Source organism: Phodopus roborovskii, unplaced genomic scaffold, assembly GCF_943737965.1.
Source record: "Phodopus roborovskii unplaced genomic scaffold, PHOROB, whole genome shotgun sequence".
NCBI classification, from domain to species: domain Eukaryota; kingdom Metazoa; phylum Chordata; class Mammalia; order Rodentia; family Cricetidae; genus Phodopus; species Phodopus roborovskii.
In genome coordinates, this window is record NW_026125665.1 from 1704497 (window position 1) to 1762477 (window position 57981).

General features: G+C 49.7%; 1 protein-coding gene across 1 annotated transcript; it reads right to left on the minus strand.

Moving 5' to 3' along the window:
* Window positions 1-283: 283 nt before the first annotated feature.
* Sin3b (SIN3 transcription regulator family member B) lies at window positions 284-35369 on the minus strand. The gene is made up of 19 exons (XM_051178180.1): window positions 35211-35369; window positions 34521-34627; window positions 32816-32969; window positions 27633-27830; window positions 25428-25571; window positions 19203-19322; window positions 17211-17300; window positions 16865-16983; window positions 14275-14482; window positions 12665-12781; window positions 10329-10567; window positions 8902-9085; window positions 6486-7026; window positions 6141-6310; window positions 3859-4032; window positions 3555-3647; window positions 1798-1892; window positions 1329-1533; window positions 284-1222 (listed from the first exon to the last, which is right to left on the minus strand). Exons 1-19 carry the CDS (start codon window positions 35307-35309, stop codon window positions 992-994), a joined length of 3288 nt encoding a protein of 1095 aa, XP_051034137.1. The 5' UTR covers window positions 35310-35369; the 3' UTR covers window positions 284-991.
* Window positions 35370-57981: the final 22612 nt, after the last annotated feature.

A 57981-nucleotide genomic window follows, 5' to 3' on the forward strand; every position in this document is an offset into this window, starting at 1 on the left:
GGCCTGGGGATCAAACTCAGGTTGTCAGAGACTTTAGTCCCTGTCCCATCCACACTCCCAAAGCGGTTTGTATAGGCACAACCCATGTGTGGGAAGGGGATGCCTCTATTGCAAGTGAAAAGATAATTGGGGAAGAATATTCTAGAAAGCAGCCCCGGGTTGGGGGGGGGGCTACTGTCACTTTCTGCTCTTCTGGGTGTGGACAGCTGTCACCACTTGAGACTCAGCCATACGCAAAACCTGGCCAAGACTCTTGTAGGAAATGACGGGCAGACCCTGAGGCTTGGCGACAATATTTAACTTTAATGTGCAAATAAATAGAAAAAGAAAACTACATTCAAAACAGCTGCAAAGGGAGGTCAAAGCTGGAACAGAAATCCCTCAAAAACGTTAAGAGGCTCCCCAGAAGCATGCGAAGGTGCCTGACCTCCTTGCTGGGAAATGGAGGCTCAGGGTCCCCACGAGCAACACCTTTCTTAGGAAACTAGGATGTGCTCAAGGTGCCATGGGTCCCTTGTGAGGCACGCAGTCGGGCCTGGGTAGGCACATTTGCTCCCCAGTGCCCAGGCCCCGGCTCAAACAAAACAAAACAAAACAAAAAAACGGCTCAGGAAACTTGAGAGAGCAAGAACCTTGGGTTTGGCACAGCGACACGGGCCTGTGGATGACAACTGTGGGAACAGCAGGTGGTTCGCGGGTCCACAGGGAGGTCTCGCCCGTGGGAAGCGAGGTGAGCTGCTGCTGCAAAAGTCACAACACTGGGAGCGCAGGAAGGAATAAATACTGTGCATAAGCATCTAGAACTTTGCGGAGGGGGCTGCCCTCGTGGGGACGGCCCCTGCCGTTGCCCGAGGTCTGGTCTGCACTGCTAGAGCTAAAGCTCTTGCTTGAGGTCAAGGCATGACCTCGGGCTCAAAGTGACAAAGGCCCAGTTGGGGCATGACACGTGGGGTCAGGGTGGGGTTCACGTGCTGAGACCTCTTCCTGATGCTCAAGGCGAGGCAGGGCGACGGCTGTATTGCACGCGGTAGCGTGTTACCGGCAGCCCGTGCACGTGTGCAGTCTCGCAGAGCGTCTTGCAGGGTACCATGTCCTCCTCCTCCTCACCCATCAGCCAGTCCTGCACCAGCCCCGCAGCAGCCACAGTCACATTGTCCTCCAGCCAGCGGCTGTGCCACTCCTCAAAGTGACGGTGGTGGCGCAAGAACACCAGAGGCTGCAACTGAGGGAGATGTGTGTGAACTCCTGGGGCTGGGGTGGGGGCTTAGGGGCTCAAGGTATGAGGTTCATGGGCTCAGGGCTCAGGTAGGTGGGTGTGGATGCAGCACCTGCTTGGCTCGGCACAGTGTCCCCCGGCGATACATGTAGTCCTCGGAGTTGACAATGAACACCATCTTGTGTGTGCCCAGCCTGAAGCGGCAGTCCACATCGCAAGCACTCTCCACGCCCATAAGCCGTTTCCACGAGCTCTTGGCCTCACCGCGCAGGGCACGCACTTGCTCACACTGCCAGCGGCGGAATTTCTTCAGGTTCCTGCAGGGACAGGGCCTCGGAGAGGGGACTTGCGGGCTCCGGAGGTCCAGGTGATGGTGACCACCCCGCATGCATGATACCTCATTCCCCTACTCTCCACTTCCAGAAGCTTCTCCCAGCAAGATTGACGGCTGCTCCTTCTGCTCTCTGGGGTTGGGGTGGGACTACCCCCGACACCTCCCGCATTCCCTCCCCATGCCATATCTCACTGCACACCAGACACTGACAGGTCTGTGTGTGGCACATGTGTGGCCCTGGACTCACCTCTGCAGGAACACAGGCTTTAGCAGGAAACCCTCAGTAGGTGAGTTAGATGCACCCTCAGTCCCCACGTACTGCTCCACATAACGAGCCAGGTGCTGGGCATGGGACAAACATACCCTATGACCCCCTGGGATAAGGCAGCTCACCTCTTATTCTGGATTCCAAATCAGAAGTTCATGTGAGTTTGTACCCTAACCCCAAAATATAAGGAGACCAGCCATGGCTGAGGGGCTGATGTGCAGGACTCACAAAACCCATACTGATGCCTCCAGCAAGGGTTCTGCTGTGAAAGGACACTGCAGCCTGATGATACTTAGGTCTGAGACCAGCATAGCATGCCTCCACCGGCAAGTCTAGGCAGTCACATGGTGTCTCTCAGTACAGGGTTTGAACCAAGGTGAAGAGTGCAGAGCACCAGGATATAAAAAGGCTGGGTGTGTGATTCAGGGGTGAAGCCCCTACCTAGAATCCCCCAGTGAGGGACTGGGGACATGAATCAGAGATAGAGTCCCTTGCCTAGAGTCTCTAAGGAAGAGGAACCAACCCTCAGTTGAAGAATTGCCTCCATCAGTTTAACGTATGGACATGTCTGTGAGAGCATTTTCATTCCCAACTGAAAGAGGATTCAGCCCACTGTGGTCAGAGCCACGACTCTGCAGGTGGGCCTATGCTGCAAGCCAGCAAGCTCCTGTCTGCTTGCCTAGATGGACTAACTGTGGTGTTATCACCTCTTCCCCAAGATGCTTTTGGGGAAGCAACAGAAGGCAAACCAGGACAGTCTCCAAACAAACTCCATAAAACATGTTTTCCCAATTTGGAAAGGGATAAATGACTCAGAGTGCTGCTTATATGGGGAACCTGCGTGTGCGCGCGCGCGTGTGCACGCATGCACACACACACACACACACACACACACGTCTTCCAACCTACCCTGTACTCTCTCACTCTTGCCTCCACCAGGGCCCTCGAATTTCCTGTACATCTTGTCTACAGGCTGTCTGGCTCAGAGAAAGGTTGGAAAGAGGGTTTGTTTGTGTGTGTGTCTGGTTCTGGTCCTTGAGAGCCTTGGGACCTGTGTGTGACCTCATTTCCAAAAAAGGTCCTTTGTACATACAATCAAGGTGAGGCTGTGGACAGTGGCAGTCCTCATTTTTATATTCTATTTTGCAGCACTGGGGATAGGGAACTTACGGCCTGGCCCATGCCAAGCAAGCATCTGCCACCAAGCTACAGCCCCAAGTGTTTTGTTTGTTTTCTGAGACAGGGTTTCTCTGTGTAGCCCTGGCTGTCCTGAAGCTCACTCTGTAGACCAGGCTGGCCTTGAACTCACAGAGATCCACCAGCCTCTGCCTCCCCAGTGCTGGGATTAAAGGTGTACACAACTACCTGGTTAGGGCAGGTAGAACACTCTGAAGTGGCAGAGGCCACGAGGGGCTTTCTGAGGATTGGGACCTCAGCACCCCTTGAGTTTGGACCCCAGGCATCCAGGACAAGAGGGTATGGCTCTGGTCTTGCAATGTCCTAGTCTGCAGTACTTGTGGGGGCCACAGGAAGTGAGTATGCACACTAAGTGACAGACACACAGGGACCTTGGAAGGTACCAGGAAGACAAAGGAAGGGTCCTCAGTGATTGCCTTGGGGCTTACATGGGTGTATTTTTAACTGTCAGCAGAGTGGAGGACCAAGACTGAGGCTGCGCTGCATAGGCAGGATGTAGGCTGCACACAGCTGAGGACAGGCAACAGGAGCAGACTCACCTGTACCTCCACAGGGTCCTCTGCCTGTGCCTCCTCAGTGTCTAGGAGTTCTATGGTCATGATCACCTGTCCTCTGCGCTGCAGGAACATTACCTGGTGGGAGATGGTCATAGTCTGAGCAGCCATCACCCATCCCTACCACCCTCCAAGGTCCTGGCACTACCCTGTTAAGACTGACCCAGCAGGTGCTACAGTTCCTCCTGGTGCACAGGAGTGGAGACAGTGGCCCTGGCACCCTGCTCAGTGTCCAGTCCTCTCCTGGTTGCCGTGGCCTTTAGTCCCAGGTCACCCCACAACCTCTGACCTTGAAGCAGTTCTCGTCGGCCATGCAACGCTCCGCCTTCCACTGGTAGCTGGTCTCCCGTGCAGCGCGAACACAGCGGGAGGACAGGTTCCCACCAGCTGCCCCTCGCTGCTGTTCGTTCAGATACAACTCCACCACCTTCAGACACACGTCGTCGCTCACCAGGTGGTGGAGCTGGCAGGGAGAGAAGGCCATAGCTGCCACTTCCTGCAGCCCACCAGCCCTGGAGACAATAGCCACAGCCCCACACCCCTGGGAACAAGTCAGTGACTGGGGGCAGGGAATAAAAACTAGATCACATCATACAAGTAACAATCTTCCCCTCCCCCCTTTGGGCAGACCAGAGCAGTCTAAACCAGACTAGACCACACCAGCAAACTGTCCCGAAGAGACAAATGTGCCCTTGGGAAGCACTGCCCTCATCTAAAACTTCCTGCCAGGTATGGAGACACAGTCCTTTCACCCATTTTTACAAGGAGGGACATAATGCAAAGATGGGCTGGGCCAGTCTGAGTACAGCAGGGGTGATGGCCTGGATCCTGCCCACCCTTCATTTCAATGAAGACAGTGAGACAGGAGACAGGGAACAGGAATGCTGCAGACAAGGTAGGCACAGTGCCAGCATGATAGCCCTTGGTGAGCACCTGGTCAGCAGCTACAAGGGTCTGACCAGCCACAGATAGGTCCTGTCCTGCTACTCAATTTCATTATTCCCTTTTGTTGTTGTTGTTTTTTGTTTTTGAAGAGGGTTTCTCTGTGTAACAGTCCTGGGTGTCCTGGAACTCACTCTGTAGACCAAGCTGACCTCGAACTGGCTGAGATCTGCTTGCCTCTGCCTCCTAAGTGCTAGGATTAAACGTGTGTGCCACCACCACTTGGCTCATTATCTCCTTCTTTTGAGAACAGTTTCTACTGTGAGAGGGTAAGTGTGTGTACTTGTGTGTGCTCGTGCTCTTGTTCACTCAAGTAGGACACAGGAGAGCAGTGGGGGTCTCCCACTGGATATGGAGCCATTCATATGTCTAGCAAGACCCAGCCGTCCTCCTGTTTCTATCCTCTACAGTGTGGGGCATGAGTGTGCTGGATAGTTTTATGTCAACTTGACACAAGCTAGAGCTACATTTCCAACTCAGCTGCAGTAGCCACTACTGTGGGCAGGGACAGCAGAGCCTCATTCCTGGAACGTATAGGGAAAGTGGAGTGCTCAAAGAGAAGGGATGAAGGGACCATGAGAGCTGTTGGCTGTGATGTGGTGGGGAACGGTGCGCTGGAGAGTGGCAGGGCTGCAAGACAGGCTCTCTGGCTCCCCAAGAGGACAAGACATCAGACATCTAAATGGTCCCACAGTGGTCACAGGAGGTCAGTGAGTCTACCAACCAGAGGTGGGAACAAGGTGTGGCTTCTCTCACCACTAGGAGGCACCGCTGCCCCACACTAGGTCAGAGTTGCTCACACATGCCCAGACAGGTCCTTGCAGCAGGTCACTCTGAAGGACAGTTTACTGCTAGGATGAGCTACTTCCACATGGTTTGAAACTTCAGTGCAGAATCAGGTGGGGAAGTTTTGCTCCTGAAAATGCATTGAGTGGCCCCTGGAGATCTGGGTACTTCTGTGTATGCGTTATCTCAGAAGTCCTTGGGGGCAGGACTCTGCAGGGAGAACACTTGCCTAGCACACAGAAGGCCCTGATTTTCATGCCCAGCACCAAAAAGGAAAGATAAAGAAGACCTTGGATCAGTGAGATAGCTTAGTGGGTAAAGGCACTTGCAGCCAAGCCTGACAATCTTAGTTCAATTCCCAGACCCACACAGTGGGAGAGAACCAAGTCCAGCAAGTTGTCCTATGGCACACACACCATGGCACATGTCCAGACACACACAACCAACTGGATATGTGTGTGTGTGTGTGTGTGTGTGTGTGTGTGTGTGTGTGTGTATGTATATATGAGGTGGCTAAGCCCTGAAGGAAATGGCTTTCCAAAGCTCTTCCTGAGACTGAGTCAATTCACAGGAACACCGCTCTGTCTGTCCCAGAGGGCACAGTTGGGGCTCTCATTCTGGATGTTGGACCAGCTGAGGTGTAGGGGTTTTGCCTTAGAGATGCTCACTGTTATGAACTATGCACTTTGAGATGGTTAATTCTGTTATGTGATCTTCATCTCACTGAAACAAAAGGGGAAGACTTGCAATGTGGAAAGGACCAATACCCAAGGTGACAAGTTCAACGAGGGTGGGAAGGGACAGATAAGGAGTGTTCCCTGAGCCTACCCTGGCCAGCCTCACCTGGCGAGCGATGTTTTGCACCAGCTTGTCCATGGTGAAACCGATGTAGGCATGGATGGTGAACATCTCGCGAAGGGTGTCCTCATACTGAGTGGGGTCGATGCTCCCCTCCAACAGGCTCCGCACCATGTCCAGGAAGGCGGGGTAGTACTCCTCCAGCTCCACTTCACCTGGGGGAGGAGGTCGGCTGCTTCACTTACCTGCAGGGGCACCACAAGTGCACAAGCAGCAGCCCAGAGTCTCTAAGGACTCTCAGGGGAGATGGGGCTGGGGTCCTCCACCACCCTCCACCAAGGAGGCCTAATAGGGCAGAGGCTGGACCGGGACAGAGGGCCTGGTGCTCACTGGGCTGCTTGAGGCGCAGCTCCATGGCAGGGTCGGCGGCCTTCTCACGGCGGCCCTCGCAGAGCAGCTGCTCCCGCTCCTGCTCGCGCCTATGCTCCAGCAGCTGCTTCTGTGCCTGCCTGTAGATCCTGAGCAGGCGTGCACACAGCGTCTGGTGCAGCCGCAGGAAGAAGTACCAGTTGTTGTTGGCGAAGAACAGGCTGTACACGTCGTCCAGGGCCTTGGTCTGCTCAGGCGGTGTGTCTGCAGGGGGCTTCTCATCCGTGGGCCGCCTGCGCTCTGGCTCCCCGTCGCGGTCACGCTCATCAGCTGAGTCATCGGAGGTGCCAGGGCGCTGCTGCGAGAAGAACAGGCTGGGCAGAAAGCGGTGGAGCAGCTGGCGGATGGTGCCCTGGTCCTCTTTCTGGATAGCCGGTTGCCGCTTCACGTAGTAGCTGATGAGAGCGGCTGCGTCCTCCAGGATCTGCCGGTCCTCATACACGAAGATGAGGTGCGGCTCGCTCGACGGTGCGCTGCGGCCCTCGGAGTGCTGCTCCTGGTGCTGGAAAGGTAGCAGTCAGTAGGCGTGACCTGCCTATCACCCGAGCCCCGCCTCCAGCCCCACAGCTTCCTCAGAAAGGATGAGCAACCTTGGCAAGTGGGGCACACACCTGGGGAGTGGGGGTCATTCACCTACCCTTCCTCTCCTCTCACCTCTTCACAGCTCCCCTCTAGGGTCCAGCCCAAGCCTACCTATCTCTGCACTGGGCAAACCAACGCCCTGTCACTGCCACCGTTAGCACCAGAGGACTGCAATGAAATGACAGAACCACTGTTGTGGACTCCCACAGCCCACCCAGGCCATGAGGTATGGTCTCCCTAGGGTGAGGTGAGTGTAGCAGGGGCTTTCACCATCTGTCACTGAAAACTCAGCTCCACTCCACAGGGCTGGGACGGTCTCAGCAGCCCTTTCCCCACATCCCTGTCTATCCCCTAACCCCATGAAAACAGCTTGCCTGCCACCTGTCCTGTTCCTCAGTCAACAAGAGCATGGGCACCTACCCCAGGCTTTTTTTTTTTTTAGAGACCCTCATGCTTGGCCTGCTACTGTCAGTTCACTGGCGTTGGCCAGGCTCCCTTCTGCTGAGCCCAATCCAGGGCTTTTGGGCATGCTGGTTGCATACTATCCAGGTGAACCTCTTTCCCATACATCACCGCTTAGTGTTGATCTAGATAATGACTCAGTTCCTCAGAGCCCAGAATGGAGCCAGTGCCCCACTCCCCACAGTCCAGCCTCACACACGCTCTGGCCTCTCAAGTTCCCTGGTTGTGTTTATACCACAGAGCTTGTGCTCCATTTTTGTCACCTTGATCTGGGAAAGGAGTCTGATAAGAGGACAGCCTGGGGCATTTTCTCCATTGATGATTGGTCAGATAGCTGGTGCTAAGTGACAGAAAGCAGGCTGAGCAAGCCAGTAAACAGAGTTCTGCCATGGCCTATGCATCAGCTCCTACCTAGAGTTCCTGTTTCAATTGCCCCAATGACAGACCTGAAGGCTAAATAGGTCCTTTCTACCCAAGTTGCTTGTGGTCCTGGTGTTTATCACAGCAACAGAAAGCAGATTAGGCCAGTGCTAGAGTTTGGATACCTTGGTCCTACTTGGTAGAGCCAATCACTCGAGTGAATGGACCATGAGGTCTTATGAACAGCTGACCTAATGGTAGATTCCTAACTGGTGTTACTGGGAAATGCCACCAGTAGGAAGGTGGGGTCTGACTGGGGGTGGAGGGAACCAGGGGCTGTACCTCTGAGAGTGTCTTGCTTTACCATGATACTCCATCCACCTTGACAGAGGTCTAAAGTATGGAGGAGCTAGGCAGACAGGCAGAGGTCTCCCAAACGATGAACCAATATCAACATTCCTTGTGCTGAATGGTTTCTCTCACATGGTTGTCATAGGAATGGAGGCTGATTCACTAGTATACGGACAACTCAACAGTCTTTTCTCCTCTACTTCAATTTGGAACCCATACCTCAGATTAGGCAAATGCTTTACCCCAAGCCACCATATCTGCCCTAAGGGTCACATTACAGAAGCTGGAGAGATGACTCAATAGTGTTTGCTGTTCCTGCAGAGGACTTGAGTTGGGTTTCCAGTAGCTCATGGCCACGGCCATCTATAACTCAAGCTCTATGAGGATAATAAACCTCTGACCTCTGAGGACACCTATACTCACATTCACTCTCACACAAACAAACAAACAAACAAACAAACAAACAAACAAAATCTATCTGTGCAGCAAAAGAAAAGCCCAGGGCAAAGTCCAGCAAGCAGCAGCCTATTATACCTCAGTTTCCCCATTGTAAGGCAAGGGCTATGTGGCTCTGCAGCCTGGGGTGTGAGGAAGCCAGCCATCCCTGCCATGAATGTCTTACCTCATCATAGACACTTTCAATCTCGTTGAGCAAGCTCTTGGAGCGCAAAGCCTTGGTGTCATTCTGCTTGAAGTTCACAGCCTGGTGGTCCAGGGACTTGAGGTACGCCTTCTCATATTGCTCACGCCATATCTTGTTGAAGCCCTGCTGGGCCTCCCGCCACTCTTCCTCCTTGGCCTTTAGTCTATGGGGAGCAGAGCTTAGTGACTGACACCCAGAACCTCCTGGGATCCCAGGGGAAGGGGCTATCTTTCCCCCAGCAAGTATACATCTGGTCTGCACCACAAAGAACAATCAAGTATGTGGGATGCTGAGGCAGGAGGATGTCCAATTTTAGGCTGGCCTGGGCTACAGTGAGAAACCCCCATCTCAAAAAACAATAAAAAAAGGCTAGGCGGTGGTGGCACATGCCTTTAATCCCAACACTCAGGAGACAGAGGTAGGTGGATCTCTGACTTTTGAGGTCAGCCTATTCTACAGAGTGAGTTCCAGGACATGCTCCAAAGCTACACAGACAAACCCTGTCTCAAAAAGAAAACAAATAAAAAACACAAAAACAAACAAACAAACAAACAAACAAACCCAAGAAAGAGCCCATCGTGGTAGTGCAGGGTGTCATCCCAGAACTCAGGATCTGGAGTTAGAAGGCTAGGTGGGGGCACATGGTAAGTCTAAGGGCTGCCTACATAAGACTGTATCACCCAAACAAACAAACAAACAAACAAAACACACAGAGGGAGAGGAAGGGGGCAGTGGTCCCACATAGCCAACATGGCTACTTAAATTATTTTATGTGCATGCATGTTTTGTCTCCATGTATGTGCACCACATGCATGCCTGATGCCCCTGGGTTACAGATAGCTATCAGCTGCCATGTGGGTCCCCAGGAAGAACAGGCAGTACTTGTAATTGCTGAGCGTCTGTCTAGCAGTGGCTAGTTTTAGGCTCTCACCTCCTCCCAGGTACCCAGCTGCCTGTTCTGCTGTCACTAGTAGACAGAAAGCTGGGGAAGTTTGTGTTTTATAATTATAGTTTACCCTTTACATCCCAGGACTCAACCAAGCCTAAGTGGGAATAGTGCATTTACAGGATACACAGTACATTCTAAGTCACCTAGAGATGATGGACAGGCATGGACAAGGTGTAGGTTTTATGTAAGCACTGTCCTGATTTCTAGAAGGGTCTGGAGAGTCCCAGAACCACCCCCCAAAATTGAGACTGCATGTCCACACCTGAAGACATAACAGGTGTCCATGGGCCTGGCTGTCAAGACTTTGTTCAGTACTAGATTGGGAGTGGGCAAGGTGAGCTGGGCCAGCACCTGTCTTCAGCCCTGAGGACAGGGTCAGGTGACACCACTGGTCAGGAACCCTGGTAGCTCCCCTGTAATGCCCTGAGTCAGGGAGGGAAGTGGAAGGTGTGGACACCTTTTCAGAACGACAGGCACAGCAGTGACAGGGTTCCTCTTGAGGCTCTCGATGACCTCGGGGGCCTTGTCACCATAGATGCGATGGATGGCGCGGCGCTGGATCACCTCCGATGTGCCGCCCAGGCAGTCATCCAGGCGGAGCTTCTCCTGGTCCTCAGGTGCCATCCTTGATAACTTCTTCTGCACGCTCTCCAGCACTCGGATAGTGGCCAGGTTGGTCTCCAGGACAACATCTAACTACAGGGAGGGGCAGGCACCAGTGAGGAGTGTGAAGGTGATCATGGCAGTATGGTGGGTGGTCAGGAGCTGTCTATGGAGCCGGTACGGTGCGTGCCCACCACAGCACACTTGTGTGGGTGTGGGAGGGGTGGAGCTGCAATGGTAGAGAAGTAGTGCCATGGTGTTTGGGCACCAGGGTAGCCCACTCAGTGATATCACTTGTACTTCATACATTCATTTTCTGGCTTTCTTAATGATTTACATTTTTTTAATGTTGCATCTATTTATTAAGTGTGTGGGTGCCCCTGGAGGTCAGAAGGTGGCGCCAGACCCTTGGAGCTGGCATTACAGGAGGCTGTAAGCTACCCAGAGTGGGTCCTGGAACCTGAACCAAGGTCTCTGCAAGAGCAGTCAGCACTCTTAACTGCTGAGTCCTCTCTCCAGTCCCTTGTTTTCATCTTTTTGAGATAGAACTTAGGCAATCCTGTTGCATGTGCCCCCACACAAAGTGCATCTCTCTCTAGCTTGAAATGACAGAGCAGTAGAGAGTGGGGCAGAAGGGTGTTCACAGAGTGAGGGAAGAGGCAAGTTGGGCATGGCTATAATTAGAACAGCAGAGAGATCAGGGGCGTAGGCACTGAATCCATTGGTGACAGAATCACACAACACACACACACACACACACACACACACACACACACACACACACACGAACTTTCTGCTACAGTCTGTCTGACCTGCCCTTCCCAAACTCACACTTAAGTTTAGAGGTTGGTGTGGCAGTATTAACAGGAGGCTACACTTAGCACACGTCCATGACCCCAGCACATGGGAGGCAGAAACAGGAGGCTGTGCATTCCAAGACAACCTTGACTCAAACAGACACAGGACTCTGAAGAGGTGCTCTAGGCTCAGGCTGTCCTCATGGGGGGGAGGGAGGGTACTGCCCAGGAAGGAGGAGACAAGCCAAAATTGGCCTTCTTTGTGTCCCTCCACCATGGAGGCTGCCCTGTCCACTGGACTCTTGTCATAGCATAAAATAGAAATACATGGGGGCTGAAGAGATGGCTCAGAGGTTAAGAGCACTGGCTGCTCTACCAGAGGTCCTGAATTCAATTCCCAGTAACCACATACATGGTGGCTCACAACCATCTATATTGAGATCTGGTGCAGTCATACATGCAGAAACACTGTATACATAATAAATAATCTTTAAGGGAGGAGGGAGGCAGGCAGGTGTGAGGAATGTGCCCCTGTCATCCTAACACTTGGAAGGCTGAGGCAGGAGAATCACAAGTTGTACACCAGCTGATCCTACAAAGAGAGATAATTTCAAAAAGAAAACCAGGGTCTGGAGAGCTGGCTCAGTAGCTAAGACAACAGGCTGCCCTTCCAGAGGACTGAGGTTTAATTCGTAGCACCCACATGGTAGGTAGCTCATGACTGTCCTTAACTCCAGTTCCAGGAGATCCAACCCCCTCTTCTGGCCACCACGGGCATCAGACACACATGGTGCACAGACATACATGCAGGCAAAACACCCACACACATAAAATAAAAATAGCAAATCTTAAAACAGAATCAAAAAGAAGACATGGACTCTGGGATAAGAACGGTAGTTGTCTGTCTGTCCTCCAGAGGGGCACTCAGTGGGATCTGAGAGCTCAGTTACAATGTCAATAAAAATAAAGCTAACTTAGTTTTAAGTTAACTAACCTATTGTATTTATTTAATTGTATTTTATGTATGAGTGCTCTGTATGTATACCTGCACTCCTGAAGAGGGCATTAGACCCTATTATAGATGGTTGTGAGCCACCATGTGGTTGCAGGGAATTGAACTTAGGACCTCTGGAAGAGCAGCCAGTGCTCTTAACTGTTGAGTCACTTCTCCAGCTCTGCATTATCTTTAGCTAAAAGAAAGGGGGTGGTGCTGTGCTGTGAGCTCAAGAGCTGGCAGAGCTGACAAGCAGGGAGCTCTGGGAACTGCTCTGAGTGGCAGGAGAAAGACACTATGGAACTGGGCCACACTATGAAGGCACTAGACTGGGTGGACAGATGGCAGGCAGGACAGGCAGTCAGGGTGTAGGTGGGTTAGGCTCACAGCTTCACCTACCTCAAATCTCTCATCCTCACAGCGATGCAACTGCTCCTCATATGGAGTCTTCTTGGAGCTGACAAAGGTGGAGTCTTCAGACCAGGATGGGAAGGACACCCATGTGTCATTCAGGACCTGGACCACAAAACAGGACTGTCACTAAGCATGCTGGTAGAGACAAGAGCAGCCATGCTCACAGGCAGCTATTTCCCACCACTTAGTGAAATTAACTCTCTAGATGTTCCTAAGAAGGCTAGGGCTGTGGTACTAAATACATGGTGGTGTCTCAGGGCCCAGCACCCATCGAATGGTAGGCTTGAACCCCGAAGATTTTGAGCTTTGTGGTTGAGGTATTCTGTCTTGAACATCCAACTTTGCCTTTCTCCTAAGAAGGTAGCCTGAGGTAGTGTCCACAAAGGGAATTCTCTGGACTTGAGTCGACTCTTGAGTTTCCACTTAAGAGAACTGTCCACAAACCTGACTGCTGAAAGATCACACTGAACACACATGGTGTTCTGGCTAGTTTTATGTCAACTTGGCAGAAGCTCGAGTTATCTGGGAAGAGGGAACTTCAATTAAGAAAATGACCCGCTGATGAGGGATGTCCTTCTGTATGCTGAGAATATCTATTTCTCTTATTGGTTGATGGATAAAGCTATTTTGGCCAATGGACAGGCAGGACATCGAAACAGGAACAGAGAAAGGAAAATATATAGAATCAAGGAGAGGCCATGTAACAACCGGGGAGTGAAGAGGCCCAGGCATCACCAGTAAGTCAAAGGTCATATGGAGATACACAGATTAACAGAAATGGGTTAATAATTAAGATAGAGATAGCCAGAAAGAAGCCAATGGCCAAACAATTATAAATAGATATTAAGTCTCAGAGTAGCTATTTCATAGCGGGGACCTGATTGGGTGGGGAGAAACCAGTCTACTGGAATGGAGACTAGACAGAGAAAACCTCCCAACAACTCTGAAGACAGCCTGTAGGCAGTGCCACCCCAGAGCATGTGGTGCTGGCTGTGTTAAGAAAGCAGGCTGATCAACTTGATGTGCCAGATTTTATTGACTCCCCAAAGAAGGCCTTACACCCTTTGAGGAGTGGAGTAGGGATAGGAGGTAAGAAGGGAGAGGCAGGGCATGTGGGAGAAGGAGAGGGAGAGGGAACTGGGGTTGGTAAGCAACACACACACACACACACACACACACACACACACACACACACACACACACACTTAGATAAAAGAAAAGAAAAGAAGAAAGCAGGCTGAGCAAGCCACGCGGAGCAGCAAGTCCAGTAAGCAACACCCTTCATGGCCTCTGCATCAGCTCCTGACTCCAAGATCCTGCCCCTGACTTCCTTGGATGATGGACTATGAAATAAATCCTTTTTTCCCAAGCTGTTTTTGGTCCTGATGATTCTCAACAGTAATGGAAACCCTAAGACACCTACCTGGGGACAAGGCAGAACTCAGAAGTGACAAAGTTGTCCAAGTCTCCACACTAGTGTGAACTCTAAGCTCAGCCATCCAACAGGACATGAAGCTACGCTGAGCTCTGGTGAAACCCCCAGGCCCATAGCTGTCTGCTGTGGAGGGCTGACCTGTTGCAACCCAGGGTGCTACCTCCTTGCAAATGGCCGTCCTCCCGCTGCACTTGGGTTGCTGGTAGGTCTTGGGAAGTGCCCGATAGCTGGATCCAATTCGCTTACAAGATGCATAGTCAATTTCTCTGCTTATGCCATCTCCAGACCGGTCACTCATAGGTGGTGCGAAGGACAACTCTTTCACTCCCAGAAAGGATTTGAACTGTGCAAAGAGTTCTGGAAATTTCCTTCAAAGACATATAGAAACTGTAAGTGGGCACTGAACATCTTGAGAATGATCTAGAATCATCATGAAAATGGCCTTGTGAATGTGGAACTTCAAAATGGTCTGAGTCAGAATTCAATGTTAGGGAAGGGAGGCAAGTCCTCCCTACCTATCATTAACTACACCCCCTCTTACCAGATGCACTAGGTCACAAAGCATAATGGGAATAACCTCTGTGGGACCCACTGCCTTCATTTTCTGTCCTGTAACTTAAAAACAAAGAAAGAGGGGGCTGGAGAGACAGCTCAGCAGTTAACAGCACTGGCTGCTCTTCCAGAGAACCCAGGTTCAATTCCAAGCACCCACATGGCAGCTCACAACTGTCTGTAATTCCAGTTCCAGGGGATATGACACCCTCACACAAAGAAACAAAGCCAGGTGTAGTGGCACATCATTATCCCAGCACTTGGAAGGCGGAGGCAGATAGACCTTGGTAACTTTTAGGCAAGCCTGGTCTACATAGTGAGTTCCTCAGCTAGTGATATGAGACAGACCTTGTCTCAAACAAACAAATAACAAGAACCCCCAAAACAAAAGGAGAAATAACAAAACCACTCAAGTATCCCAACAACCCTGTGACTGGTCAGTCAGCTGCAGAGGTTCACAGCCAATTTATGTCCAAGCTATAGTCTGGAATGTCCTAGGCCAGAAATGAACTCATTTAGGCTATTCAAACAGATAGACACCAGCCTTGGCCCCAAGGCCTGACATCAGTCCTTGCAGTCTCTGGCTGTACCCAGGCCCAGGCAGAGCACTCCTGCCCTCACAAGGCCACAGGCATCACAAAATTCCCTGTCCTATGCTGAAGTCCTTGGGCAGGCTGGGTTTGTCTCCCTTGCATGGCTTTCTAGGTAACTCTGTGGTTGGTTCACTCTAAGAAGGCTGAAACTAGACTCCAAGGCATGGACCTTGATCCAGGCCAGGTACCACATACTGCAGCCCATCAGCCCATGGACTGTTTCTGTACATAAAGCTTTATCAGCACACAGTTCTGTCCCATTTACTTATTTCTGTCCATGGCAGTTCTACAGGGCAGAACAGAGAGGAGCTATGTTCACTGTGTTAGTCTCCCTCCCTCATGAGGGGGACCCCTCCCCAAGAGGCCCCTGTAGATTCATGTTCAGGAGTCAGGACATAAGTGAGATACATGTTAATAGGACAATTTTATAGGAACTGACATCCAATGCTACCTCAATTTCTGTTAATTTTGTTTTAATTTAAAGCCTTTACATTTGTATTCCATGTGTTTATGTTGCTGATGTAGGGAGGGCACATGCGATGTGGAGGTCAGTGGACTAATCAATTGAAAGGGGGCAACTTGGGGAGTATCGTGCTACACAATACACATACACGTAAAATCTTGAAAATACAAAAAAAAGAGAAAATGTCACTAAATACAAACTCACTGCTCAACATACTACAGATATGGGCTATGCCAGGAAGGCACACCTGAGAAAGGCCACCAAGGAGGGCCACAAGGAACTGCCTTTGATGCCACTGTCCAGCATCCTCTAAGAGGAGGGACTGTATATCACCAGTCCCCAAATATTGGCATTTACAGCCTGTATATCACAGGTAAAATGTTCACCCAATGTCTATAGCTCTCAAATCATAAGCCAAGAGTCATGATCTGAGACAAGCACACTGTCCATATCCAAGGTCACTGGGATCCAGGGACTGTCAGCTGTTGTGACCACCCGGCACTAGGAACTTTCTGCAAGTCATTTTTTTTTTACAAATGTGAGCCTATCCATAACTGGGGAACAACTTTAATCAAGGAATAAAACCACAAGTGGGTAAGAAGGCTCGGTGGGTCAAGGTGCTTGCTGCCAAGTCTAACAACCCGAGTTAGCTTCCTGAGACCCACATGGTAGGAGAGAAACCACACAAGAACTTGTCCTCTGACTTCCACCTGTGCACACATGGGAAATAAGCCAATGTTAAAAGAAACACACAAACCCTGGCAGTGGGCATGCCTTTAATCGCAGCGCTCAGGAGGCAGAGGCAGGTGGATCTTTGTGAGTTCAAGGCCAGCCCAATTTACAGACTGAATTCCAGGACAGGCTCTGAAGCTACACAGAGAAACCCTGTCTCAAGAAAAAAATAAAAGAAAAAAATTACTGCCCAGTGTTGGTGGCACACACCTTTAATCCCAGCACTTGGGAGGCAGAGGTAGGCAGATCTAAAGGCCAGCCTGGTCTACAGATCGAGATCCAGGACAGACTCCAACACAATGCAGAAAAACCCTGTCTCAAAATACAAAAAAACAAACAAACAAAAACACACTTCACAGCTCACTTCCCCAGGTCTGCATATGGGATGGGGGGAGTCGAGAGCCACTCACCCCAGGAATGGGCTGACAAGCTGCAACAACTCAGAGCCAGACACCAGCTCCTGATTGAAGAGCGCGATACAGCGCAGAAAGTTCTCGTACACCTCCTGGCTCTTCAACACCCTGCGCACCTGTGGGAATATGAAGTCGCATGTAGGGACACGACTGTAAAAGCTGTACACACTGGGCACTGCAAAAGCCACACGTGTGAGCATGTGGAGTAGGCATATACATATGGCCCTGAATCATTTAGGGGCGCCCTGCAGCCTATGCTGTCCTCTCCCATGCACCATGGTGGCCCTGCTTCCGACCCATTGTCAGGAGGCAGCTGTGCCTGGAGGGACAGGGCCTCGCTCACCTTGTCAAAGAAGGAGAACTCCTGCAGTGTGCCATACTTCCCCACAGCAGCGATGGACAGGTCTTTGGTACCTCGGAGCTTCATCTTCTTCTGCAGAGAGAAACCCTTGGCTTAACTATGTGTTCCCACCATAGGCACTGCGGGGTACACGGACCCCACGGATGTTCCAAATGCAGGGGGTCCTGTCCTGGGGACCCAGATGACATCTGCCGCCCAGCATCAGGGTGCTGTTCCCTTCTGGCCCTGTGATGTGTGGGGCCCAACTCAGGACCCGAGGAAAACCAAGCTCACAGTGGCACCCAGTCAGTCAGAATTGGGGTCTCAAATTCCTGCTATGGCTTTTTTTTCTGCCGTCCTGGGGATCGAACCTGGCACCAAGCACACTTGGAAGGCTGTGGAGAACAAGATCTGGGCCACATGCATGTGCGGTAATATTAAGTCCCACAATAGCCAGGGAAGGTACGGGACCCACACAATTGACAGCCGCAGGGTAAATGAACCCAACCCAGGGTCTCACGCATGTGCAATTGAGTGCTAAGGAACTAGAACTCAGGCCTCACAAACTTTGGGCAGTGCTTACAGGGGAAATGGAATCATGGTGTGGTGCATGCTCTGAAGAAACTGGGAAATGGAACCTAAAGCACTCACACAAGCTTGGAAAACACGGACTGGGAAAGTGGAACTCGGGGTTTTGCGTATGCTCATGCCACGGGAGAGCTGAGCGTGTCATGTATTCCAAGAGGACTCTGGGAAATAGAACCTAGAGCCTCGAGCATGTTTGTAGACACGGAATGGGAAAATGGAAGCCAGGACCTCACGCATGCTTAGCAGATACGGACTGAGAAAAATGGAAGCGACTCACGCATGCTCAGAAGACACTAACTGGGAAACGGGAAGCCAGGCCATTGGTCAGGACCAACTGTCACTAACTGGGGTGAGGGAGGGCAAACATCGAGGAAATGGACCCGCGCATGCGCACTGGGAAAATCGGGCCAGGGGCATACTTGGTAATGTTAGTGCTGTATTCTCCGGCTTCCACTCAGCGACCTGAGAAAGCACCGTGCCAGTAAGCTGCTCCCCAGCCCTTAACCTGGACTCCAGGACACACACACTGGAGTTATTGTCTGTACTAGGGCGAGAGGGTGCCTAGAAGGCAGGAAGGGGCAACACCAGGGGGTCCCGAGCAAGCTGCTTGTATACTATTTGTCTCTCTAAGCTTCAGGACAAGGAAAGTAATTCTGCGAGTGAAGAGACCTGCCTGTCACATGCTTGACAACCCAAAGATCTCAAATAAACTGCGAAGTTGTCTTCTGATCTGAGACATGCTTGTCTCTTTCCTCTCCTCTACGTCGCCCCCCCCCCCAGACTTAGGCCTGGATTTGACCCAGGTGCATCATGGAGCACCCGGCTGTACACCCACTCCCCAGAGTAGGGCAAGGATGAAAAAGATGGCCGTGCTAGGAGACCCAGGGGCTGCCGGAAGGGATGGTCCCACTGGCCAGTCCAGGACAGTTTTCGGTGTCAAGATAGCAGTAATAGTAATGAACTGTGACTTGAGGTTGACACTGCTGCACATAACTAAATAAACAGAAATGCCAAAAAAACTTTATTACTATAGAAAGTCAACTAGTAAACACACAGAATGATAGAACTAGAGATCCACCATCACGGGGTGATGAGCGGGACAGGAACTGTTGTCAGCCACCTTCACTCCTCAGTTGTGCAGTAACCAAACCATACAACTGCACATTTCAATTGCAGCCCCACCTACGAAAGAGTCACGACATGAAAAGGAGTATCAACAGCACACCGCGCCTTTCCTTCCAGCTCCCCCTTCCAGCTTACAGCCACCTCAGGTGAGGACAGCAGGTAAGCTCCAGGTCAATACATGGCCTTTGCTAGCAGACTAGTCTCTGGCCTTGGGGTCCCCTGCTGCTTGGGCTCCATACCACTCCCATCATGTGCAGCAAGAACCCACACATGGTCAGTTACCTTGGCTGGAGCAGACACAGGGCGCAGGAGTGAGGGCCGAGAGCGCTTCTTGCTGTGTTCCAGACTCTTCTCCTCGTTCTTCTGAACGCTGTTCATTTCACACGGCCCATTGCCTGTGAACTAAGAACACAAAGACAGGTGTTATATGGAGAAAGGAGATGGCCTATCTGTGCAGGTGCAGTTGGTTCTGGTTTGGCTTGTAGCCCTGGTACATAGGCTGGGCCTCTGTAGTGGTCCTATTTTCTGGGGCAGAGACCAAGTACACAGCTGCAAGAAGGCTCCCAGCAGCCTCAATTGCAAGGAACTAGAGGCTCAGGAGAAGACAACTGAGTGTCCAGGTAGAGAAGAGGGCTTCTGTTACACACATGACCAGGCTGTGTACAGAAAACACAAGCATCCTAGGTGGGGGATAGGCAGCAGCACACAGCCCCAGTAGCAAGAGAGAGTAGCTAATGTTATCCAGGTCACTCGTAGGAGCCTGGAGCCAGGTTTTGAATCATTTGTAATGAATGACAGAACACATCTGGGGAGTGCGCCCTTGCTCTGTGGTGTATTGCAGGGAGGGGTAGTTGGAGCAAGTTCTAACCAACAGACAGGGCAGGGATGCTACTCCTCCTGTAAGTTAGGACAGTCAGAGACCCTCTAACAGCCTGAATGACTGACACCACCACTGCTCCCCATTCCACACCACCAAGGATGTGCTACTGGCCCAGACTGTGGGCAATGTACAGTCATGGTGTGCTCAGACAGAACTATGCCAATTCTGTTCTGTGCTGCTTGCTGTGGCAGGTATGCACACACATTAAACAAAAAAGGAAAATGAAGGCAGGAAGAAAGACAGACAGATGGACAAAGGGCAGAATCAGGAGGAAGTCATTCATACTGTTTCATTCAGGAAAAGCCCTGAAGTACAAACACAGCAACACTCTAAAGAGACATCTCTAAAGTATCATCTCTGGGGTGAGAAAAATTTTACAACACTAAAGACCTATCCTTCAGCCACAGATTAAAACGCCCCCCCCCTAAATCTAACAGCCAGTCATGGTGGCAAATGGTTGCTTTCTTACCCCTCAGGAGGCTGAGGCAGGAGAAGCACCAGTTTGAACCAGTCTGAACCAGAATGAAATGGACAGACCCTGTCTCAAAATAAATAGCTCAATTAGTCAAAGATTCAAAACTGTTCCATGACCCCAAGTAAAGCAATATTCACTGGGAATTCCTCACTGGAATCTGTACAGATTCCAGTTCTGGGAGGCAGGTGGGGGCAGTGCAGAACACACAGAGGGGCATGGGCCCTCAAGGAGTGACCTGATGCTTGCCAACCTAGCTTCAGAGCACTCAGCACAGCTGGTCCTATGCAGCTACATGCTCCTCACTTTATGTTCTTCCCTTAGACAGACACCAAATCAGGGCTGGTGGCCAACACACCACTGGGGCTATGGCCAATGGCCACAGCCATTCATTCTGTAAATGAGGCTCTATTGGTTTGCAGCCAGCCTAGTCATTCTGTGAAGTTTTCATGATATCCAAATAATAGTACATAGCCCACTTTGTAAATAAAATTTTATTGACATACAGCCACACCCATTCACTTTGCTGTGGTCAGATGAGGCTATTTACAAGCTACTAGAGCAGGGCTGATTCTCTACACTGCACCAATGTGCAGGGAGTATTTGGACCAGACTGGTGCTGAACAGCCATGTTAAGTAAAGATGACACCAGTTTATCCCTGGCTGAAAATGAAGACTGAAAAGGTCTGTAGCCTCACAATGTGAATCCAACAGTCAAAAGATGGACAGGGTCCCTCTGCCTAGATGCACAGGACAGTTCTCCTCACACTGCGCTGACAGCTGCTCACACTGCTAATGTTAGAGGCAGGGATACTGTGGACCCCCAATCATGGCAATGACTGAGCAAGAAGCAGAGAACAAAGACAGCCTCTCTTCTACAAGTTCTATGAATGGTGTGACTGCTGGTTCCAGAGTGGTTTATTTTTCCAGACAGGGTTTCTCTCCTGTAGACCAGGCTGGCCTCCAACTCAGAGATCCACCTGCCTCTGCCCCCCAAACAGGAGCTATTTATCACTAACTGCCATTCTTGTTAACATCTCAAAGGAACCCTGAATAAATGCTGAAAAACCCATCTGTCCCAACAATGCCAATACCTGTTTGAGTCCTGGCTCCTCTCAGTGCTTCTCACCCTAAGTGGCTCCCTGTACTCTCTGTCCTCTCCTCACCACTGCCACAGCCAGGTTCAGTTTGAACTGTTTCAGATGGCTCTGGCTATGGTCTCCCTCAGGTCTACAATAAACCTTCTCCTCAACCATACCTGGGAGTGGTTATGTTCCCCCCATCCCACTTTTTTTTAATTTCCATTTCATCTAGTGAGAAGTCACATGTGCACACACATGTGCATGCACATGCACGCATGCACACGCACACAACACAAACCAAGAGAGAACCAGGAATGGAGCCAGCCAGGAGTCAAGAGACTGCATGTCCAAAATGTCTTGAGTTATTAAGGGATCGGAGCCTCTAAGAAGCAGAGATTTAGGGTAGGAGGCGGGGCAAGAAGTAGCCAAGACTCTTAACAGGTGATACTTGCCACACTTAGAGACTGGTGGCCAGTGCATGCTTCAATATGTTAAATAGTCACCTTAGCCATTTGAGACCTAACAAGTATTATTTTGCATCTTAATATATAGCCCTTGGCCTAGAACTCACAGATCCACCTACCTGCATCTTCAGAATGCAGGAATTAAAGGTTCGTACCATCAACCTGGCCCAGCAGACAAGCCATTTGGTGTTTCTGGCTTTCCTGTGGGTTAGGATGGAGCCAGGGTCTCAGGCCAGCTGCTAGTTGAAATGGCTACTAAGCCCCTGGCTCACCACCAGCCCAGGAGGCTACACATATGACTGGCAAGACCCAGGCGCAGGACTGCAGAAAGCAAGGGAGCCAGGAAGCAAGACTTAGAGGGACTATGACTCCCTCAACTCAAGACTCCCCTGACTCCACTGACTCCCCTGACTCCACTATTCCCTGACACCATCCATTCCATGCCATCAGGGGCAGCTCAGGGAAGGGCAGTGGAAGATGACATAGGCTCCCAATTCCAAGGGGAGTTGAGACACAGCCATGCTGCTCAGATGTAGCACCCAGATCTAAGGACAGACCCAAATACCAGTCACAGCTTGAGTAGCAGCTAACAGGAAACTCATCCTAATGTACAATCTGTGGCTATGCCATCAGGACCCAGGAGGTAACACCCCTTCCTATATACTATTATGGCCCCCACAGGCAGTTGGGATTCTCCTGATAGGAATGGGATACCATGGCATCCAGCTCTTGTACTGACAGCTCTGTGTGCTATTCTGGGAGGTTCTAGAAGATAGGAGGTGCAACCTGGCTAGAGGGAGGGTAAGGTACCATCAGTCCCATTGTCTGGTTTGCCTGTGGAGCAGCCTCTGCCACAGTTCCCACCCATTTCCACTGGTCCCCACTACCCTGAAGTTCTCCTCACAGCAGGTTCAGAGTTCAGGGAGGGAGGACAGCAGCAGAGACCTAGGGAACCATGAGCCAAGATGAAACCTTCTTCCCGCAGGTTCTGCCCAGTGTCTGTCTCAGTGATATTAGAGTAAGACAACAACCATGATTTCAAATGGGACCCTCACTAGAACATCTCAGCTTGAGAGAGAAACAGGCAGACTGGGACTCAAGACAGCAGAAGTAGGGAAGGGTCCTAGTCTCCCCTCCAGGCACACTCAAGAACCTCTGTAGGTTTGTATAGCTCTGGGGACATGGAGTGCAGTAGTGCTGCTCACCCTGTGTGGACATTCAGGGAGGCGATGACAGGAACATGTCTCTAGCTTGTTCTAGGAGCTGGCAATGCACTTATCACCTGAAGTGAGCTAGCAGCTCATGGTCTCACCTGAGTGGACAGATGTCATAGCTCTGAGGAGATAGGAAGGCCCAAGGGCAATGTACATCATGGCTCTACCTAAGGCTGGAAGGCACAGCAGGCCACAGGGTTCCCACACACCAGGTAGCAGCGATCATCAAGCCACAGCTCTAGGCCGATACTGTGTTCAAGACATGGTGACAAACCAGGATGCAACTGGCCACAGGCCTGGGTAAGGCTAAGGGAAATGAGGACAACTCAGGTCTAAGGGAAGCCCGAGAAAACAATGGTAACATGCCAGGATGCAAACACCTGACTAGAACAAAAGCTAGACCAACGTCAACAGCATGGCTCAGTGGGTAAAGTGCTTGGACCCAAGTATGATCCCATGACATATAGGATGAAAGTGGAAAACATACCCCCGCCCAAGTTGTCCTCTGACTTCCACACCAGCTGTGGCACGCATACACGCCAATATGTAATGGTAAAAAACAAAACAAAGCAAAAAACAACCCGGGAGTAATGAGTGGCCCATGAATGATTACCATACTCAGGTAGCCTAGGCAGGAGGATCACAACCCTGGGCTATCTTAAGATCCAGTCTCAAAGAGAAAACAAAACAAAACAAATCATACTCAACAATCAGGGGTCTCAAACACTGTTCCAACCAGGAAGGAGGTGGAGGGTCCTGGCTTCCTGCTCTTCAATTCACTGTAAAGGCTTGCTTTCTGCTCTTCAATTCACTGACAATGCTAGCCTGAGAACACACACAGACCAATAGATGGCAACCCAGTCATCACACGCATCCACACGTATGCTGACATTGTCAACATGGTGCCAAGCATGGTAGCCCTTCTACAGCAGTGCTGGACAAATGAATCTGAAAGTGGACCCAACTCACACCCCATGTACAAATGCAGCTGGTTTAAAACTGTAAGAAAATAAGGGAAACCTCATGACCTCAACTGTGCAACAGCTTCTAAAGTTTAATACTAAGAGTGATGTGGGAAAAAAAAATTAATCAAGACTCTGTGCATCAAATGCAACCAAGCAGAGAAAAGACGACTGGAGATGGAGATAAGATCTGCAGCTCAAACCCGGAAGCGTCTGTGGGTGCATAGCAATGACGAAGTCAGCTGCAGCTGCAGACAGATGGTTCAGCGATTAAGAGCAGCAAGCACTGGATGCTCTTACACATGACCCAGGTCCAGGTCTCACCACCCATGTGGAAGCTCACAACCACCTGTTACTCCAATTCCAGGGTTATCTGGTGCCCTCTTCTGGCCTCCATAGGCACCTACAGCCATATGATGCACACAAACTCACAGACAACACACACATAAACAGTAATAAATAACACATCTTAAAAGCCAGTACACAGACATGATATACTGGGGAATGCAGTCAAAGCCAAGACACATCCCACTTGACAGTTGTCGAAGAGTTAAAGCCGAAGTGGACATGGGGAAATGGAGCCACTGACAAGGCAAATACTTCTAATTCTTCAGAAAGTTAAATGAAACTGCTGTGTTTCCAGGATGCCCATGGAGCAACAGTACCAAGCTGCCATCAGGTATCCAAACAATTACTTGTACAAGTCTGGACAACTTCAAGGGCAAAGCAGCCTCCCATATCCACAACATGAATGGATGAAATGGACAAACCCACACTCAAGAACACTATTTGGCCATTGTTTGACAGGAGGAAACACAGACAAATTTCAAAGACATGGCCACATACCAGTGACAAATGTCCAGAGCAAGCTGGAAGATCAGTGGGGTGTATGCTGATGGGGTCAGGGTCTCCTTTTGGAGGCATGTAACCTATAACTAGCTAAAGGGACAGTTGTGCTACATGGTAAATAGGCTGCACAGCACGGAATTGTGTCCTTTTCTAGAAGACAGTGTCTTTGTAGTCTTGACTAGTCTGAACTTGCTAGGCCAACCAGGCTGGCCTTGAATTCAGAGACAGCCTACTTCTGCCTCCAAGTGCTGGGATTAAAGGCTGGTCCAGAATTTATACTTTAAAGTGAGGAAGTAAAATTTCATGTCTACTTTTCAAAAAGACTAAAATACATAATGAAAAAAGAAGAGGAGAAGGATGAGGTGGCGGCTGCACCTCTGGCAGGCCTCAGGCCACAGCTGGGGAAGATAACCAAGTGCAGCCTGGCCCTGGGTCACACCCCTATTTACTTGCGCAAGCCTGGGACCACAGTCCTCACATTGGCTCCTCCTTCAACAGTACTGCAATCAGTGTTTATGACACACCTGTCAGACTCTAGCTCTTCATGCATCTTGTGGGTAAGATCTTGGGTACTTGGCACTCACCAGGGACCGCTTTGCCTCAGGTAGGAACTGTCCAAATTCTGACAGCAGGTCCTCCTGACCACGGAAGAGATTGGCCACCTCTGTGAAGACCTCCTCCTCAGACATGCCACGGAATGGACGACCCTTAGTGTGCAGCTGTTCCTTCTGCAAGTGGGAAGAAGGAGAGTGAGGCAAGGCACGACTGTAGCTGTGTAGACTTCAGCCGTGTGTCTGCACTGTCAGGGTTTTCTGTTCTCGGTGAGCCCTGCCATACTCAAAGGGGAGGGTATGAAGGATCACAGAGCAATGAAGGGCAGGCACCAAGTAAGAGAGAAATGTGGTGCCCTTAGAAAGAGGGAGGCAAACCTGCTGGATCAAGGGATGGGTGATCAGCAAAGGGGCTCTCAGTGAGCTGCTGGACTGAGGGAGAGCTGAGGTGTGGAAGGCAGGCAGATCTGGAGCTAAAATCAACAGCACTGAAGTAGAATGAGGATAGGCCTTTCATTACAGGAAACTGAGGCATGAGGACTGCCAGTTCCAGGCCTGGCTGAGATAATTGTTTTTGTTTGTATTTGAGACAGGATTTCTTTGTACAGTTCTGGCTGTGCTGGAACTCACTGTAGACCTGGCTGGCCTCAAACTCAAGAGATTCACCTGCCTCTGTCTCCCAAGTGCTGGGATAAAGGTGTGCCCCACCACACCTAGCAGAGATACTGTTCTTAAAAAAAAAAAAAAAAATAGAAATGCCACCTTATATTCAATGTCACAGTTGAGAGTTAGTGGTGGGCACAACATGGACAGCAGTCACTGTAGCTTAATACCCCCATCAGAAATAGAAGTTGCTTTGTTTGGATTTTTGGTTTTCTGCATAGTGCTAGGAATGAACCCAAGCAGACCTGTGAACCCCAGGGAAGCAGTTGAAGTCTTCACATTTACAAAGCCTACCAAGGGGAAGGGAAAATAGCCCTGAACCCAATATTCTGGACTCAGCTCAGACTCCATGCCTGTCAGAGCAGAACAGTACCCGGACTGCTGCTGTTAGTTTTAAGGCTTTCAACGGTGGCTCAAGAGGTAGCCTGGACTTAGCATGCAGTCCAGAATGCCCTTGGGACTTATAGCTATCCTCCTGACTCAGCACTCCGAATTCTTGGATGAAGGTATGTGCCACCGTATCTGACTTCAAACTACTGTTTCAGAAACAACTTAGGGCAGGCAAGATGGCTCCACAGGCAGCTGTGGTATCCCTGTCAGAAAACAAACTGCAAAGAGTTACAGTGAGCATGGCACTCTGGTCACCTCTCTACCCAGAGGTACGCAGACAAAGCTGAGGCTCTAAACACAGAGGCTGGAGGAGCCTTGAGCTGATCTCGCAGTGAGTGGGAACTGACGCAGTGCACATGCCATGGCCAGCACTCTGAGTATGTCCTCTGCAGGGACACTGTTACCACCAAGCTTCCTTAAACAAGAACATAGGCCTCTGCAGGGTCACCACATAGGATGGCTAAGGGGCGACTGGTGTTTGCTTGTGGTAAGTGACACAATTTTGTCTGGTGGCTAACTGCACCCAGCTGGCTGGTGTGCCCCCAAGAATGCAAACTATTTCCGCACCCCACATCTGTGCCCTCCCTGGAGTTGCTGCTATGCTGGGAGCCACACTGTCACTGAAGGTTTCTATATCCACATAACTCAAGCTGCTTCCCCATCACATACTGAAGAAGCCTATGCTTTCAAATGTGAACCATCATTGGGGTTCTCTGGGTTCATGAAGAAAGAGCCTAGGTTAGCTCTATGATAGTGAACTTGTATGCCAGAAAACCTTATTTATCTGTGCAACTCTGTGTGTTGTATAGGGCTAGGAACACAATCTATCATTTTAAACGTTAGCTGCTGAGCCAGATCAAGGCTGTACCCTTCAATCCCTCGACCTACAGGCTGTCCCCAGCCTTCTTTCTCCCTGCTACTGTACAAGGGATTGGCAGTGGCAGCCCTACACATCTCTCAACACACACCCTTTTTCCACCCCCACCTACTTCTGACTCCTTCAGAACTAGAGTGTGTGTGTGTGTGTGTGTGTGTGTGTGTGTGTGTCCTGACTGAGGAAGTTACCTGAATCTCTGACTGGGGTGTGGCTTGGAGCACATGTCTGGCCAGCTTGTGAGGCCCTGGCCTCTAAATAACTCAGGTGGAGGAAGTGAGCCACCAGGTACTGCAGTGGGCTAGCCTTACCTGGTAGGTGTGAAGAATCTCTAGGAAGGACCTGTAGATCTCAGGGTGGTCCAGAAAACGGGTCTTGATCTTGTTGACATAGCTGATAGCATTGTTGAACTCCACAGAGTCCGATTCCAAGGGCATCTGTCCTCTGTCCTCTTTGTAGGACATCTGCTTAAAGTCCTCTCCACAGTCACCATGGCCGTGGGAGTTCTCCTGAAAAATATAGGCAGTGAGTTGTCACTGCATGCTGACAAGCATTGCTCCTGTAACACCTGAGGGCCCTCCCTCTGGAGTCTCTCCTAGTCTCCTGCACCTGGAACTGCAATTTCAATAAGATCCATCCCTTTAATCCTGCGACCGATTGCCCTAAGCAGCCTGGCTTTGACTCTGGCCAATCTCCTACCTAGCCTCCCCAGTGCTGAGATAGAGGTTTGCTTTCTACTCTTTAAGAGATCAGCATGCAGGGAGGAAAAATCACGAGTCTTGGAAGCTAAACCTTGTTGGAGCTATGTGCAGGGCTACAGGTGATGTCCTCATCTTAGCAAGACTATTCTTGAGTGGGAACAGTGGCTGCTGGCTTCAAGGGCTTCAAGGGACCATCACAGTGTGCCTTTACATCTAGCCACAGCTGGCTTGGGATTCTCACAACAGGGCCTCTGGGTGCTAAGTGCCAAGACAACTTAAGTAATAAGCATCAGCCACCAGATCTAAACACTGAAAAGCATCTTACTTGTGCCTAATTTTCTCCAGCTATAAACACAAACATGTCTCTCTCATCCCTATGGAATCCTGCTTTGTAGGGACAACTAACATCCTGGTGGAACTTGGGGCCTCAAGTGCTTGAATGGAGCTATATAGCCTGACCGAATCCTGGAGGAACAGCAGCTAGGTTACCTGGAACTATCCTATACTTCTGCATTGGTCACTGTCACTACAGCTCAGCTTGAGGTTCTAGTCAGATGACATGCTCACCACATGACCTTCCAGAACCATCTTGTAGTGACTCTAAACACATTTCCTGTTTTCCCCAGCAGTTCTACCTGCTTCTGGGCAGCAGACACACATGGTATCTCAATAGTTTCTTGGACAACAGATCATTCTCAAGAGGCTGTAGGAGGTGACAGCAGCAAAGGGTTTGGGTTCCCAAGGGAAGGCTTGTGCTGTGCCCTCAACACTTCTTAGAAGAATGCCAACAACCAGGTAGTGATGAAGTACCCCTTTAATCCCAGAACTTAGGAGGCAGAGGCAGGAGGATCTCTGTGAGTTCGAGGTCAGCCCGGTCTACAGAGAGCTCTAGGACAGCCAGGACTACACAGAGAAACCCTGTCTGGAAAAAACAAAGAATGCTAGACAGATTTAATTAGTGCCCACTCAAATGGCCTCATCTGGTCCATGTTTACTCAGTCAAGGCCCCATCTCTAAACATTAGTCCCTTGGTACCCAAGGGGAACAGGTTTCAGGACCCTTCTCCAGAGCTTTCAAATGCAGCCCAGCATCACACAGATGCACACAGCCCCCACAAGCATCTATCATCTCTAGGCATTTTACAACACCAGGCACACTGTCAATAGTCCACCTTGTAGACTAGGGAATGATGATCACATTCAGCACAAGCATAGGCTGGGATGTGGCTCACATACAGAGCACCCCCCCCCAAGGATGGGCAAGGACCAGGTTCAATTACCAGTCTGTATGCTCAATACACATGTATATTCCCTGAAATATCCAATCTATGGACACCTCCTGTGGCAGCTGCAGAACTCAAGGGTCAGAGGACAACAAGTGGTATTCTCAGACATTAGGGGCTGAACTGCAAAAGACAACCAGAGACCCAACTGGGCTGATGACAGTGGAAAGACAGAAAGTGCTAAAAGCCAAAGCTAAGGGGACAGACATTGATTGCAAATGCTGGTCAAGACTCAGGAACCCGCCTGCCCATGTTCAAGGTCACAGGGCAAGAGTAGGGCCTCCCCAGCCACTAGGGACATACTCCAGCACTGTATGGTCCCCTAAATAAGCCAGTATGTCATGACCAAGAGCCAGCTCTCTAGCCAGGGACTCTGTAGAAGGCACCAGACAGTGGTAAGAACAGTTACTATGGCAACAGCCTTCAGTTCAATAATCCAACAGAGAATTTCCTTACAGTCAAGCCAATTGCAATCCTACAAAGCAGACCAAAAAACCACAAAGACTCACACCAACATTCAAGGAAGCACAATCCCCAGCAGCCAACAAAAGGTGGAAACAACTCAAAACCCACCAGATGAATGAACAAAACACAGTCCATCCAGTGGAACATACTCAGCTAAGAAACACCAACACATACTGAGATGAGAGTGACCATCGTATATAATCAATCACATTTATGTGAAATGCCCAAAACAGGTAATACACAGAAATAAGAAGCAGAAGAATGGTTGGCATGATCTGTTTCTGGGGTGATGCAATGTTCTGGAATTAGTAGTTAACGACTGTACAGCTGTAATACAATTTTCTACTGTTATCTTTAGCCCTGCTGCAGACTTCCTACAACCGTTCCATCCTCTTCTCCTGGAGGATGACTGTTTATATAGCTGATACTCATAATGCACCCCACATCTGCCAAAGAACCATGTGGCCCTCCTGGATGTTCAGGAGCCTAAATGAGCAAACTATTGAGCCCCAACTGCCAGAGTGTTGTGGTCTCTGCCTAGGAACCAACCCCCACCTCACCAGAAGGGCCAGCCTGGCAGACATTACCTTACTGAACCACTCCTGGGTCCTGTCCTCCAAGGCATGGATCCTCCCCAACCTCTTGGGCCTCTGTACTCCATTGGCTGATTCCTGGCAACAGCAGTCTTCCTAGACAATCCATGTCCTGCAAGACTACCTCTCGGGTCCCCTCTATCTCTGCCCTACCTCAAAGACAACTCTCCTAATGGCTCATTCCTTCAAGGCCCTTCCTCCTCCTTACTTGGGCCCACACCCCCCAAAGTCCCTACTAACAATTGGTCTCTCACTGAGAGTCCCACAACCCCAATTAAACTGAGGGTCCAGCTCCAAATAATGGTTCAAAATTAATCAGACATAGTGAGCCTCCCCAAAGATGGCGGCAAAGGGCCTCCTGTCAGTCCCCCCAAAGATGTCCTATTGAGCTATGTGTCCCATCTTCACCTGCCCACTGACATCTGGTTGCCTATTCCTTCCTTGACACAGCTCAGCCACAGAGAGGCAACTGGGAAGGGCACATGTAAAGGTTCTGCCTCCTCTGAAGAGCTTGGTCAGGACTGTATAAACACAGGAACACACTTGTCACAGCTGTAAAGGTCAGAGGGGGCTTGAGGCGACATCTCCCAAGATGCTTATTCAGGGAATAGCAATAGCGGATTAATGTTTTCCAAGCCTTTTGCTAGTGGTATGGCTATCAGTCCCCTCCTTTCACAGAGGCAGATAAGATAGGGTCTTACTCTGCAGCCCAGAATGGCTTTGAACTCAAGGCAAACCTCCTGATTCCTGAGTGCTGGCTCCTGAATCTAAGTTCCTAGCTCTGCTTGCCCCTCAAGCCCTGTGTTGTCACCTAGGGCCCTGGTGCTTACCAGCCTGGCACTTTCAGCTACGACAGCAGTACTGGTGACCCTGGCAGTGGGAGGGCTGAAGCCCTGGCTGCTATACCACGTGCCAGAGTGCAAAACTCCTTTCAAGAAAGGGTGAGGCTCAGAGACCCACCACAGGGCTCCAGTAAGTGGGCACTCCCTCAGCACCCTTCTCACCTGTGGCTGTCAGGCCATGCTAATGAAATGGAAATGAGAGAAAGAAGAACAAAGCTGTTTTCACAGCAGTGAAGCTAGTGTCAGGGGCAGTAGGTGCCTATCATTACAGCAGTCAGAAGCTGAGTCAAGGGACTGACTTGTGGTGGGACCTGTAAGGTTTCCTGCCGCAATAGGATCTCAAAGGCTCCAGGAACCCTGAAAGAAATCTGTGAACTGTTACAAAGCAGCAAAATTCCTGAGTCACAATCGGGCCTGAGCACTAACAGGCCATCACTGTCACTGAGACCAAGAAGCTCCAGAGAGCCCTGAAGCAATGTGACTGAAGACCAGCAGAGGTGCCCTGTTTATGAGTCTAAAACCATCTTTGTCATCTTTTCTGTAAGTCACTGGGGCCCCTTAGTCACCTATGCTACCTACAAGGGAAACCCTGCTGCTGGCAAGAACCCTGTAAGACATAGAGGGAACACTTTACCCCGTGATCCAGACCCTGCTCCCTGCAGCTTTCTAGGGAGTGGCAATGTTGTTCACACACACACACAAACACACACAATCTCTCTCTCTCTCTCTCTAGGAGCTACTCTTCACTGTGACACTTCAGTGTGACAATGCTCACACTGCTTACAGTTCAGCCACACAAGTTCCAAGAGTTACTCTGCTAAGGCTTTGGTGGCCATAGTACCTAGTTTCTAGGTACAGTTGAGAGCTCAGTGGCAGGTGCTTCTGGAGGCTGATGGGCAGGACCAGCAGAACTTACACAGGAGCCACTCAGGAACCTGCCAGGACCACAGTACCTTTCCAGAGTCCCTCTCCAACTTCACTGAAAGCCTGTTGTTGTGGCTCAGATCTGTCATCCTAGCACTTGCAAAGCTGAAGCATGATGAGTTTCACACCTGCCCGTGCTATGATGAGACAGTGCTGGCCGGAGTGGGAGTACAGATAGAGGCTGCAAAGCCCAAGCCTGAGCTGAGGAAGGTACTATGGTGATTCCATGAAACAGTGACAGAAAACAAAGTTATCTCCATGCTCCACCACTTGGTTTTATTGGTGGCCTGAATGAAAGTCATCAAATGCCACTGTATACTTTGGCCTGGTAGACTTTGTTGAGAAAGCCCTGAGGCCAAACCTCAGCAACTAGTGATGCGATGACTCTGAACATAAAGTCCTCCTTGACTCCATTACCTCCCCCACACCCACCCCACAGTGCTGGGGACTGAACCCAGGGCTGTGGCCATGCCAAGAGTTCCCTCCCACACCCCCAGCCAGTACACTCAATTTGAGACCTCCAAACTATTCACTTCAGGATGCAGAGGCTGCCTCTGTGTTTCTACCTTGACTTGGACCAGAAGCAATTAGAGAACCTAGAACAAATTGTACAAAGGCTTCTGGCAACATCACAAATGCCTAGCTAGCTGTGCTCCCTGTGGGCCACATTACTCAAATGAAGCCTACCTGGCTGGTCAAAGGCGACTGGATGTTCAACTTGCCATTCTTGGGAATATCTATGCGGTATCCGAGCGGGAGGAAAGCATTAAACCCCACAATGAGGTCAGGGTGCTCATGGAAGAGCTGGGACACGCGCCTGATCACGCCAGGGGTGTCAATGCTGGAAAACAAAGAACACAAGTGGGCAAGAGTCCTAGGAGCAAACTTGAAAACCCCACTCTCAAATGTTCATGAGCAAAGACTCCTAAAATGGACCCCACCATGTTTTTGATGTTTTTGTTTTATATGTTTGAGACAGTGTTTCTTTGTGTAGCCCTAGCTGTCCTGGAACTAAGACTAGGCTGGCCAAGAACTCAAGACATCTGCCTGCTTCTGCCTGGGTTAAAGGCATGCACCATCATACTCTGCTTCAAAAAAAAGAAGGCCCCACAATGTGAAGGTCCAGTAAGAAATTCACAGCTCCCAAGCCATCTGAGCTCCTGGGCCCAGTTCGGAAAATGTCCCAAGACCTAGTGCTGGGCTGAGACCCAACAGAAGGCCACAATTCTCCGAGCAATGTGAGATATTCCCTAATATTTTATGAATCAGAAAAAGGTTAAGACACATTTTGGGTTTTTGCTTTTTTTCAAGACAGGGTTTCTCTGCATAGCCTGGCTATCCTGGAACTCTTTATAGACCAGACTGGCCTCAAACTCAAGAAGATCCATCTGCCTGATTCTGCCTCCTGAATGCTGGGCTGGGATTAAGATGTACCACTGCCCAGCCATTTTGAATTTTTTTTTTTTTTTTTTTTTAATTAAATGAGAGGTGTTAATACCAGGGCCTTTAAGCTAGCGGACTGAGAAAGATGGAAAGACATGGAGGGTCATCTTCTGGCCTCAATATGCTGAATATCCAGGAGAAAACCAACGTAGGCCTTTCACACTTCCTGAGAGCAGACAATGGCAAAGCAGTACCAAGATGTATGGGAAGCTGACACCCACCTGTCACTAAGGTAAGTCCCAGAAGGTTCTAGAAGACACAGGCATAACTCAAAAGCAATCTACTACACCTAATGGCTCTGTGCCTGTAACAGTTACTGTTGTTTTATGTCCCTTATATCCATATAAGCACCAAATTAGGAATGTTAGAAGCATCTTATGGATAAGGTTTAAGAAGTGGTTCATCCCCTGTAAGTAACATTTTCTTGCAGTATTTACCAAAAACTGTTCAAAACGATCAAAATTTGTATATCCAACATTTTACAAACAAAACTCTTTAAACATTTCAAAACTGTTACATTTAAAATTTACTTTTTGCATGTGGGTTATTTACCACAGCTCCCAAGTGCAGGGCAGATGACAACTTATAGGAGTCAGCTCTCTCCTGTCATATAGAACGCAGGTGGTCAGGTTTGGAGGCAAGCATCTTTACCGTCTGAGCCATCTCACTGACACCCAAATCAACATTTCAAATAAAGACTGGAACCAATGCTCTCTGTCCATGCCCAGATCTCCCCCCAATTCCCTAATTCGTGCCCTCCTTCCAGGAATTCCCATCAGATCCTCAGAGGTACCTCATTCTGTGACTGTTTAAAAAGCTTCCCGGGCCCACCAAACCTATGCAAGGTCACAAGCTTAAAGGCCGAGGTGTAGTTAGTATGGGGGGGGGGGAGGGAGGAAGAGGGGTCTTCCAGCCTACTGCTCCCAGTTGCATAAGACCAACAGGTTACCTCTGGCTTTTGAACTCCTTCATGATCTCCAGGAAGCCATTGTAGGTGGCAGGGTCGCTGCCAAAGCGGATCTTCACCTGGTCAAGGTAGGTGAGAGCGTCCTCCACCTGCGAGGGACAAGAAGGCTGCGGGTGGGCCGAGATGTAGAGACAGTGAGTTGGAAGGCCAGGGACAGAGAAGTGGCGCGGGGCTGCATAGGCCACTCAAGGATAACTGCGGGGTTCCGGGAAGGGCCAACGAGGACGACCGAGGGCCAGCGGCCAGTCCGGAGGGGCTTCGGAGACCCGAGGAGTTCCGGGTTGGACCGAGGACCGGCAGGGAGGATCGAAGGGTCTCGGGTAGGCCGTCAAAGTCACTTGGAAAACCAAGGCCCAACGAAGAGGACCCGGGGCGGGGGCGGGGGCGGGGGGTGGCCCGGAGCGCACCGCCGGGTCCCGGGTAATGACATGGGCCACAGAAATGACTGAGGGATGTCGAGAAGGACCGCGGCATCTCCGGGAGAAACCGAGGAACGGCGAGAAAGAAGGAAGCGTCAGGGGGAAACCGAGGGGCCGCCGGGATGATCGAAGGATTCCGGGGAAGGGGTGTGGGGTCCTCGGCTGCGCAGAGGAGGCCGAGGAGGGGCCGCACGTTGCAGCGCCGGCCCGTGGGGCTTTAGGTCCCCAGGAGGAGTCCGGGGGCGTCACTCACGTGCACTGGCAGCTTCTCGTGGCCTCCGGAACCCGAACGACCCCAGCGGGAACCGCCGAATCCCCGTCCCGCGGAGCCTCCGCCGCCTGCGTGCGCCATGTTGGAAGTCAGATCCGCGTCTGCCCCGCCTCCGCCCGAGCCCTGGTCGCGCTTGCGCGCCCCGCCCCCAGGGTGGAGGCTCGTGGCGTCATGATAGGGGCGGGTTCTCACGAGAAACTCTCAGAGGGACGGGGCGGGGCTGGCCGGGGAGGGGGGAGGGGAGTCGGTCTAAACGCGTGTCCCCTGGGGCTCTGTAGTACCCGGAAGCTCGAAGTTTTTGGGTTTGTTTTTCTTTTAATTTTGTTGGGGGAAAAAAATAATTTTTAGCCAAGTTGGAAAACATTTCAAAACTCATTAATTTTATAAAATTAACATTTCGGTGTTCAGGCTCGCCTGTCATCTCAGTATCAATAAGACTGAGGCAGGAGGATCACTGAGGTCCAACCCAGACTGGGCTACTTGTTAAGACCATGTCTTAAAAGAAATTGACATTTAGATATTAACAATATCTCGAAAAGAGAGACAGTGATAGGATGAAAACAAGTCAACATATCTGTTAATGAAGGGCTGCAGAGGTATTTGTAAGGATCTGGTTCTTTCTGGAAAGTTCTGGACTCACTCCTGTAGGGTTGGTGTAGCAGTGGGCTGTAGGTGAACAGCACCCATTCTAGAGCCATGTGGTCTGACTTTTTACACTGTGTGCCTGTGTGTGAGTGTGTGTTTGTTTGTGTGTTGTGTGTGCGTAGGTAAGCTCGCTCCTGCATGTGTGTACCAGAGGTGGACACATTGGTGTCTTTCACCAACCACCTTACATTTTGAGATCTCTCACTAACTCTGGAGCTCAGCATCTCCACTGGACAGTGTCGCCAGCGATCCCCAAGTCTCCACTGCTACAGGATTGGAGTCAGAGCCAGCCAGTGTGGATCTTCCATCTTGCTTGCAGCAAGCCCTTCTCTCAGTAAGTCATCTCTCCAGCCTCATTTTCTCGATTCTATTCACAGCTGGGTTGGTGTTTGGATCATGCCACTGCTGCTTCCAAACATACTTTAGATTTTATTTTTGTGGAGCAGGTGCTGGGACCCAGGGCCTTGAGCATGTGTGAAAGTGCTCTCCAGGGGCCTCACTATGGTGGCACAGGTCACTCTCCAACTTCCAGTCTTGTGATTGTCCTGCCTTCACCCTGCGAATCAGCTGTGCCACCAGCTCCAGATCTCTACTTTCCTTTTTACTTAGAGTTTTCATAGGCGTGTGGCAAGACAAGTCAATGAGTGTAGGTTTGTTTTAAGGTACAGATACACGAAGTCCATCCCAGCCTCTGATTTTAAAATATACAACAAGAAAAACACACTGTATTTACTTGTGGGTGAAGTCATTCAAATACATAATTCTCCCTATACTTTCTTATAGAAATGTCCCCTTTCATATGTATATCTGAATGCCTATTAGCCCAGTACTTCTGAGATGGGAGGAGAGGTGACCTGCCCATCTAACTGAACTGATAAAATCTCTGTGCCAGGTATAAACCCTGTCTCAAAAACAGGAAATGAGGTGGATAGCTTCCTGGTTAAGAGCACTTGCTGCTCCTGCAGAGGACCTATGTTTGCTTCCCAGCACCCACACAGTGGCTCACAACTACTTATAAATCCAGTTCCAGAGGATATAACACCTTCATTGACTTCCGTTGGCACAAGTAGTGCACAGATATATACGCACTCATATTCATAACATAAAGGACTTTTAAACAACAACAATAACAGAAAAGGAGGTAACCAATGGAGTAAACGATCTGATGTGGCCCTCTGGTTCCCACATATGTGTATGTATACTCATACACATACCCTCGTGCACATATGCCTCACATACACAAAAGAAGGTAAACAGAAGGACCCACTCTCTAGAGAGCCGGCCACTGGGCTCTGCCTGCCTGACCTAATTAACTCTCATGCCTTAGCTTCTACCTTCTGCCAGTGTCTTCACACTGTGCAGATATGCTCACAACACATGCACTCACTGGGCTCCATCCCAGCCATACCCAAACTCTAGCATTTGCTGTGCTTGTAAAAGGTGATGGGGCTTTATGCTCATGCTTAAGAATCCAGAAGAGCTAGCTGTGGTGGTGCACTCCTTTAACCCCAACACTTGGGAGGCAGAGGCACGTGGATCTCTGTGAGTTCAAGGCCAGCCTGAACTTCAAAGGAGTTCCAGGCAGCCAGGACTGTTGCACAGAGAACCCCTGTCTCGAAAACAAATAAATAAAAAGAAAGACTGCAGAAGTTTGTTTTCAGGGAGGCATGGTAGCCACCTGTCCTCCCAGCAATTAGGAGGCAGTGTCAGGATCCCTAGGGCAAGCTAACCAGCTAAAATGGTTGAATTGACCAGCTCCAGGCTAAGTGAGTGTGCTGGATAGATTTGTATCAACTTGACACAAGCTAAGAGTCATTTGGGAAGAGGGAAACTCAATTGAGAAAGTGCTTCTGTCAGACTGACCTATGGGCAAGTCTGTGGGGCCATTCTCATGCTTGATATGGGAGGCTCCAGTCCACTGAGGGTAGTGCCAATCCTGGTCTGCTGGTCCTGGGGTGTTTAAGGAAGCTGGCTGAGCAAGTCATGGGGTGCAAACCAGTAATCAGCACCCATCCATGGCCTCTGTTTGGGCTCCTCAGTGATGGGCTGTGATATACAACTGTAGGCTGAAGTAAGCTCCTTTCCTCTCCAACTGTTTCCAGTCATCATGTTTCATCACAGCAGTACATGAATATAGTGAGTGACCCTGACTCAATGCATAAGGTAAAGAGCAATGAAAGTAGACACATAAGGTCAGCCTTTGGCCTCCAAGTAAATATGCACATGTATGCATGTGATCCCGTGATGTACATGGGACAGGCCAGAGATTGAGAGAGGCTAAGCTGGGCGTGGTGATGCCCGCCTGCCACCTCATTACAGCCTGGCCTACACAGACATGTCTCCAAGCTACAACAGCAAGAGGAAAGAGAGTACACTGGCTAGGCTTGGCCTCAGTTTCCTGACAGAAAGGGTTAGCCTGTGGGTCAGAGGCAGAACAGAGAAAAATTATCCCTGATGGCTTTTGCTCCCAGAGACAACAGGTCCCTGGGAACTGAGGTCTGGCCTTGAGCTAAGAACCCAGAGGAGCAGGCATCCTGTGAGTACTGAACAAAGGCCCTATGACACTGAGCAGAATTGCTGATCCACAGAAGAAACCAGATAAAAACCATGTTGGTGTTGGATACATCTTGCAACAATTTGTTACCGGGCAACAAAGAACTAACTCAGCCCCTATGTCCTTGTCCCAGAAAGCGCCCTCTCAGGGTGCCCGCTGCTATGAGAACTGCTGAGTCAGAGGACTTATCAAGCAAAAATGCAGCTCTGCCAGGATACAGGCTGACCTGCTGGGGTAGAGTGTGTGGAGCAGGAAAATGGCAGGGGGGCTTCTCTCATTGTGGCTCTAAAGGAAATTGATCTTAAAAATATCTACGCCAGGCACCATGGCACTTATGAGACTAAGGCTGGAGAATCACCATGAATTTCAGATGAGCCTGGGCTACATAATAACCTGTCTCAAAATAACAATGAAAATCTACTATTAAAAAAATTACAGCTTGAGCCATTGAGATGGCTCAGTGGGTAAGGGTGCTTGCTGCCAGGCCAGATGACATGAGAGCACACAGTAGGTCCTGCAAATTGCCCTCTGACTTGACTTATTCATGCTATGGCACACACCTAGGCTCTTAGTCACTGTCCTATTGCTGTTAAGACACACCATGTCCAAGACAACTCTTAGAAAAGAAAGCATTTAATTGGGGGCTTACTTATAGTTTCAGAGGTTTCGTCCATAATCATCCCAGAAGGAACATAGTGGCAGGTACTAGAGAAGTACCTGAGGAGACACATCCTGATCATAGGCAGAGAAAGAGAGAATGGCCTGGCATGGACTTTTGAGACCTCAAAGCCTACTTCCTCCAGCAAGGCCACACCCCCTAACCCTTGCAATCCTTTCAAACAGTTCTACTTCCTGGTGACCAAGCATTCAAGTGTGTGAACCTATGGTGGCCATTCTTATTCAAACCAGCACACTCAGCCACACAAACCCACACATGCCCCTAAAAAAAAAAAAAAAACAATTTTAAATTTTTGTTTGGGGTTAGGGAGATGACTCAGTGGGTAAAGCAACTACCACAAGTTTTAGGACCTGAGTTCAAATCCCACATATTCACATAAAACCAGATTACAATAGCAGAAATCGCATCCCAGCACTTCTGAGGGAGATGAAAATGGAGACAGGAAACTCACAGACCAGCCTGGTTCCTGACGCTGTCAATGAAAGGCCCAGCCTCAAAGTGGCCTTTGACCTCCAGCTACACACCATAGCACATACACATACACACAATGTGCAGGCACAAACATAACAGTTTAAGAAGTGTAATAGCCGGTCATGGCAGTCCATAGCTTGTTCTAGCACTCTGGAGAAGATGAGGAAGATCAGGAATAAGGTCCTATTTGACTACATAGAAGCTTCCAGACCATCCTGGGGTACATGAGACCCTCTCTCAAAAGAGCACATGGTGGCTGGAGTGATGGCTTGGCTGCATTCCGTTCCCTGTGAGGTGGATCACAAACATCTGTAACTCCAGCCACCCTTCTCTGCCTTCTGTGAGCACCTGCAATGAGGTAAACACACATAATCAAAAATAATAAATCTGCTCAGCAGTTAAGTGTTGCTGGTGTTTCTTTCTTGCCAGGTCCCACCTATCTTCAACCCCAAATAAGCACACAGAGACATATATTAATTTATAAAACTGTTGATTAATGGCTAGGGCTTCTTACTGGCTATCTCTGTTTTAATTATTAACTGATTTCTATTAATCTAAGTATTTCCATGTGGTCTTGGCTTACCAGAGAATGCCTGGACCTGTTACTCCTTTTATGGCTTCATGGCATCTCTCCTCGGTCTCTCTCTGCCTACCTTTCCCAGAATTCTCCTCATCTTTTAGTCCTACCTATCTTCCTGCCTCTATTGGCCGAACAGTGTTTTATTCATCAACCAATCAGTGAAACATATATACAGAAGAACATCCCCCATCAGTTAAGAGCACTGGTTGCTCTTCCAGAGAACCCAGGTTCAATTCCAGCACCCACATGGCAGTTCATAACTGCCTGTAACTCCAGTTCCAGAGGATCCCACATCCTCTTCTGGCCTCTGCACACAGCATTCAAGTATACAAAACAACACACACACACACACACACACACACACACACACACACACACACACACAACTTAAAACATAATAAGAATAAAAATCTTAGAGCCAGGTGTGGTGGTGCACGCCTTTAATCCCAGTACTCAGAAGGCAGAGGCAGACACATCTCTGTGGGTTCAAGATCAGCCTGGTCTACAAAGTGAGTTCCAGACCAATTAGGGTTACACAGCACAGAGAGAACCAGTCTCAAAAAACAAAACAACACAAAAACAATAGCAACAGCAAAAAAAAAAAAAAAGGAAAACAAAAGGAATATAGGAATATATGTATACATATATGTATGTGTAAGTACATATGCATACATATATAAAATAAAGGCTTATTGGTTTTGATCATTGTGTTGGTTTTCAGTGCCCCTTAAGTCTTGTACCTGAGGTGGCTGTCTTGCATGGTTCACCTGAGACACTCTGAAATGGCTCACCGTTCAGGGGGTTCCTTGTACCTTCAGGATAAATCAGTTGTATGCGGTTCAGCTTCCTGAGCCTGTGAAAATATATCCAAGATATACAATCCAAAAATAGAATACATTTTTAAAAATGCTTATGTTTATTTATTTATTGTGTGAGTCAGTTCTCCTCCCACCATGTGAGTTCTGAGGATCAAACTCAGGTTGTCAGGTGTGTTGGCAAGCACCTTTATCAACTGAGCTTTCTTGATGACCTGAAAGATTGGTTTGACTCCAAGTTTTGTTGTTTTTTTGGGGAGGGGGTTGCTCAACTCCACGCTTTCCTTAGTCACTATATACCAGGCTGGCCTCAAATTCAGAAATCCAACCTGACCCCTTGTATTTGGGTCCATGGCAGGTAGTGTAAAATGGAGCCAGCTGCCCACTTGATGGTGGCCCAAAAACAGGAAGAAGAGACCAGAGCCCTTCAATACCCTCCAATGACATGTCCCAGTTACCTAACAACCTCACAAGAGGCCTGACCTCTCCCAGCCTCCATCTCCTCCTGGTGGAGCATCCTGGAGAAACAGCTTTCCTTCCTTTTGGATTTTGGTTTTTTGAGACAAAAGTTCCAAATGTCTGAGTCACAGGACAGCCTCAGATAATAGCGGTCCTCTAGCATCCACTTTCTGAGTGCTAGTATTAGCAGGGTGTGCTCCCACAACCAGATGGAGGCTTTGGGGTACATTTCAGACCAAATCATAATGGTACATGCACTTCCTCTGGGCAGGTTCATAAAGGAAGCAATGAGTTCAAGGATTCAGATACCTCTGGTTGGCTGAGGCTTGCCTAGAATTCCCCAGGGAGGGGCTGCAGGCGGGGCTCAGGGGTGGAGCCCTGCCTAGGATCTCCCAGTGAGGGGCTAGGGGTGTGGCTCAGGGGTAGAGCACCTGCCTAGCACATAGAATACAGAGTGAGGTTTTTCTTCCCGCCGTGGCTGGTCCCCAATTAACACACCGAGTCTCTGTATTTGATATAATGCTGTTGGCCAGGTACTAGTTTCTTATCGGCCAGCTCTGTCTTAAGTATTAACCCATTTCTATGTATTTCCACGTGGTCTTACCAGCGAGAGGTAGCTGGCGGTTCTACCTTCTGCACACTCTCCATCTTGACTCCTCCTTACTACTTCCTATTTCCTCCTTGTCTCCTAGTCCCACCTATCTTGCTTTCCTATTGGACAACAGTGCTTTATTCATTAACCAGTATGAGAAACATATACATAATGGCATCTCCCATCAGTGAGGTTCTATCCACAGCACCCCTAACCCCTCACATATCTTAAAATAGAATGTTAATAAAGCAATGAGCTAGAGAGGAAATGTCACCCTCCTGTTGGGAATAGTTGTTCTGTTGTCTGAGGATGATTGCTGGAAATGACCCGGTCACTTTCAAACGTGACCTGTGTTCCATGGTGTGATATGGTCACATTCATATATGAGAGTGTAAGGTGGGGACAGAAATTCTTCACCCTCAAAGCCCAGGATGCTAACGTCCAGAAAGGGAATTTCTTCTTTTTACCTACTGTAGTCAGGTGTCCTGAAACTCACTGTGTAGTCCAGGATGGCCTCAAACTCATAATCCTCCTGCCTCAGCCTCTTGAGTGGCTGGCCATGGTGGCCTTTAGTCACAGCACTCTTTAGATAGAAGCAGGGGACCCTGACTGGTCTACAGTGAGTTCCAGGACAGCTAGGGCTACATAGATTCAGTCTCAAAACAAACAAAACCCAAATAGAAAATGTATCTTAAAAAGATGTGAATGTGGTGGTTAAGTCTCGCTGTGGATCTGACTGGCTGTGGGTTGCCTAGGAGATACTCTTCTGTGTTTCTCTGAGGCCTGTTTCCAGGGGCCTGGCTTGAATACAGAGGCTGAGAAACAAAGCTGCACATTTGTCCTCCTGTCTACTCATCTGCTCACATGGGAGCCACTGCCCAGATCAGGAGCTGAAACATACTTTCTGCTGGATGGCCATGGGGGTGGGGGACTCATGAGAAATAAATTTCACCTGCCTGGGGAAGCTGAAACTTGAATGATTCATGAGCCCATCCAGTATCAGAGAAGTCCCAGACCACTGCAGCCCAGGGGAAGCTGCACAGCAAGGTTTTCAGGCCGGTCTGGTACCTGCTGAAGTCATTAGCATCAGTATTCTCAAGAGGCCTGGCTTCCACACTGGGTTCTTAGGGCCAGGGGTCTGGGAGAAAGCGGCTGCTTAGAACAGTGCAGATTCACTCAGAAGCAGCACAGGCTTCCCTGTTCCAAATGGGCACCCAGGAGAGTGATTGTCAGGGTCAGCCTCAGGTGTACACGCAGCTGCCACTGTGATCATCCTGAGACAGAAGCAGCATCCACATTGTTATAACCTGAGAGGTGAACCTTGGTAGATTCCACAGCAGGCAGACAAGGGTGACCTAATGTGAAGGGACAAACATGCCAGACAGACAGAGCTTAAGTGAGAAGTTTTATTAGAAAGGGGAGGGAGGGGGAAGAAAAGAGAAAAGAGGTAAAGAGACACAGAGACAGAGAGAGGACAGAAGAGAAGAGAGAGACAGGAAAAGTCCTGTCTGCCCCAGAGGAATAGGGGGAGAGTGGATAAAAGAGCATAAGTGGACAGGGGTCTGTCTTTTAAAGGGGTCCTTTGCAGCATAATGCCTGAATCCTTACATACATAATACTGGTTTTATGGGCATTTGACTGACTTTATGAGGTCCACGACTGAACCAGTTGTGGGGGTTTCCACCAAGGTTCCATAAGGCCAGGCAATATTTAGGACAGGCCAGATTCCTAGAAGGAGGTCGTGGAGGGGCCATGGTGGGAAGCTGAGGAGGTGAAACATATTTGCAACAGAACCGTGGGAGTTCAATCTTTTAATGATGTACCTGCTACATTGTGAGTGTGGAGGTCAGTGGAGAGCCTGTAGGAGTCTGTTCTCTCCTTCCACCATTAAGTCCCAGGGCAGCGAATGACTTCATCCACTGAGCCATCTTGCTGACTCCAGACCTCAGGATTTTGAAGATGCCAAGACCATAAAGGGTGTTTGTCAAAGAAAGACCTGTTAGACCCAAAGTTCGGGGTCTAAAGATGCAGGTGGGCAAGCCCCTCGACTCAATGACCAGTCCAGGAAAGGTGGGGGGGGGGTGGCTTCCGGCCCTGACTGCCCTAGTTCTCTAAAGAGAAGATTTGTGTCGGCCATTTCTTTGGATCCTTTGGTTTCTTAGGGCAGTCTCTGACCCAATGGCCTTTTTCTTTACAATAGGCGCATTGGTCTCGATCTACCTTGGGCTGTCTTCTGTCTCCCAGATTCCTATCCTGCCTCCCTGCTTCTGGCCTAGTCTTCACTGCGGTGGCCAGAATTCTACTCTGCTCCTTAGATGGCTTTTTAGCTTGTCTTTCTTCTTTGTCTTCTTGCTCTCTTCGAATCTTCTCCTCCTTCTCTTCCTGCATCTTTCTAAGCCTTTCTTCCTTTTCCTCTGGCATCTCTCTCTTGTTGAAAATCTTTTCTGCCTCTTTCATTAAATCCTGCAACCCTTCTAAACGTTGCAATTTATTTCTAATATCAGGGGCTGACTGCCTAATGAATGCCATCATCGTTTCACTCCACCGCTGGGGACTGGCAGGGTCGAAAGGAGTATACATACAGTATGCCTCCATTGACCTTTCTAAGAAACTGGTGGGGGTTTCTTCTGGCCCCTGGTTGACTGATCTTACCTTGGCCAAATTAATGGGTCGCTTGTCAGCGCCCTTGAGACCCACGAGGAGAACCTGGTGATAAAGACGGAATTGCTCCCTACCGGCAGGTGTGTTGTAGTCTCAGTTGGGTCTGTTCAGGGGGAATGCCTCATCGATCTCATTGGGGAGCTGCGTGGGGTCCCCATTGGGCCCTGGCACATTCTTCCGAGCCTCTAAGATGACTCCCTGCTCCTCTGGATCACCAGCTGATACACCCACTCGGGATCTCATCCACGTCGCTCGGAGGGTAGAGGCGCTCCTGGCCTGGCCCGCTCTTTTGCAGCAGCTGGGCACCAGACGTGTAACCCTTGCCAAAGAAGTACTTGTTGCACAGGGGGGCCCGGCCCACGGTGTGCTCGTTGTACAGGCCTTTCTCAGCATGGAACACCACCTCGTCGATGTGGGCCTCAATCTTGAAGCACTCATCTTGGCTGAAGAGACGTGTCTGGCAGATTCCACTCTTCATCTTGCGTGCCTCCTCCTCCTTCTGCAATTGCTGCTCCTCGTAGTTGCTGCGTTCTGGTCCGAGTCCTCTTGGTATTTCCGTTTGGTGGTCCCAGAAACTGGGTAAGGCTCAGCCTCGGCAGTGGCCACAGCGGCGGCTGCAGCAGCCGGCTTCCCGGCTGCCTGCCTTGTAGTTGTCCCAGAACGTCATTGACTTGAGCTTCTCACGCAGGGCAGGTCCGTGTAGCCGCTGGCGGCCGCCATGCCCCCCCCCCCAGCAACTCAGCTCTAGGGTCCTCCAGGGCAGCCCGGCATGGCTCTTAGGGATGCGCCCGGGGGCCCGAGAGAGAAGCGGGGGGGTGGGGGGTGGGGGGTGGCGGTCCTCAGTGCCAGGTCGTCATGCCTGGCCCAAGGAACCAGCGGGGTGTGTGTGTGTAGAGGGGCCAGGAAGGGGTCGAACCTCAGCAGTGTGGTCGGTCATGCAGCACAAGCGACAGTGAGGATTCTTCCTCCTCCATCTTCTCCACCTCCCGAGGAACAAGGGCGCCGGCAGCGACTCATGGCATGGAGGCTTTCCGCAAAGACTTGGCCAGACTCTGGGTCAGACCTGAGACGCCCGACCCAACCCACACTTTAAAGCTCTCCTCACAATGTCACCACCTGCCTGCCCGACCTCCGACAGCACTGCTCCTTAGTGGGCTTCTCTTCTGTGGTGAGGAGGGTCTGTAAAAATTGCTGGCAATCATCCCAAGTGGATTGATGGGTTAGCAAAATGGACTCTGTGAGCCTGGTAAGGGCTTGAGGGTCTTGGGAAAAGGGAGGGTTGTGGGTCTTCCAGTTATAAAGGTCTGATGCTGAAAAGGGCCAATATTGCATCTGGTCACCCACTGATCGAAGTTAGGAAGACCAGGGGCTGGTATCCCCGGTGTCATCCGTTCACTCCCTTCGGAGATGGGTAGCCATTGGGGGTGATGATGATGGCCCCATGTCTTCCTGGCCAATGGAATTGGGGGAGATTGTGCCCTTGGGTTGATCCTTGGGCAGTGGGGGCGACAGAGCAGCAGGGCCGGGCGCCGGGGGAAGGGGGGAGAGGAGGAGGATTAAAAATGAGGAGGTCTGTCTGTTTGTCGGCGGGGAGACTAGGGACTTTCTTTTGGAGGTCCTTGATTTCCTCTAACGGGTTGAGGGAGGACTGTATGGGAGGGGCAGACGGAGAAGAGAGAGGATAAGGGGGGGTAGGATGGTTTAGGCACCAGGAGTGGTAGTTTCCTACGGGAGACAAAAGGCTGTACCCAGAGAGGGGGGGTCCTGGGCCAGACTTTTCCAGGTAATGATGTAAGGGACCTGGTCAGGTTGTCCATGAGGGCCAGTGTCGAAACCCCCTCCCTGACCTGCAAAATGGTATCAAGGTTAAAAGTCCAGTCCTGGGGCCAGCCCACATTGAAAGTGGGCCATTCAGAGGAACAGAAAATCTGCTATTCCTTTTTCTTGACTTGGACCAACTGGTTGTTGGCTCGGTCTTGGATTTCTTTCCAATGATCTAAAGTCAGACTTAAGGGGGTAGTTAGTTGTTGACCCATGCCTGGGTAATATTCTAAAGCAATGAACACGAAGAGACAAACAGACAGACAAATAGACAGGCCTATAATCAAAAACCGTGTGGCAACACAGCAAATTCAGCCAAACGCAGGGACCAAAATCTGCCACTCCCTGGGACAAGGGCTGCCTGTTCACCCTTAGCCACCCAGATCACCCTCGGAGCATCTTCCAGAGTTAGGCTCAGAGGTCTCCTATCTCCTGGCCCATCAGCCCACCTCTTGAGTCTCTACAGAGCCTGTACAGATAGCGAAGGACAGAGACAACACATACAACAAATTCAAAATGCTGTTGGGACTTACCTCCTTCTGGTTCTGAAAATGAGTCTGGGGGCCTCCCTATCCCAGATGAGCCCCCAAATGTTAGACCCAAAGTTTGGAGTTTAAAATGTAGGTGGGCAAGCCCTGCAACTCAATGACCAGTCCAGGAGATGCAATCACCAAGAGGCTTTATTGAGCGAATGCACAATCGGGTATCAGAGTTCTCCACATAACTCCAGGGAAGGCTTCACTCCCAATAAAGTATCAAGGCTCCTTTTATAGGGTAAAAACCACAAATTAGCATAGATACATTAGGCATAACATGATTGGTTATATTGAAATTATTTCATTAGCATAAGGTCAAACTAGGGTGAGGTCAAACTGGGGTAAGGGTTGTTTATGTTCCAAGAAAAACCACAAAATGTTCTTGGCCAGGTGTTGGTCCATCTGAGGGTTATTTATCTAAGGTCTTTCAGACCTAGGCAAGGGGAGAAACTGGCCTAAGAGAGAGGCTGTGCCTGTGGCAGGTGGGCTGTTGGTGCTCACATAGTGCTGCCAAGAGCTCTTGTAAGGATGGAAAAATACAGCCTAACTCTCCAATGACCCCAGGAAATTAGAAGTTTAAAAGTACTAAATACCTTACATTCCAGACCCTGCCCTCAGCCAATAAGTAGGCAAAAGGTCACATTCTTTGCTGTTTATGACAGGACCTGTGAGTACAGGAAATGAGCTTTGTCACCCCACCCAGGAGCCCTCGCAAACAACCTCCCGGACTATAGAAAACTGATTGGTCTATAAAGCACGGGTTTGGCTTGGAGGGTTTAAATTGATTGGTCCGTACCGCGCAGGTTTTGGATGCTATGAGGTGATTGGTTTAAGATGTGCGGGCTTTGTTGTAACCCTATAAAAGCTGTCTCAATTCTGTATTCAGGGTACTCAGTCCTCTACCCCTGCGTGGCGCATGACTGTGGACCCCAGTGCACATGGAATATAAAAGACCTCACACTTTTACATCAAGACCACTTCTCGTGAGTGGTTTGGGGTGTCACCTTTCCTGAGTGGGAGCATGAAGGTCCACGCTCTGCGGGTCCTTCACTCTAGCTGCTGATTATGACACTTCAGGCGTTTTTTTGTTTTCAGCAGGTTTCTGTATTGGTCTGATTTTCCTTGCAATGTCCCTATTCTTTCCTTCTGGAATGGAATGTTTAACCTGTGATTTTGGGTAGAAAAGTTGGTTGTTCTCACTAGGTAGTCCTGGCTAGCCTAGGACTCACTATGTAAACCATGCTGTCCTCATATATATTTGAAAGTGTGTAACTTCCTTTGTATTATTTTACAGAGGTTCACAGTTAAGGGGGTGCCTCAGTACAGGCTTCTGAACAGTACTTAGATTTCTAAACAATGTTAGAATTGTTTAGATTTTGAGGGGCTGGCAAGAGGGCTCAGTGTGTAGAGGTGCATCCGGTCACCTGAGTTTGATAGCAGATATCCATATGGTGGGAAAAGAAAACCAAGTCTTACAAATTGTCCTCTGAGATTCACAGGTTACATCCAAAGTCTGGAACCCGAATCACCACCATGAGACTGACTTTGATGCAAAAACAAAGTATTTCTTATGAGTTAACTTATCGCAGTTTAATAAGGATCAGGATAAACAATTAGGCCAAACAGATGTTTATTCAGGGAGAAATAACTCACAACATAGACAGGTGAACACCAGCAGGTTCCTGCTTCCAAGAATTCCTCCAGAAGTTCTCCTGTTCCCCTGCGGCTTGCAAGAGAGCTCTCTCCCTCTCCTCCTCTGACTTAGTTCTCCAGCTCACTTCCGCCCCTGGCTCCACCCCCCAATGGGTGTGGTCAGTGCCACAGAAGGAGACAAAGTGAATATCCCACTACATTAACTGGGTCCCTCGTTACATTTGAAGGGGTGGTGGCAGCAGCAGGAGTTGAGCAGAGTGGATTTTTATAGAGGAGAGGCTTGGGGAATTTCAGGGGTAGGGTCACAAAAAGGTCAAGGTAAGTCTCTAGGGTAGGGGTTACTACTTCCCTAGGATTAAAGTTGAAGGGACCAGATCCTCACCCAGCCCCTGCTTTAGCAGCCATGACAGGCTGCAGAAAAGACCCAGCAAGACCAAGACCCTGACTCAGCACATGTGCTTAGTTTCTGGCCTTCTGACCTTGAAGAAACTTCCCTGGTCACTAGGAGGTCAGATAACCACCATGTGGCAAGGAACCAATCAGAAGTTAGCTGGCAGGCTCTGGGCATGCTTTACAGTAAAAGTGGTACACCAGTGACATACAGAGCATAGCAACTGCCCTGGGAGGGCCTATAGGCCATAACTACCAGTTGACCAATCAACACAGGACAGATCATCCAAGCCCAGAAGTGCACCAGTCCTGAGGCTGTTGCTTACCCCTAGACACTCTCCTTACACACCCCAATAAATTCCCTGCCTTGAGGCCTCTTAGGGCCCTTCTCACTCCACCCACCGTAATGAATGTATGAGCAGTTAACATTAAATAATAAAAGCTGCTTACTTTTGCATCACAATGGGTTTCTTGGTGATTTGGGGGTTCAGAATTTGAGCACAACAAAGACTATGGGGAATCTGCCTGGCTATTTCCCTGGCTAGAAAGTCATGGCCCCTAGGCTAGTGGTTGCTACTTTACTACTCATGAATTGGTTAGTTTTTCATGCTCAGGGATTGGCCATTTTATGTCAAGGGTGGCTCCAATTTCAGGGCCAAACTGTATTTCTTTCTATGGTTCTTTTTAGCTTTAAGGCTTCAATTTTAGGATCAGGGTGAATTCCTTTTACAGGTTCTGATTCTAGGGACACAGTATGTTCTTTTGGCTATGGTTTTGGAGTTAGGTGTTTTTCTCTGGCCCTGGGTTCCAGGATAAAGTGTCCCTTTTGCTGGCTCAGGTTCCAAATCCAGGGCGTGTTTCTTTCACTGGCTCTGGGCTCAGAGCTGTTCAGGGATTATATAGGGGCTGTGGATCAGGGATTTCCTGGGGCCTGGGTCTCTCACACATGTGCATCATGGCTGTGTGCATTTCCCCTCACCAATAAAACAAATATAATTGTTTTGAGGATATTCAGAGATAGATTGAATGCACCCTGCATCATGAGATGGACAAGCAGCCCGAAGGACTGGGCAGGCTGGTGTGACATAAGGTGGTACATGGGCTGAGTCAGTTAAGGGGAAGTAGCCAAGGATCATCTTCATTGTCAATCTGACTGAATCTGTGAGGTCATTTCCAGGGAGCTTTAGCTGAGGAGGGAAGACCTACCCTGAACAGGGGTGGTACCATGCCATAGACCAGAGTTCTAGAATGAACTTTAAAAGACAATGATCTGCCCTGACTTGAGCCACAGCCAAAAGCTCCTCCTTCCACCATGATGGGCAGGAACAGCAAACCCTAAGCCCAGAGAAACCCTTCCTCGACTTAAATTGCTGTGTCCTGTGGTTGTCTACAGCAACTAAATGATGTGGGGATAGCCAGCTGCCTGCAGCAGGGCTTAGGGAGCAAAGTCATGTGTGCAGGATGTTTCGATCCACAGTAGTCCACGGGAGCCATGGGTCACCGTCCATCCACACCTCCACCGTGGGAGCAGGGTTATAGTCCATCTATACACCCCCACACTCCCCACAGGAACCAGGTTCACGATTCATCTACTCACACATCCCCGTGGGAGCTGGGGGTCATGGCCCATCCATACCCCACACCGTGGGAGGGGTCACAGTTCATCCACACATACACCATGTAGGAACCAGGGATCATGTTCGGACTTTCACACAGCAGCAGTAGAAACCTCAAACTGCTTCTGAAAGACCTTAGTCATGGGAACAAGAAAATAGGCCTTGTCCCAGAACAGATGGTTCCAGATAAGCAAACCCCAGATGGACCAACACCTGGCCAAGAACATTTTGTGGCTTTTCTTAGAACATAAACAACCCTTACCCTAGTTTGACCTTATGCTAATGAAGGAATGTTATTGTAGCCAATCATGTTATGCCTAATGTATCTATGCTAATTTGTGGTTTTGCCCTATAGAGGAGCCTTGATGCTTTGCTGGGTTGCAGCCTTCCTTGGAGAAAGCTGACACCAGTTTGTGCATTTGCTCAATAAACACCTCTTGCTGATTGCATCTCCTGAACTGGTCACTGAGTCAAGGGGCTAGCCCACCTGAGTAATTAGACCCCAAACTCAGGGTCTAACGTTTTGGGGCTCATCCGGGATTGGGAAGCCCCCAGACTCATTTCCAGAACCAGAAGGAGGTAAGGCCGGCCAGCACTTTTTTTTTTTGTTTGTTTTATGTTCATTTTACGGTACCTGTACAGGCTCTGCAGCAACTCATGAGGCAGACTGAGGAGTCAATACCCCTCTGAGACCGACCCTGAAGGATACTCCAAGGGTGGTCTGGGTGGCCGAGGGCGAACAGGCAGCCTTCATTCCTGGGAGCAGTGGATTTAAGTCCCTGTGCCTGTCTTGGTAATAGGCCTGACTGTCTCTCTGTTTGACTTCTTGTATACGTCATGTTAAAACAATATCCAGGTATGGGTCAATGAGTAACAACCCCTTTTAGTCTAACCCTAGACCACTGGAAAGAAGTCATGGACCAAGCCAACAATCAGTCGGTACAAATTAAAAAGAAGGAATAGCAGACTTTCTACACCTCTGAATGGCCCTCATTTAATGTGGGCTGGCCCTGGGATGGGATTTTTAACCTTGAAACTTGCAGGTTAAGGAACAAGTGTTTAATACTGGACCCCATGAACACCCTGACCAAGTTCCTTACATAATCACCTGGGAGAGCCTGGCCCAGGATCCTCCCCCCTGGGTGAAACCTTTTGTCCCCCTGAAGGACCAGCCACACCTGACCAGCCACACCCAGCACCCCGACCTTCTCATTCTCCTCTTATCCCCATTTCTTCCCCGTCAGCCCCTCCTATGAAATCTTCCCTCTCCCTCCTGGAGGAAGTTAAGGACCCCCAGTTATCCCAGCCGATGAACAGGCAGACCTTCTCACTTTCGATCCTCCTTCCCCTTACCCACTTTCTGGAGCCCCAGCCCCAATTGCACCAGGACCCCCACAGCCCAGGGACCAGATGAGGGATCAGAGTTCCCCCAACACCACTAGCCAGGAAGGCACAGGGCTGTTGCATCCTTCCCCCATGGCCACCCGCCTCCATTTCCAAAGGGAACAGATGGATGAAACCGAGGATGCCGCCCCATGGTTCCAGCTTTTCCCCCTTCAATCAGTAGGTGACCAAATGCAATACTGACCTTTTTCAGCATCAGATCTCTATAATTGGAAAACCTACAATCCTCCTTTTTCCAAAGACCCCCAAGCCCTTACTGTGCTCATAGAGTCCATTTTACTAACCCATCAACCCACTTGGGATGATCGCCAGCTACTCTTTCAGGCACTCCTTAACACAAGAAAGGCAGAGAGTCATCCTTGAAGTGTGTAAAAATGTGCCTGGACCTAATGGAGAGCCCACTCAGCTCCCCAGTGAGATTGATGCGGCTTTCCCACTGAACAGACCAAACTGGGACTACAACACACCTGCTGGTAGGGAACAACTCCGTCTTTATCACCAGGTTCTCCTCGCAGGTCTCTAGGGTGCTGGCAACGCCCCACTAATTTGGCAAAGGTAAGAGCAGTCACTCAGGAGGCAGAGGACATCCCCGCAGGGTTCTTAGAAAGATTAATAGAGGTGTATCGTATGTACACTCCTTTTGATCCTGCTAGTCCAGAACATTGGGGCGAAGTGATAAAGGCATTCATTGGGCAATTGGCATCTGACATTAGAAACATATTACAGCGTCTAGAGGGATTGCAGGACTATACTCTACAGGATTTAATGAAAGAGGCACAAAAGATTTTTAATAAAAGAACAAGAAGAGAAGGAGGAAAAGCGAGATTAAAAAAACGGTCTAAGGAACTGAGTACTCAGAATCCTGGCCACTGTAGTAGAGGCTAGGCCAGAAACAGGGAGACAGGATAGGAATCTGAGAGACAGAAGACAGCCCAGAATAGACTGGGACCAATGCGCCTATTGGAAGGAAAAGGCCATTGGGTCAGAGACTGCCCAAAGAGATGGAAGGATCTCAGTCAAAAAATATCCTATGTCTAATGAAGCATTTAAAGGGATCTGACCTCACATACAGCAGCTTCTTAAACTGGGCATTTTGAGACCTTGCCGCTCACCAGGGAACACTCCCCTACTGCCCGTGAAGAAACCCAGCACCGGGGATTACAGGCCTGTACAGGAAGTTAACTGGAGGACAAAAGAGATACACCACCTGTTGGACCCAACCCATATAACCTTTTAAGCACTCTGCCACCCTCGCATACTTGGTATATGCTGCTTGACTTAAAAGATGCTTTTTTCTGCCTGGACCAGGTTGCAGCAAGGGTTTAAGAATTCCCCCACCCTCTTTGGTGAAGCCTTACATCAGGACCTGGCTGAATTTCAAGTACAACACCCTGACCTAATACTCTTGCAATATGTAGATGATGTGCTGCTGGCTGTCACAACTGAACGAGACCTAGAGCAAGGTACCCAGGCCCTCCTAGAAAGACTGGGGACACTGGGATATAGAGCCTCGGCCAAGAAGGCTCAAATTTGCCAGCTGAGAGTGACCTACCTCAGATATTTACTGGAGAACTGCTAACGTTGGTTGATAGAAGCAAGAAAGCAGGCAGTGGCTTTAATAACCCTCCTAAGAATCCCTGCCAAATGCAGGAATTTTTGGGGACCGCTGGGTTCTGCAGACTATGGATACTGGGTTTTGCTGAAATGGCTGCCCCATTATACCCCTTGATTAAGCAAGGATGCCATTTCAAATGGGGGAAAGAACAGCAGGGGGCTTTTGATCAGATTAAGGAGGCCCTATTGATGGCCCCTGCCTTGGGTCTTCTGGATGTGACCAAACCGTTCAAACTATACTGTCAAGCACCAAGAGCACCAAGAAATAGCAAAAGGGGTTCTGACTCAGAGATTAGGGCCCTGGAGGAGTCTGGTAGCGTACCTCTCGAAGAAACTGGATAATGTAGCAGCCGGGTGGTTTCCTTGCCTCTGAATGGTAGAGGCGATAGCTGTTTTAATAAGGGACTCTAACAAACTAACTCTGGGCCAGCCCTTGACAGTGATTGCACCACATGTGGTAGAGACTGTTGTCCGCCAGCCCCCAGACCGCTGGCTCTCTGATGCTTGAATGACTCTTTATTGGTCCATGCTCCTGGCCCCCAAAAGGCCAGCAGTCTCTCTCAACCCAGCCATGCTCCTCCGGGACCCAGACTCAGAGGAGAGTATACCCCATGACTGCCAGCAGATACTAGCGGAGGTGCATGGGACCAGCAAGGATCTGTCTGACCAACCCCTGCCGGACGCAGATGTCACCTGGTTCACCGATGGGAGCAGCTTTCTCCTGGATGGTGAGCGGAAAACAGGGGCAGCGGGGACAGCGGGAGTAGCGGGGGCAGTGGTGGTGGATGGGACAACCATCATTTGGGCCAGTGCATTGCCCCCAGGAACATCTCACCCAGGCACTGAAGATGGCGGCAGGTAAGAAAGCCAACATTTACACCGACAGTCGCTACGCTTTCGCTACAGCTCATGTCCACGGAGAAATATATCATAGAAGGGGATTGCTGATGTCTGGGGAAAAGGAAATTAAAAACAAGGCAGAGATTCTGACTTTACTGCCAAAGAAACTGAGTATAATGCACTGCCTAGACCACCAGAAAGGGGAGGAGCCCATTGCTAGAGGGAATTGCCTAGCAGATGAAACAGCCTGAGAAGCGGCCTTGGGCTCCTGGGTACTGCCCCTGCAACAGCCACCAGCCTGAAACCCCTCAGCTCAATTATTCTGATATGGACTTGGACATTATTCAACAGTTGGGTGCTAATTACGATCCCGAGACAAAAGGATGAAGGTATCAAAATAGACTGATCCTACCCCAAAGGATGCCAAACATCTAGTAACTGACTCATCTGGGAAAGGAAAAGATGGCTACCTTACTATCGCGGGAGGAACTTCTATATACCTAATGCTGGTTCCATGATACAGAACATTGTTGATGACTGTGTCCCATGTGCTAAGGTCAATGCTGGTAGACTCAAACTGCCCGAAGGCACATGGGCAAGGGGACATCGACCAGGCACATTGGGAGATAGACTTCACAGAGATCAAACCTGGTATGTATGGTAACAAATATCTTTTAGTGTTCATAGACACCTTTTTTCAGGATGGGTCGAAGCCGTCCCAACCAAGAAGGAGACTGCCCAGGTGGTGGTCAAAAAGATACTGGAAGAAATTTTTCTCCCCATTAGGACTGCCTAAGGTAATAGGGTCCAACAATGGGCCCGCTTTTGTCTCCCAGGTAAGTTAGCTGGTGGCCAGTCTACTGGGGATTGATTGGAAATTGCACTGTGCATATAGACCCCAGAGTTCAGGGCAAGTCTAGAGAATGAATAGAATCATTAAAGAGACCTTAACCAAATTAGCACTGGAGACTGGCACTAAAGACTAGGTTCAACTCCTACCTATGGCCCTCTTCAGGGCAAGAAATACTCCTGCACAGCATGGCCTTACCTTGTTCGAAATCTTATATGGAGGGCCTCCACCCCCCCCCCACACCACTTCATTTTTTGATTCTGATATTTCTGCTTATGCTAATACCCCAACCCTGCAGGCCCAACTGCAAGCCCTTCAGGCCATTCAGAAGCAGGTCTGGAAATCCCTGGTTACCACATATCTCCAGAAGGGCCCCCCCCCGCCCCGCCTGCCCACACCCCTTCAGAATCAGGCACTCCATCTGCTTCAGAAGACACCAGTCTAAAACCTTGGAGCCTCGCTGGAAGGGATCTTATATCATGCTTTTGACCACCCCCACAGCACTGAATGTCGACGGCATTGCAGCTTGGGTCCACACCTCATACGCAAAGCAGGCCCCACCCCAGGAAATGAAGGACGCCAACACATGGAAACTCCAATGCACCCAAAATCCTCTAAAGCTATAAGACTCGTGCGAGCCACTGCTTCAACCCCTACTCTTAATGCCCATGGTCTGTAAGACCAAAGGAGATAGCTCTCATGCCCCTAAGCAGCTTACCTGGCAGGTTTCCTCTCAGGCAGGAGAAGTTGTCTGGTCAACCAGGTACCTGGTAGCCTACACTTACCCCGACTTCTGCCAATTGGCAGCTGGGTCTGATTATTGGGACATCCCTGATTATGAACCTGCAGCTATCCCCTTAGCTAGCACACCACCCTTCTCAGCGGTGGCTAGGGGCTGCAGCATGCCCAATGTTAGACACCTGCTAGGAGGTTGGGATCTATATGTATGTCCCCAAGATGGTAGGAGCAGGGCTGAGAGCCGCAGGTGCGGAGGAATGTTGATTTTATGCAGATCATTCAGGTGTGATCCGGGATTCAATGGCCAAACTGAGGGAGAGACTTAACCAACGCCAAAAGGACAGGGAGGCTCAACCAAGTTGGTTTGAAGGATGATTTAACAGGTCCCTCTGGATGACTACCCTAATATCCACTATAACAGGGCCCCTGATCATTCTTTTGCTTATCCTCACTTTTGGACCTTGTATTCTTAGTCGACTACTTCAGTTTATTAAAGATCGCTTATCCATCACCCAAGCCCGTATCCTCACCCAGCAATATTAAGGAATATTAACTCAAGAGGGACCCTGAGTTTTAAGATTAAAACTATGACAAAAAGAAATGGGGGAATGAAAGACCTTAGTCATGGGAACAAGAAAATAGGCCTTGTCCCAGAACAGATGGTTCCAGATAAGCAAACCCCAGATGGACCAACACCTGGCCAAGAACATTTTGTGGCTTTTCTTAGAACATAAACAACCCTTGTCCTGCGCTACCGTCTCGCCAGCAAGAATGACGTGGCACACTCAGGATCCTTCTGCAGTGAAGCTTTAATGCATCTTGAGAGGGAGAGCATAAGCTTACAGAGCGGAGACCCCAAACATCCAAAACCCAACCCTTATATAGGTTTACAACCTTCGCCTCGGGCGTGTCACCTCCTGATTGGCTGCAGCCCATCGGCCCATATGACGCCACGGGAGAGGCAGAGGCCAAGGGAGGGAAAATCACCCTGCACCTGCGCACTGACTTGTTTACTCTCAACGCCAGCCGGATACAGGCGCCATCTTGTAATGGAGAATGCAGGGACGGCTCCCTACAAACCCTTACCCTAGTTTGACCTTATGCTAATGAAGGAATGTTAATGTAGCCAGTCATGTTATACCTAATATATCTATGCTAATTTGTGGTTTTGCCCTATAGAGGAGCCTTGATGCTTTGCTGGGTTGCAGCCTTCCTTGGAGAAAGCTGACACCAGTTTGTGCATTTGCTCAATAAACACCTCTTGCTGATTGCATCTCCTGATCATTGAGTCAAGGGGCTAGCCCACCTGAGTAACTCAGGGTCTAACACTTCTACCTGTGTACGTGCCATTCACCAACCCAGAACATATTACTCAGTAACTGAATCTCCCTCAAACTGTTACAGTGAACACAGGAGTTTTATTTTGTTTTGTTTTTGAGACAGGGTCTTGCTATATAGACCAGGCTGGCCTCAAACTCACATAGATCCTCTTGCCTCTGCCCCCCGAGTGCTAAGGATTAAATGTCTGTGTGACAATGCCCCAGACACTGGAATTTTAGGCCAAAGCTATACATTGAAACTTTGAAACTTTCCCTGTCACACAGAGTTATAGAGAAGCCCTGTTGAAGGAGAAAGAGAAGGAGGAGGAGAAGAAGCAGCAGCAGCAACAGAAGCAGGAGCAAAAAAAGTAATCTTTCTCCTCAAACTAAGGGTGTCGCGACCACCTCGACCAGCAAGGAAGACTCAACGCTGGGACTCTTCTTTAAGCAGTTTATTCAGGAACCTTGAACAATCTTCTTCTGCTCCTCCCAGCCCCAGCAAGCCCTTAAATATGC

What these genes read in the sequence shown, in the direction of transcription:
- Sin3b (XM_051178180.1), bottom strand. Translation starts at nt 35,309, where the DNA reads ATGGCGCACGCAGGCGGCGGAGGCTCCGCGGGACGGGGATTCGGCGGT. An exon ending in GCTGCGCCTCAAGCAGCCCA is followed by an intron (nt 6,311 to 6,485) that starts GTGAGCACCAGG and finishes CTCCTCCCCCAG; the next exon opens with GTGAAGTGGAGCTGGAGGAG. An exon ending in CACTGTGCCGAGCCAAGCAG is followed by an intron (nt 1,223 to 1,328) that starts GTGCTGCATCCA and finishes CATCTCCCTCAG; the next exon opens with TTGCAGCCTCTGGTGTTCTT.